This window comes from Cupressus sempervirens, chromosome 9 (assembly GCF_028749045.1).
Source record: "Cupressus sempervirens isolate cs-2001-9-10 chromosome 9, ASM2874904v1, whole genome shotgun sequence".
Classification (NCBI taxonomy): Eukaryota; Viridiplantae; Streptophyta; class Pinopsida; order Cupressales; family Cupressaceae; genus Cupressus; species Cupressus sempervirens.
The window spans coordinates 505,854,447-505,926,535 of record NC_143126.1 but is presented as its reverse complement, the minus strand read 5'-3'; the positions used below and the strand labels follow the sequence as shown (position 1 = coordinate 505,926,535).

The 72,089-nt window shown below is 35.5% G+C and overlaps 1 protein-coding gene and 1 pseudogene across 2 annotated transcripts; one reads left to right on the top strand and one right to left on the bottom strand.

The window, feature by feature from the left end:
• Positions 1-27,064: 27,064 nt before the first annotated feature.
• LOC149539556 (TATA-box-binding protein 2) lies at positions 27,065-40,739 on the top strand. 2 transcript variants are annotated; one of them, XM_089800780.1, is made up of 10 exons: positions 27,065-27,310; positions 27,418-27,522; positions 36,554-36,641; positions 36,997-37,068; positions 39,082-39,132; positions 39,257-39,301; positions 39,413-39,505; positions 39,591-39,692; positions 39,801-39,874; positions 39,988-40,739. In XM_089800780.1, coding segments are annotated over exons 2-10 (603 nt in total). In that variant the 5' UTR covers positions 27,065-27,310; positions 27,418-27,445; the 3' UTR covers positions 39,989-40,739. The 2 variants fall into 2 exon arrangements, with proteins under 2 accessions (XP_089656906.1, XP_089656905.1); XM_089800779.1 differs by lacking the exon at positions 39,988-40,739 and having other exon boundaries at positions 39,801-39,878.
• Positions 40,740-46,228: 5,489 nt separating this feature from the next.
• Positions 46,229-50,337, bottom strand: LOC149539555 (pentatricopeptide repeat-containing protein At2g13600 pseudogene; annotated as a pseudogene).
• Positions 50,338-72,089: the final 21,752 nt, after the last annotated feature.

Genomic DNA, 72,089 nt, shown 5'->3' with positions numbered 1-72,089 from the left:
AAATTTCTTTGGCCTAGCCTTCTTGTCAAAGAATTCCTTCATGCACTTTTGATGCTCTGTGATGCGATCGACCAATTTCTCACATTCTTCTTCCATCTTAGCAAGGTACATGATTCTCGTTTCTAGACCATTATGAAATATTGGGTCCTCAATCACTTGTTGCAACTTGTAGATGGATAGTTCCAATGGTAGGATATGGCTAGCTTTGACTTTGTATACCAGCTCAAAGGGAGAAATGTTGATAGCCTTCTTAGGTGTCACCCTATCTGTCTAGAGAGATTCATGTAGCCTTTTGTGCAAGTTCTTATGATTCTCAAAGACTAACTTCTCCATGATGTTAATCAAGTTTTTATTGCTTGATTCTGCCTGACCATTCCCTTGTGGAAAGTAGTTTAAGGAATGAATGAGGTGGATGTTGTTGTCATAACATAACTCTATAATCTCTATAGAAGAAAAATAAGTAGCATTATCCATGAAAAGCTTTAGTGGTACCCCAAATCTCACCAAGATGCTTTCTTTGACAAACTCACAAACAATCTTAGAGGTAGTTCTCTTGGTGGGCTTTGCTTTCACCGATTTGGTGGAGTAGTCTATAGTGGTTATAATGTATAAGTGGCTAACAGAAGAATGGGGATTAATTGAACTAATGAAGTTGATTCCCCACTACTGAAAGGGGCCTTCTATTACTATTGGCTTCAATAGTGGAGAAGCTAACTAAGGTTTACTAGAAAACATCTTAAACTTGTCACATTTGGCCACCCACTTATAAGCATCTTTGAACATGCCAAGCCAGTAGTAGCACCACCTCATAATCTTATAGGTTATTACCATAGAAGGAAAATGTCCACCGTAGGTCTCATTATGGAACATCTGAAGCAATCTCTCTTGTTGAGGCTTATCTACACATCTTTAAAAAGTTCCATCAATTGCTCACTTATACAATTAATCATCATAGATGACATACTTACTCAATTTAGTTTTGAGGTCTCTTCTCTACTTGTTTATCAGTCAATAAGGCAATCTTTGTAAATGAGAAATAGGAAATATTTGAAAACCAAGGGTCTTGGAGACTGACCATTAATGCTCTTGAGGATCATTCCTCTTGAGAAAACTCTTGATTTTCTACAATTACTTTGCATAGACCATTTCCTCGTACCAACTTTGTTGGTTTCAACTCAATATAATATTCTTGAACTTTGGCTATCCAAGCTCCTCTAGTATTACATCCTATCTCTTACTAGGTCAAGATACTCTTGATAGCCAGGTTAGGTACATGCACAACAGAATGTGAATACAAGACATAAAACCTAAAATTCTTAAGTGCTCTTACCATGAAATATGTGTGCTTTTCCATCTAATAATACCTTAACTCATGCTCCTTGAGAGGGGTACTCATGAAAGCAATAGATGCTTGAATACCTTCCATGTTTTCCTGCATAAGTATGGGAGATAATGTGTGAGTTGATGCATAACAATACAATATGAACTCTTTGGCATAATCCAAGTGGACTAAGGTAGGAGCTTTAGCTATGGCTTCCTTGATTTGATCAAAAGCCTTTCTTCCATAATCATTCCACTTGAAGATTTGACTACCCTTCATCATGTCAAATATGCACTTGGTAATTTCAGATAAATTAGGAACAAAACATCTCAAGAAATTCACTTGTCCAAAGAAGGATTTGATTCTAGATTTGCTTTTTGGTAAATTCAACTACTAGATAGCTCAAACACACTTAGGATTGATCTTGATACTTTCTTGAGAGACTATATGACCAAGAAACCTACCTTTTGTGACATAGAAGACAAACTTTTTATGGTTAAGGGAAATTCTATGTTCCCTACATCTCCTTAGTACTTTCTCTAGGTCCTTCAAGTGACTTTCTCTTTTCTTGGAGAAGACTATTAGATCATCTAGATATATGACAATGATCTTATCCTTGAGATCAGTGAGAGACGAATTCATGGCTCTTTGAAAGGTGGCTCTAGCATTGATTAGCCCAAAAGGCATTAGGTAGGGTGTAGTTATCTTTCAAAGAGGCCTAGTTTAAATTTCTAAAATCCACACAAATTTTGATTTCCCCATTCTTTTTCTAGATAGGGACAGTGTTAGCTATCCAAGTTGAATGGTGTATTAGATAGATAATCCTTGCTTCTAACATCTTGTGGACTTCTCTAAAAATGGCCAAGATCATTGAGTTGTAATTGTGCTACTTTTGTCTAAAAAGAGTTGCTTTAGGCTTAAGGGGGATCTTGTTCTTAAACTTGCCATTCCTGAAGGTTTTCAAATCCTCATATCCCCATGCAAATATATCTTGGTATTCAAAAAGTAAACCTTTTGATCTAGTCCTTTCTTCACTTGAGCAACTGCTACCAATATAAATTATCTTAGGTTTGTATTCAATGTCAATATTCATCCCCTCAAATTCTCCATAAGTACCACCTTTCCTACCCCTTTCCCTCCTAATATATGCATCATGCCTATCAAATATATTTTCTAGAGAAATGAGGTGTCTAGGTATTTTGTTACCTTTGAGCTGCTCAACACCAAGCTCCAAATCTTTCTTACTATCAGGAGAAATTCTCGGCAAGCATTTTCTCTTCCTTCAAAGTATTGGTCACTAAAAGGCTTGGACCCTTCTAGGAAACATTGGATTTTTTAATCATTGGTAAAGACTTGCCATGATTTGACATTGTCAAGAACATTAGGTCTAAAAAGAATTTCAACCTTTTATTGATTATCTTTGAATTCTATATGCAAAATTAGAAGAGAAGAGGAAGCAACTAACATATTTGCCCTCGCATTCTATTCCCTAGGAACAACTTGTATTGAAAAGGCATCTAGTTCTTCAATTTCATCCCAGACCCTGTTCTTATAGTTTTGAAGTCTTGAGTCCTTCATAGTGTATTATCCTCAGACTTGCTTCACTATGAGCTCTACATCTCCTTGGGCATTTAGGATTTTCACCCCTCTTTGCTTCACAATTGTGATACCCAACAAAAATGCTTCAAATTCTTCAGTATTATTTGTGTTCTTGAATTGTAGCTTATATGCAAGTTGTATGAGATCTCCATCAGGGGAAATTAGCACCACACCTACTCTAAATCCAGTAGTTGCACAACTACCATTAAACTCTAAGGTCCAATTTTTTTTTATCACCAGGAGGATTTGGTTGTTCTTCTCAAGTATCAAAGTTAGAGAACATCATGTAGTTCCCAAACTCCATTTCTTGATATAAAATTTGGGTCTTAGGATCATCAGATTTCATGACAATAAATTTGGATTTTCCCTTAGGTTCTAGTTTAATCCTTTTATTGCCAACAGGATTATGGCATGAGACCAATCCAGTTTAATTTCCCCTCCCATATCTCTACAGAAGCTCCTACTCAATAGAATACCATAGCTAGCCAGAATATCAACTACCAGGATGGTTAATTTTGTTCTCTATTCAGGGTATGCAGCTAAAGCTACTTGTGCATCTTTTAATTGACCTAAAAGGGGATCTTGTTTACCATCCATGGAATAACAATGTCCAAAGGTATTGGTTAGAGATAAGCCTAGGGTGCGAGGAACAATAGGAGGCATGAAATTTTCAGAGGCTCCCGATTCAATTATATAATTATTCAGTTTGTGACCATTTATGTATAAGGACACGTGAAATGGATTGGGTTTTTGGCCAGGAGAGGTAGCTAAAACTAAGGACTCTTCTTCTTTAAAAAGAATAGGCAAGACTATTTCTTCATCAGCAAGTGGGATATTACTCAGTTGGGGTTGGTCATTACTAATAGTAGTGTTGACATTAAGGCAAGTTTTACAATTAACTTCACCTTTGTAATAATCTACTAGTTTTTGCAGTTCAACAGGGTGAGTTTTCACCTAATCAAGGGGAGAAACTTGGATACGAGCAACTTTGCAATATTGAATGACATCAAAAGAGGAATGAAGCTTACCATTTGGCTCAATTTTTTCTTGTTCTTTCCTCCAAGAAGAAGAAGTAGATGCGTTAACCATAGCTGGTGAAGAGCTTGGAGCCATGTTCTAGACAAGAACTGAGTTCGTCAAATTCTTATCTCTTTGACTTCTTATTGCTATAGTGATTTGTGTTAGTCTTCTTTGATGATATTTTGGTTTATAGTCGAACATGGGAAGAGCATCTTGACATAGTTTTGGGTATTCTGGGTAAGGAATCTCTATATGCAGAGGAATCTAAATGTGACTTGGGCATGACAAAATTATTGTATTTGGGTCACATCATTAGTGTAGAAGGAGTTTGGATGGATCCAAATAAGGTCAAGGCAATTATTGAGTGGCCTACTCTGACGAATCTAACACAACTTAAAGGATTTTTGGGTTTATGTGGATTCTATCGCAGATTTGTCAATGGGTATTCTCGCCATGTAGCACCACTTACATATTTGACTAAGAAAGGGGCTTTTTTTTGGACTCATGAGGCACAAGAATGCTTTGAGATGTTCAAACAACTTATGACTACTTGCCTAGTGCTTGCATTGCCCGATTTTACTAAACCCTTTAAGTTGTAGTGTGATGCTTCAGGTGAGGGGATTGGAGTTGTCCTTATGCAAGACAAACATCCAATTACATATGAAAGCAGGAAGTTGAGGGGCCCTGAGAGGAGCTACAATATATATGACAAGGAAATGTTGGCCATTATGCATGCATTGGCTAAGTTCAGGCAATACTTAGTGGGCAGTAAGTTCATTGTTAAAATAGACCATAATAGCTTGAGACATTTCCTTGGGCAACGGGATCTTAATGACTGTCAGCAAAAGTGGGTAAGCAAGTTGCAATCTTATGATTTTGACATTTCTTTTGTCAAAGGTTCACAGAATATAGTTGTTGATGCCTTGTCTCGCCAACCACATTTGAGCTCTATGGCTGAGGTTTCAGAGGATTGGAGTCATTTGATTGTGGCAAAATATGCTAAGGATTCTTGGGCTTCAAGTATTATTGATGGGTCACTACATGATAATAGGTACATGGTGGTGAATGATCTTATCATTTACAAGGGGAGAATTTTCTTGACTCCAGGATCTAAAGTGAAGAACATAGTATTGAGGTCCTTTCATGATTCACCATTGGCAAGCCATCCCGGGTATTTCAAAACCTATCAACAGATTCGGGAGAGGTTCACTTGGAAGGGTCTAAAATCTGATGTTCTACGATATGTTAGAGAATGTGTTGTTTGTCAACAGAACAAACAAAATCATACATATCCTGTTGGTTTATTACAACCACTTCCAATTCCAAACAAGAAGTGGGAATGTATATCTATGGACTTCATCATAGGGTTGCCAAAAGTGCAAGGCAAGGATAGCGTTTATGTGGTGGTTGATCGCTTGACCAAGTTTGCACATTTTTTCCCAATCACTATTTTATTTTCTGCCACACAGGTTGCTGAACTATTTTTTCGTGAGGTGTTTAGATTGCATGGATTACCACAAAACATTGTTAGTGACCGAGACAGTCAGTTTATGAGCAATTTCTGGAAGGAGATTTTTAGATTGTGTGGGACTAAGCTTTCTCTGAGTACTAGTTACCACCCTTAAACAGATGGACAAACGGAGATAGTCAAAAAATCGGTGGAAGGATACCTCAAAAATTATATTGCTGGGCAACAAAAAGGATGGGTTAAGTGGATATACCTTTGTGAGTACTGCTACAACACCACTTACCATATTTCTATTAAAATGACACCATTCATAGCCTTGTATGGTTATGAGGCTCCTGTGTACACTAATATGTTAGCAAGAAATACTAATCTATTTTAAAACCAAAGCATTAACTAACAAAATTAATATAAACTTCAAGAGAGACAAAGTGAGGTCCTCAAATGAGAATATGAGCCATGGATAGGCTCTCTTAATGAGGATGATCACTTGATTTAGAGATATGTCTATTTGTAGATTTGGGATGTATGCTCAATATTTGGTGCTCAAATTTGCTTCAATGGAGATTCTTGGATTTTGGATGTGGATAATGGATGTAGATGTAAAATTTGTTCTCAAAATGGCATTATAACTTTACTTGATGGATTGTGATTAAAATGGCTTGGGAGGGGATTCCTTAAATAGGCAAAGGGCTTGAGGGATCGATGGTTAGGATGGAAGGAAAGGAGAAAGCTTATGGAGGGCTCAAATTGAATGAGAGGAGAGCACATGGATTGTGCTTCCTTATAGCCAATCAGGGAGTGACACATGTCACAGGGTCATTGGTTAGAGCAAGAGCGGTTGAGGGGTCAACAAAGGAGGTTCAAAGCTCATAAAGACCCTCATAATGGCTTGTAAGAGCAATAAATGGGCTTGTAAGAGTCATTTATGGCTTTGTGGGAGCACTTATGGCTTGGTGGTTGGGATATTTTTAGGGGATAGACTTTGGCTTAGCTTAGGAAAGTCTTAATCTCATTTGGGATTGTGCAAATGATTAGGGGATGGGTTAGGCTTGGGTTAGGATTAGACTAGGGATGTTAGAGATGTGCAAGTGGATGGTATTGATGAGGGTGGGTGAGTTAGTGGCTAAGCTTAGTTAGTATGGGTGGATGGGGTGGATTAAGCTAATGGGGGAATTTAGGATAGGTTAGGGGCTATTTAGATTTTGAGGGCTTTATTTAAAGTGATTTTAATAATTTTGGGATTTAGGGAATTAGATAGGAGAATAGGATTTAATTGATAAATAATGGGTTATTTGATTTATCAATTAGGACTATAGATGATTAATTAAATTAATCAGCTAGGGGATGGAAAAGGATTAATTAAATAAGAATTTAATTAATGATTCCTTTAGAGATAGCTAAATAGGATTACCGAAGCGGTGTAATTAGATTTAGGTGTCTATAGCTCCTAGCTTTCTTGATTTGTTGATAAGTGATAGCAGAGTGCCTAGTGTTGGAGACATGTTACAAGAAAACCAGGATATCATGAGGGCTCTTCATGAAAACATCCAGAAGGCACAAAACCAACAAAAACAATATACAGATCAAAAGAGAGTGGAACGCTCTTTTGAGGTTGGAGACATGGTGTATTTGATGTTGTAGCCCTACAGACAGTCTACTCTCAAGAGGAGTGGTGCAAAGAATCTCAAGCCACGATACTATGGACCCTTCCAGGTCATTAGGCATGTGGGTGAAGTGGCTTACGAGCTAGAGTTGCCGGCGGACACCAAAGTGCACAATTATTTTCATGTATCACACCTCAAGAAGGCATTGGGACATCATGTGGCTCCTTCTATAGTTCTACCACCCTTAGATGATGAGGGTAAGTTGATTTTGATACCAGAGGCTATACTAGATTTTAGAGAGAAGAGATTGAGAAGTCGTGTCATTAGAGAATATTTGATTAAATGGAAGAACCTACCTATTGAAGATGCTACATGGGAGAGTGAAGAGATTCTGCAACATCTAGAGTTGAGATTGCTTGGGGACAAGCAATTTCTAGAGGGGTGGATTGTAATGTCCCCATCTCTTTAGCCTCTCAATAGATTTCTTAGCATTTCGTCCTTTGGAGGCTAAGTGGAAATAATTAAATTGATTTCTTATAAAGTCATTAAATAAATTAAAAGAGATGACTTTAGATTTAATTAATTTAATATTAGGGAATCGTTGAGAGGCACAACTCATCTATTGTTGGAAAGGAGGAAGCTTCTAGAATAGTGCAATAAGATAACACATATGATTCTTCTAGAAGTGGAGGTAGGAATAATATAAATAAAGGAGAGAGCCTCATGGGAAGGCATCTAGATTTGTATTGACATTTGCCTATGTATTTGTGGAGCCAAGAGCTTGCAGATAATCAATTTGTCTTTGGGAACAAAAACTCCCAATGATAGCAATTTTGAGGGTGTGAAACATCACCCGAATTATTGCAGGTTGGAGGTGACATTTTAGTCACTGAATTGTGCTGAATTTGTGGCCAAGGGCTAGGCGTGAAGAAGAAAAAATAAGCTAGGGGTTTGCTATAGGCACCTGTTGCAGAAACATGCTATTACTTGTCATTAGGGTTTCATTTAGGGCACATCATTTGGAGCTGTTCAACAACCTCATTTTGAAGAATCAAATACTTTAAGGAGGCTGCAACATAACTAGGTTTCCTTTATTTATTCATGTGATCAGATTTGAGCAAGGCTCATTACATGTAATTCTTGACATAATCTCATAGTGAAGGCATCATTCACTTTCATGTACTTCTTGAAACTTTGTTGCGGTTGAAGGTGTGGGTAGAACTCATACACCCTCATATTCTCATCGTAGTCTTCAATTCTGGGAAGGCTCGACTATAGGTGATGTATGGCTAAGGCATAGATTAAATACGAGGAAATATAAGACTTCTTGAATCACGTAGCCAAATTCAACTACGAGGCAAGCTCATCATCTTTGATTTTAGCCCAGTCAATTTGTAGTCCCTTGATACATATGGCTTGCACAAGGAAGAAGTGATGCTTAGTGAAATCCAGAATTTCTTCCTTTCCTTTTAATCTCAGTAGTAGCACTAGGATGTCAACAATCTCTCTTTTCAAATTGGTTAGAAAAAGAGTTTTTGCCATTTCGATCTTCTTGGAATAAGGTGTTTGGAAATAGGTTCTCTGCATATCCTCTCTTCTCAAGGTTTTCTTTTCATTAAAGATAGATGCAGAGGAGCCGAAATCAATATCACAATACTCTTCCTTTACTGGCACGTTGAATGTAGATTGCATCAAGGCCTTATTTATTGAGAGAAGGATAGACTGATCAAGAAGCAAGATTTTCTTTGTTTCCAGATTATATCTCTCAATGCATTCCCCCACTAGCTCTAGAGCCTTCATAATCATGGGAAGCCCGACAGCTTCCACCAATCCACTTTCTTTCAATTTCTAGGTAATTGAGTAGATTGTTTGAGACTAAAGCCTTCTGTGAAGATGACCTAAGTTGTAGAACTTGAATGAAGTATCTGTGAGATCCTTTAATTTGCTTTCCAAGCCTATGAGTCGATCATAACCTACTACTCTAATTACCATTTTCTTATGATTTCAAAGAGGAGGCAATTGCTCGATAAATAGTTGTTAAAAATACAAGGAAGCAAGTTTGAAGTAATTTCAATGAAATAGATGAAAATTTTTGAACATTGGTGCCACACAAATGAAATTAAGTGCAACCAATGATCATAATAGTAAGATTTACAATAAATTTGATAATCAATGGCTATTTACAATTTTCTGTTTCTATGCATATAAAGATTCATAAATTCAAAAGTCATATTACTTCACTTAAAATGAAGTAGCATTGTGAAAAGCCACTTACCAAACCAAGGGGATTTTAGTTTAACAAAAAGTCCCTTGTTTATTTTAGGATTCACATGATAACTTGTTATATATAGAAGGGAGAGCGTAGATCCATCTTTCCATAAGCTTATCTTTCATTTGATTCGAGATCATAGTGCAAGGAATGATCCTTCGATACCTTAGGCACTTCATTTTCTATTTCTCCACATTGAGCATTTGAACACTTGATCTCCTTTATATCAGAATTGCACCTCTACAATTGACTTTACTGGAAACATCTTTTGGGCATTTCTATAGAATATTCTCATACTATAGTCGCGTAGTTCTTTATTTTCTAAGTTTCTTAGAAAAGTAGCCTTTCATATTTCTGAAGGATACAAAACACCTATGAGAACCACGCTTTCTGAGGGAAGAAACACTCTAAAGCATTTTTCCCTTGCTTTGATCAAATACCTTGAGATGAGATTTTGAGCATGGATTCATCATGGGCTCAGATTAATTCCTTTTCAGTATCATACCCAGGTCTCGTCAATGCATAAAAACTTGAAATGGAGCATTGGCCATGCTAGTTTCAAAAATAGAACTTAACACTTTCATTTCCATTGGGAAGCAACTGAAAACCCATAGACCTGCTTCTCTACATAGGAATGGATTTTTACCTTAGAACTTTGACTTGAGACCTTCTTCACTCTAACTTGCACTTTTTGAGATCTTTCCATTATAATTCAAGTGAGTATACATCTATGAATACTATCGTGGCTTTATTCTTTGGGTTCATGCTTGATGAAGTTTGCCAAGTTAAATAGTTAGCCAGGTTACTTAGAATCCAAAGGAAACGAGGATGCCAGAGTAAGAAAGAGGTTACAGAAACAAGGACTCACTTCTCATTGGGAAGATGCTTAATACATATCCCAAACAAACCTAAATCACCTAAGCCCCAAATGCATTAAAATGACAAGAATCCTGTATGGAGGAATTAGGGAAGATAAAGCAAGGGAGACCTTAAAAAAGATGCAAAATGAGAGTCTTGGGAACTTGATGAGAAGTGAGTCACTTAAGGGCTACCTCGACAATCGATCTGAAAAAAATTGCAATGAATGCCAACAAGTACAAATTCACAAGGGATAGACTGAAAGTTGGCAAAAAAGTTAATTAAATATATCTAGTTTTGTGCAAAAGTTTGTGAAATACTAATTCACCCTCAACCTCTTAATATTTCCTATGTCTAACATATTGTTGATAATAATAGTGAAAAAAGTAGACTATAGGTAGATTAAATCTCTAATTTTGTAGTCTCTTTGCTTTCTTTATTTTTCCCTAGTTCTCTCCTGAGATATTTGTCCAACTCCATTTAGTGAAGGAAAATGACAAATCTACTACCCACCTTGTTATAAATCAATCACCTCTCATCCAACTTTGCCTATTCTTGCAAGATTGAGAGTTAGTCTACAAGGAGCTTGGGAGTGGAAAGTTTTTTGCTTCCCATTCTTTCAGGTCATATTGGCCAAACATTCCAGTTTGGTGACAATTGCTACTCTATTGGTTGGACATGCAACAAAGTTCCATCAATAGGTATGTAAATTGTCTGAAACATTGTGTTTTTTTGTTTGAAGTAAAGGACCAGTTTGTTTGATCCTCTATACATCAATGGGTTTTTAACTCTTACCGGTTACTACTATAACATCAAATCCAAGTGAAGCAAAGTTACCTTTATTTGTGAAGAAACTTCACACCATGGTTTGAATTTGGCTAGGATATGAACCTTTAGTAATGGCTAGGGTGAGAAGATATGTGTCTTTTAACTTGTTAATCAAACTAGCACGTGAATGGTTGGATTTAGCTTACCTAGAGTTAAGAACTAAAGTGGGTGAGGCAACTGAAATAAACACCAATGTTTGCTAGAGGGAACCGAGAAAGAAAGGAAAGAAGGAGGTACATAAGAATAACCTTTTTTTTCCTAATTTTGTATTTGTTGCTACTAAATATAGCCCCTATAGATGTGCCACTGCTTAGGCCACTAAAACATCTCAAGGGTTTGTTAAAATATGTCATCTCATGGAATGGACAAATTACAATGCATGCACTATTTGTTAAGGAAGTTTTTCATTCCTTTAAGCAAATGCACTTGCAGGTGTATCCAACATTTTTGTGTTACACCAAATCAAGAGAATTGTGATGAGCAATGGGCCTTCATCAAAGCATAAGGAGTAAAATAATTTTGGTCACATTTAATGATTGCTAAACATGCATGTAAAATTTGAATGATAGATTGGGCACAAGCTATTTGTTAGAATGCTTTAAAAGAGACCCCACAGTATGGAGATTATAGGATATATACAGAAACTTTCAATCAAATACAAATAACTTCCTTCATACTCTAATAGACATGTGTGCAAAATACCATGTATCGTTAATACCCAAATTAGAACACTAACATAAACAATTAACTCAAATAAGAAACAACAAAAAAATGCCACATCCAAATAAACCATTTAAAATTTGCAAGTGTACAAAAACAACTATAGCCTTTGCAAATACTCTTCCCCTATTGAATCTAAATAATAATAAACATAAAAGATGAAAAAATGATCTGCCCTACACTTTTTTCCCTTTGCTCAAGGCATTCTTTCAGTGGTCGTGAATGTATCTATGAGGTCTCAAAACACGATATCATTAGTTCCTCTTTCTTTAGAAGTTTCCAAGCAACACAATTTGAATGTGAAAAGTAAGAAATTCTAGTCTTTGCCAATTTTATTCTACTTGCAAGAAATATTTGTAGAGCGTGTTAGTTATTTTCATCATGAAATCAATGTATAAGACCACTCATCTAATGTTTTAGTTTTTAATGTTCTTGTGTGTAATGTTCTTGTTCTAGAGTTGCCTTATGAAGTCCCATAGTACGCTTCAAGTAGCTCTCCTTCATGCCTCAGGTAGTTCTCCTCCGTGCCTTGGGTAGTCTTTCCAATGCCTCGGGTAGTTCTCCTCCATGCCTTAGGTAGTCTTTCCAGTGCCTCCGATAGTTCTCCTCCATGCCTCAAGTAGTTCTCCTTCGTGCCTCGGGTAGTCTTTCTAGTTCCTCAAGATGTGTTTCGTACAGTGTCAATGTCTAGGATGGAAAGGCCATATGGTACCTTATTGGTTGTACGGTATGTTGGGGTTTGAATGTACGGACAGTGGGAGGCCATACAATAGACAAGGCTAGGAAGTTCGTATGGTGTCAAGGTTGTATGACAACTTTAGCCAAGGCTGTATGATAGCTTCAACCAAGGTTGTATAGGATCAATCTGTACAGTAGCCTTATTGTGATGAGGTATAGTTTGCAAGTCGTGGCTTGTCAAGAAGTTACTACCAATGGGTTGGGTATGATTCCGAAGATGAACAATATTTGATAAGAAATCCAGATATGCAAACAAGAGATACCAACAAATTTGCTCCACAAAAATATATATTGATATCAAATCAAGAAATATATAGATGAAATAGGGTGAGAGTCCCACCGAAACTGCACAAGCCAAATAGGGAAGATCTTTCACTTTCGAAATGGAAAATGATCCAAAACTCCAATAAAAATTTGTAGTGCATAGAAAATAATCCAAATGCATGCCTAACACAACCTACAAGAAGGCCTTATAAAGGGCTTCGAGGAAACTTCCCGAAGGATTACAAAATAGCAATAAGCTGACAAGTACAAAAATAACCAATGAGCTTGAGAGATTAAAAACATTGATTCTCATCCACATAACAATATATTATTATTTAATAATATTGGGGACATTGCAGTCCTCCATGCCCAAAAATTGCTTGCCCTCAAGCAATTGCAAACTTGGATGCTCTAGAATTTGCTCACCTTCCTAGGTGGCATCCTCGACAAGAAGATCCTTCCATCGCACAAGAAACTCCTTAATGGTATGGGACCTGAGCTTCTTCTCTCAGACATCTATGATCTCTGCTGGTTCAAAAATTAATTTCCCTTCTTCATCAATGGGAGCCAATTCCTTCGACACTATGACACGTTGTCCAATAGCCTTCTTCAATGATGACACATGAAAAACATTGCGGATTCAACTCCCTTCAGGAAGCTCCAATTCGTAGGCAACTTCTCCTACCTTTTGAACCACTCTGTAGGGTCTGTAGAAGCATGGTTTTAGTTTCTTCTTACCAGAAAACTTCAAGGAGGATTATTTATATGGTTAAAGTCGAATGTATACCAGATCACCCACCTCAAAACTTCTCTCAATTTGATGTCAATCTGCAAATATCTTCTATTGATTTTGAGCCTTTTGTAGATTTTCCTTGAGAGATCTCATGATATCTAAATTCTCCTGTAGCCAAGCTTTAGCCCTTAGTGCACAACTATCTCCCAATGCCAAATCCATGAATGATGAAGGTTCATAACCATACGACGCTTTGAAGGGTGGAATGCCTATTGACATGTGATAGGTAGTGTTGTAACAATGTTCACCCAAATGCAACTAAAGCACCCATTCCTTCTACTACACTAAAACATAATTCCTCATATAGCCCTCCAACCATTTGTTCACAATCTCAGTCTGTCCATCTGACTGTGGATGGTAGCTTGTACTTGGTGACAACTCGATTCTCGCTAGCCTAAATAACTCCATCCAAAAATTGCTAAGGAAATGATTATCTCTGTCACTTACTATATTTCGTGGAAGACCGTGTAAATAGAAAACCTCACGAAAGAACAACTTGGCCACTTGTGATGCTTGGTACCCGATGGAAATGGAAAAGAAATGGGCATACTTGGTCAAATGATCAACCACAACAAAAATGTAGTCCTTCCCCTGAACTTTGGGTAGCCCAGTGATGAAATCCATTGAAGTGCTTTCCCACTTTTGATCAAGGATTGGCAATGGTTGAAGAAGTCTCGCAAGTAGGGTATGCACAAATTTGTTTTGCTGACAGGTAGAGCATTCCTGTACATACTGTAAGACGTCATTCTTGAGGCCCTTCCATGTAAAACATTCTCGAATTTGCCTGTAGGTTTTCAAGTATCCTAGGTGTCCAGCCAATAGTGAATCGTGCATCTCCTTCAAAATTCTTTCCTTCATCTTGGATTCGAGTACCAGATAAATTTTACCCATGTAGTAGATAATATCATCAACCACCTTATACCTATCATCTTGTACTTAACCATCCATCACTGGCAAGCAAATATGTTCTTGGATTATTCAACCAATAGGTGTTCCTTCCAATATGTTGAAATTTTAGATAATGAACATATTATAGGCCTCCTTGATAGAGCATCAACCCCTACATTATGTTTTCTATTCACATACTCAATATCAAAGTCAAAAGCTTGGATTTTGTTCACCCACTTCTATTGTCGCTCATTTAGATCTTTCTGCTCTAAAAAATATCTCAGGATGTTGTGATCTGTCTACACCACAAATTTTGCCCCAACAAGATACTATCGAAACTTTGTTAGTGCATGCATGATTACGAGCGTCTCTTTATCATAGATGGAGTACAATCGTTCTGCTTCTGAGAGTTTTTGACTCTCGAATGCAACATGGTGATAGTTTTACATCAACGCCGCCCCAATACCTTCTCCTAAAGCATCACACTCCAAGATGAAGAGCAGATTAAAATTGAGAAGTGCCAGCACCAGGCATGAACTCATAACTTCCTTCAACTTGTCAAAAGTGTGTTGTACCTTCATATCCCAATGAAAAGATCCTTTTTTTTTAGGTCTGTCAGTGGTGTACTAAGTTGTGAGAACCCCTTCACAAACCTTCTATAGTAATTGCAGAATCCAAGAAATCCACGTAGATCATAGAGAGTCTTGGGAGGTGACCAATCCAAGATGGCTTGAATCTTTTCCTGGTGTGCCTAAACCCCCTAAGCACTGATTATATGCCCTAGATACAATATCTTTATCATTCCAAACTTGCATTTAGACTTCTTAGCAAACAATGATTGTGACTCCATAATTTTCAATACTTCATCCAAATGTCTCAAATGTTCCTCCCATGTCTTACTGTAAATAAGTATGTCATGAAAAACACCAATAGGTACTTTCGCAATTGCTTGTTGAAGATGTGGTTCGTGCATGACTAGAGAGTAGTTGGAGCATTGGTTAGACCAAATGGCATAACTAGGAACTCATAATATCCATAGTGGCAATGGAAGGTGGTCTTCTCCACATCTTCATCCCTCATGTGGATCTGATGGTATCTCGAATGAAGATTTATTTTGGAAAAATAGAGTGCACCATGTAACTCATCCAATAGTTCGTTGATCCTGGGGATATGGTACCTATTTTTAATGGTTTTCTTGTTCAGTACATGATAGTCCACACACATTCGGAGGGTTCCATCCCAAAACTACTAATGATGTAAAGGGACTGGAACTAGGCCTAATCCATCCTTTATCTAGGAGTTCTTGGATCATTTTTTCTATCTCCTCCTTAAACCTTTTTGGATGGAAGTAAGGTGTAGTGATGATGGGTTTGGCTCCTTCCTCCAACTCAATGATGTGCTAAAATCCTTTGTGTGGAGGGATGCCTGGAGCGATGTTGATGAAGATTGTACTATGTTTATCCAACATTGTGTGAAGCTCATCATCCCAGTGGTCGATCTGTTGTCCTTTCATAAGTTTTGTTGATATCAAACATTGTGTTGCCCAAACAATGTCATCATCTCAAAGAATAGCTTCCATCTGTTGTGCCGAGATTTCCTTCGGCCCTCCATTTGACATTCCCTTGAGGACCACCTTCTTTCCATCCACTTTGAATGAAAAATCCATTCGTTTGAAGCTTTGTGTGTACTCGTCCAATGTTTCCATCCACTGGATGCTAAGAATTACTTCCATGTCATCTAGATCTACTACAAAGAAATCTTCGGTCACCATATGGTTTCCCATGGTAATGCTAAGTTGTGGGACCAAATGGGTACATGAAAGGAGGTTTCCTCAGGCTACCTTGACTTGGAATCCCGCATGTGTCTCTGTAGTTAAACCTCTTTGTTCCACAAGTGATGAATTAATGAAATTAAGTGTGCCCCACTATCCAGCGTAACTATGGCCCATTGTCCTTAGAGAGTTCCTTGTACCCAAAAAATAGTACACCTCAGAGTGCCCGCAAGAGTAATGGTTCCTCCTCAACGTACTAGTGCAACAATCCTTTCTACATGATTTATGTTTCCCTCTTTAGCAATTTGTTGATCATCTTCTTTGATTTGTGGTTCCTCATCCTCTTCACTGTCTGACATCACTTCTATGTAATGGATCTTCCCCTTCCCCAAGCATTAGTGTCTTGGTTCCCATGATTCCTTACAATTAAAACATAGCTTCCTTCTCCTCAGATCCTGTCTTGTAGCTTCATCTATTGATTGCTTCTTTGGAGGGGGGTTGTTGTCTTTCTCCTTTGGCATGATGGGTGGCCTGGCATGTGAATAACCTTTAGACTAAGAATTGGATGTTGCCATGTCTCGTGCCTTCTTGATTGCTGCCACAAGTGTGTTAGGGTTAAAACCCTTCACCCAACCCTTTAAGGGTTCGGTCAACCCATCCACGAATAAAACAACAAGTCTTCTCTCTGAAATGTCTGTCACTAGTACATATAGCCTCTGAAATTTTATAATGTAGCTCTCTACTGATCTAGTTTTCTTTGGTTGTGCCAACTCCTTGAAGTTAAGTTTTGGATCCCTTCCGTCAAAGTAGTCAATAAGTCTCTCCGTGAACTTGACATATGAAGTGATTCTATTATGACTGAGGGTGACCATCCCATGGTGCCACCATTCATGGACTATTCCCTTCAAGTGAAGTGTTGCAAACTTGATAGCCTCTTCTTCAGGCATGGGGTTGATCTGGAAGTATGTATCAACCTTTTGAACCCATGCTCGTATTGATGTATGCCCAGATCCATCAAAGCATGATAAGTTCATCTTTCCAATCTTTCATCTAATGTCATCATTGTAATTGCCCTGCCTCCTAGAATACCTCATCCAGAAATCCACATAATCCTTGAAAGACAATGCTACACCAAATCCAGCATCAAACTAGTCTTGACGGAATTGATCTTGCATTTCAAGGAAAGTAGGCTCTTGTTCCCTAGGTTGTTCCAACCATCGGGGAAATATTTCCATCATTGGTCATGTGTGGGATCACTCTATGTGAAGCCTTTCATTGACAGAATTGGCACCATGCCCATTGTGTCCTCCATTTGACCTTCCTTGTGTCAAAAGTTGGGGGGTCTCACCAATTTTATCTTTGCCCCTTCACCAAGGTCTCACAAAGCTGTCGTTGTCCATTTAACAAGGTTTCACTAAGTTTTTGTTGTCCACTTGTCAGTTCCCTTAGAAGTTGCATCATTTCAACACTTGATTCACCCATTCTTCCTACTAATCAAGATCTTGGTAGCATCCAATATCACTGACAGGCTGGCAAGATCACCAGCTCTGATACCACTGTAATGTTCTTGTTCTAGAGTTTCCTTATGAAGTCTCGTAGTATGCTTTAGGTAGTTCTCCTTCACGCCTCAGGTAGTTCTCCTTCGTGCCTCAGGTAGTCTTTCCAGTGCCTCTAGTAGTTCTCCTTTGTGCCTCAGGTAGTTCTCCTTTGTGCCTTAGGTAGTCTTTCCAGTGCCTCCAGTAGTTCTCCTTCATGCCTCAAGTAGTACTCCTCCATGCCTTAGTGTCATGTCCCCTTTTTAAATAATTAAAAATAATAATCTTTGTTAAGGCAAGTAGGCTCAAAAAGGTGAAGTTTCAGCAAAAGGGGCTAATCTTTGGAAACCAATGGACTAATAAATAAAAATTATTATTAAAATATGTTTTATTAACCCCTCTTGGACGTGAGTTAGGGTTATGCCCTCTTTTAAGGGATTTGGAGGCATTTTGGGCTTATTCCGGAACTTGATTTTCGCTTATTGCTTTGTTGTTCTTCAGAGGCTGCCAAACCTGTGGAGAAGGAGACCCAAGGATGAGAGTTTGCAGGTTTCCAGGAAGGCTAAGGATGGGAGTTTAAAGCCATTCCATGTGCAAGCTAATGCAGAGTTTGCCCTTGTGCTGAATAGTGCAAATTTGTGGATTTTCGGGTGTGTTTTTTTTGTAAGAGTTTGGTGTTTCCGGTTGAGTATTTCATATCAGTTTGGGTTGCTACTATATTTCAGACTTTTAGATGTTAAAATAGAGCTGGATATATGTATTGGGTTGTGGTTAAACTTCTGTGATAGATTATTAGTGTTTTGTGGTGTTTCCGAGCTATTTTGTGTTATTTTTGGGAGCCCGATGAGCATTGTTTTTGCCCTCCATTTGGGAGCTGTTGTGTAAATGTTATACAGATCTGGAAATGTTATTTTGTAGGCTATTATGTTGTCGAAATTTCTATAAAAATGTCCACTTTTAGATCTATTAATAATATTTGAAGCTGTGAAGTTTTTGGCACTATTTCGGGCATACCCGATTTGGGGTTTATTGAGAAATTGGTGGATCTTTGAAATATTGGTTGTTTGATTTTAAAAATTTGATTAGAGGCTTGAAATATCATATAAAATCAGAGGAAGGGACATTTCACTTAGGTAGTCTTTCTAGTGCCTCTAGTAGTACTCCTTTATGCCTTAAGTAGTCTTTCTAGTGCCTCTAGTAGTTCTCCTTCGTGCCTCAGGTAGTTCTCCTCCGTGCCTCGGGTAGTCCTTCTAGTGCCTCAGGATGTGTGTCGTACAGTGTCAATGTACAAGATGGAAAGGCTGTATGGTACCTTATTGGTCATACAATATGTTGGGGTCTGACTGTACAAACAATTGGAGGCTGTACAGTAGACAAGGCTAGGAGGGCCATACAGTGTCAAGGTTGTACAATAGCTTCAGCCAAGGCTATACGATAGGTTCAACCAAGGCTGTACAAGATTAGTTCGTACAATAGCCTTGTTGTGATGGGGTACAGTTTGCAAGTCGTGGCTTGTTAAGCAGTTACTGCCAATGGGCTGGGTATGATTCTGAAGATGAACAATATTTGATAAGAAATCCAAATATGCAAACAAGAGATACCAACAAAGTTGCTCCACAAAAATATATATCGATATCAAATCAAGAAATATATAGATGGAATAAGGTGAGAGTCCCACTGAAACCGTGCAAGCCAAATAGGGAAGATCTTTCACTTTCGAAATGGCGAACGATCCAAAACTCCAACAGGAATTCATAGTACATAGAAAATAATCCAAAAGCATGCCTAACACAACCTACAAGAAGGCCTTATAAATGGCTTCAGGGAAACTTCCTGAAGGATTACAAAATAGCAATAAGCCCGAGAGATAAAAAAATATTGATTCTCGACCACATAACAAAATATTATTATTTAATAATATTGGGGACATTACATTGTGGACATCTTCCAAATTTATGTAATTTCGTGTTGAAATGATGCAAAAATTGGATTTATTGAAACTTTCAAACAAGAGCAATTAGTAGGTGTAAAGCTCGAAGGATAATAAAAATTTATTGGATGTTATAAGGGCAAGTGCATAAGAAAATACCATGCATGTCAAATATGAAGCACATATAAGGCTCACAATAATGCTAAAACTCACATGTGCAAGATGATTTCTTAGATCCTACTAGTGCTAGGGTTTTGAGACAAGGTGATTCAAGCTTTGCATAAGATTTCAGATTATTATATTTTGCACCTCTTGTGACTAGATTTGATAAAACATCAATTGGTCATGTGTTCTCATAGGAAGAAAAAAGAAGGAAAAGAAGAAGAGGAGGAGGAGATGCAAATTAAGATGAAGATGGAGGAGCAAAGGAAGAAGAGAAAGAAGAAGAAATAAATGAGGAAAGGGCAGAAAAAAAGACAAAGAAGGAGGAGGATAGGAGGAAGGTGTTGGACGAGGAGGATGAAGAGGGGGATGAGGACAAGGAAATAACAAAGAAGAGAAAGAGGAAGATGATGGAGAGGAAGATGAAGAGGAAGAAGAAGAAGAAGAGGAAAAAACAAAAATAAAAGGAGGCAAAGGAAGGAGGAGGAGGAGGATAATGTAATGGGCACCCTGGAAATGCCCAAAAATTGAACCAACTGCCGAAATAGATTTTTTATGCAAACTGAAGATGGAACCGATGCTGAAATTATATTAATTCTCAAAATGATGAAATCAAGTACAAAGCAATGTATTCCAAAGGCCAAACCCCAAGGGAATGACATCTAGAATGTTACAAGAGAGGATGAACATCCTCTATTGCTAAGAAAGATATGTGATTCACACATCCAAGCTCTTATCAAATGTCATTCACAAAAATCCGATGCTCAACAATGAGACTCTCACCCCTATTTATAATTTTCCTTCACCCTTCTAGAAGGAACTAATACATTAATTAATTGCAAGTGTTAGAAGCCTCCCCCTTCCAATAATTAATGCACTCTCTCGAAACTCCTCCCTTACAATACGAAAAATAATTGTGCTACTAGAAAATTAAATTACTAGAGGTTTCCACCTTTCCAATAATTAATACACACTCTATAAGCTTCTCCCTTGTAATACAATAATTAGTTAAATTAATTAAATATAAAGTCACCTTTTAATTTTTAATTTTAATTTATTTAATGACTTTATAAGAAATTAATTTAATTTCCTCTTATGCTCCACTTAGACTTTGGAGAACATGAAGGCTAAAGATGGGGTCATTACGGTCCACCCTCCTTGAAATTGCTTGTCCTCAAGCAATCTCAGTCTTGTTTGCTATATCACTTGCTCACTCTCCCAATTAGCATCTTCCTTTGGCAGATATCTCCATTTGACTAAATATTCTTTAATCAACCTGCTTTGTAGAATCCTTTCCCTAGTATCTAGAATAGCCTCAGGAATTAATATGAGTTTTCCGTCCTCATCTAATGGTGGTAATTCTACTGAAGGCACAACTCTCTAACCAATGGCTTTCTTAAGCCTTGACACATGAAACACATTGTGTACCCAACTACCCTCTGGAAGCTCAATCTCGTAAGCAACCTCACCCACCTTGCAAATCACTCTGTAGGGACCATAAAACCTAGGCTTCAACTTCTCTGCTTCGCTTTTCTTGAGTGATGACTGTCTGTATGGTTGTAGCCTCAGGTAAACCACATCCCCAACCTCAAAACTGCGCTCTATCCGGTGTTGGTCTGCATACAATTTCTGTTGATATTGGGCTTGCTGTATATTCTCCTTGAGCACCCTTAAAATATCTTGACTATCCTGCAAGAAGTGTTTTTCTTTGGGCAAGCTACTATCCCCCAAAACTAGATCCATCAAACTAGGTGCTTCATAACCGTACAGTGCCATGAATGAAGTCATCTTGATGGACATATGATAAGTGGTGTTATAACAATACTCTCCCATATGTAGCCATTTGACCCAAGCCCTCTGTTGTGCAGTCACATAGTTCCTCAGATATCCTTCCACCCATTTATTAACAATCTCTGTCTACCCATCTATCTGTGGATGATAACTAGTGTTAAGTGTAAGATCTATACCAAACAACCTAAATAGTTCTTGCCAAAAAGTACTCATGAATTTACTATCCCAATCACTGACAATGAAACTAGGTAGCCCATGTAACCTGAATATCTCTCTGAAGAAAAGATTGGCCACCTATGCTGCTATGTAAGTGGATGGAATAGCACAAAAGTGAGCAAACTTCATTAACTAGTCAACTATCACATAGATGCAATCTTTCCCTTGTACTCGTGGTAACCCGGTGATGAAGTCCATAGAAATACTTTCCCACTTCCTATCCGGAATGGGCAAAGGCTATAACAACCCTGCAGGATATGTGTGCTCTCCCTTATTCTACTGAAAAATTGCACACTCCCTGACATACTTCTAAACATCATCCTTGAGCCCTTTCCATGTAAACTGCTCACGAATCTGCCTGTAGGTCTTAAAGACCCTTGGATGTCCAATTGTAGGTGCATTGTGAAATGCCTTAGTATTACCTCCCTAAATTGTGATGAAGGAATCAAATATATCCTACCTTGAAACTTTATCAATCCGTCCATCATCACATAACAATCATCATGTATGGTGCTTGCAATTACTCTAGAAGCCCAATCTCCAATCTCCAATCTCCTGTAATCGTATTTCTCCAATCTCCTATAATCTTAGCTAGAGCACAAATATGAGGTCTCTTGGATAAAGCATCTGCCACCACATTCTTCTTACCTTTGACAAACTCAATGTCAAAGTCATAGGCCTGTAACTTCGTAATCCACTTCTGTTGTCTATCATTCAAATCACGTTGACTCATGAAGTATTTGATGCTATTGTGATTGGTTTTGATTACAAAATTTCTCCTAACTAGGTAGGACCAAAACTTAGCCAATGCATGCATTATAGCCAACATCTCCTGATCATAGATGGAATAGCTACTCTCCACTCCATGGAGCTTCTTGCTCTCAAATACAATGGGATGCTTCTCCTGCATCAAGACTGCCCCAATCCCATCTCCTAACACATCACAATAAAGCTCAAATGGCTTTGTGAAATCTGGTAGAGCTAGTAGTGGACATGATGACATCACCTTCTTGAAATGATCGAAGCTTCTCTAAGCTGCCACTGTCCATGTGAAGGCCCCTTTTTTGGTAAGGTTTGTCAAGGGTGCAACGATTTGTGAAAATATTTTAACAAATCTCCTGTAAAATTTGTAGAGACCAAGGAATCCCTTAAGCTGTGTAAGATTCGTAGGAGTAGGCCAATCAACAATAGCCCTAATCTTTTCAAGATCTACTCGAACTCCATTTGCACTGATGATATGCCCAAAGTATAATAGCTCAGTCATCCCAAACTCGCACTTAGATTCCTTAGCATACAGTGACTCTTTTTCCAAAGTGGACAACACCATCTCAAGATGTTGTAAATGCTCCTCCCAAGTCTTACTAAAGACTAAAATGTCATCAAAGAAGATCAAGACAAATATCCCAGGCTACTCTCTGAATACCTGATTCAGGTAACTCTGGAATGTAGCAGGGGCATTGGTTAGCCCAAATGGCATAACCAAAAACTCGAAGTGGCCATAGTGACACTGAAAAGCTGTCTTCTCAATGTCCTCCTCCCTCATCTTGATCTGATGATACCCTGACCGTAGATCAATCTTTGTAAAAAAGCATGCACCATATAACTCATCTATTCGTGGGATGGGATATCTGTTCTTAATGGTCTTCTTATTTAATGCCCTCTAATTGATGCACATGCACATTGTCCCATCCTTCTTCTTTACCAACACTACTGTTGAAGCAAAGGGGCTCTTACTAGGTCTGCTATGCCCTATTTCCAACAACTCCTTAATTGCCTTCTCTATCTCATCCTTATGTTTCTTAGGATGACGATAGGCAGTAATCATGACTGGTTTGGCTCCCTCCTCGAGCTCAAGAACATGCTCTATCCCCCTGTCAGGAGGAACCCCATGCAAAATCTCGCCAAATACCTTAGTGTGCTTGTCAAGTATCTCCTGGATATTTGGTGGATGACTCTTCACCTATGGCACTTGTGAAGTTGGCATAATGAAACATTCTGCTGCCCACTCTATGTTATTATGTCGAAAAAGTCTCTACATTCTCTTGAGGGAAACTACTCTGCAACTCCCATTTGAAAGTCCTCTAAGTACAACAGTTCTTCCCTCATGTTGAAACTTCATCTCCAATTTTGCTAGGTTAAGTGTGAACTCTACTAGTGAGGCCATCCATACCATGCTGAGGATGACATCATAGTCTCCTATGTCTACCACATAGAACTCATCATCCAACTCATAGCCATCTCCAAACCTATTGTGAAGATTATAAATCTTTCGAGTGCATAATAGTTTGTCACCATTAGCTACCATAACTCTAAATTCGGTGTGCTCCTCAGTTTGTAGACCTCCCTTGGCTACTAATTGTGCATCTATAAAATTATGTGTAGCTCCAGTATTAATGAGTGAGATCACTTTCTGCCCTTCGATAGTTCCTCTGACCTTAAATGTGATTGCCTTCTGAGCCCCCGTTAATCGTGCTAATGACTTCTCATCCTTAGGAATGCTGCTCTCCTCTGTAGTGCTATCCTCATCTGAATTAGAGTGTTGATTCTCCCTCTCTGACTGTGACTCTTTTGCTGAGAAATATTCCATTTGATTTGCCTTAGCCTCGAGAGGACACTTATGAGATAAATCTCAAGGCTCTCTGCAATGAAAACATAACTTCTTCTTTCTTAAATCATTCAAGGTGTCATTATCCAACTTATCTCTTTTGGGCTGAGCATCCTTGTGAAATTTTTTTTTGTCCTTCTCCTTGTCCTTATTCATATAAGAATCCTTGTGTTGAAATCTGCTCCTAAATGAAGAAGGTGCTAAGTCACGAGCCTTTTTAGTGGCCTCTTGCAACATAGCTGGGTCATGCCCCTTGACCCAACTTCTGAAACTCATTGATATACGTCTCAACTGATCCCCACTGCTTGAGTTGTGCCAACTCCTTAAACTGTAATTCAGGATCCCTGGTATCAAATCTCTCTATGAGCTTCTCAATGAACTCCTTGTAAGATGTGATCTAATTATGTCCCAAGGTTACCATGCCATGGTGCCACCACTCATGTGCCGATCCATTCAAGTGAATAGCTGCATACTTTATAGCCTCCTCTTTAGGCATAGGATTTCGCTGCAAGTATGTATCCATCTTCTGCATGCAAACTTGTGTGGTCATCTTCCTTGAAGCATCATAATAAAGTAAAGAAAGTTTCCCAACTTTCTTTCTGAACTCAAGGTTTTGACTTCGTCCTCCTGATCTGGGCATGTGTCTCATCTTCAAGTCCAAGTAATCTCTGAGAGAAATGTCCACCCGAAACTTTGGTTCACTAGCCTCCCAATCCCTCCTGAACTGATCTTGTAACTTTGTAATCTACGGTTCATTAATCGGCTGAACTAGTTTTCTAGGTGGGAAGGTCGGTAGAAGAGGTCTCGAGCTGGTTGTTCGAGCTGGGCATGCAACATCTCTAAAGTTATCAGCCTCATTTCCATTGTTGTCATGTCCATTATTACCATTAATGTTGTCTCGGCCTCCATTATCATTGCCCCTATTATTGTTGTTTCCATTGTTGGCATCACCTAGATTAATATTGATGCCCATCTATCTAGCCATTAGCTGCAACATCATATCCATTCGCCTATTCTGCTCCTGTTGCATCCGTTGCCCCTCCTCTAATGTACCCAATAACCTGAACGTTACATTTTCTTGATCTGGATCGGTATTCCTATCATCTTGGTCAGCCATATTGCTATCTTGTTCAAAGAATATCTCCTCTGTGTCTGTATGACTGGATTGTATATCCCTCTGCATGGATGAACTACCCTATTCATTCTGCAAGTCTGAACTCCTAATTTGTCTTGCTCTGGTATTGTAGAAATTATAAAGCCCTTGTCACATGCTCAAACATAAATGCTTAAGATCTCCACAGGATGACAATGACTTATAGCTCTGATACCACTGTAATGGGCACCTTGGAAATGCCCAAAAATTGAACCAACTGCCGAAATAGATTTTTTATGCAAACTAAAGATGGAACCGATGCTGAAATTATATTAATTCTCAAAATGATGAAATCAAATACAAAACAATGTATTCCAAAAGCCAAATCTCAAGGGAATGACGTCTAGAATGTTACAAGAGAGGATGAACGTCCTCTATTGCCAATAAAGATATGTGATTCACACATCCAAGCTCTTATCAAATGTCATTCACAAAAATCTGATGCTCAACAATAAGACTCTCACCCCTATTTATCCTTTTCCTTCACCCTTCTAGAAGGAACTAAAACATTAATTAATTGCAGGTGCTAGAAGCTTCCCCCTTCCAATAATTAATGCACTCTCTAGAAACTCCTCCCTTGCAATACAAAAATTAATTGTGCTTCTAGAAAATTAAATTACTAGAGGCATCCACCTTTCCAATAATTAATACACACTCTAGAAGCTTCTCCCTTGCAATACAATAATTAATTAAATTAATTAAATATAAAGTCACCTTTTACTTTTTAATTTTAATTTATCTAATGACTTTATAAGAAATTAATTTAATTTCCTCTTATGCTCCACTTAGACTTTGGAGAATGTGAAGGCTAAAGATGGGGTCATTACAAAGAAGAGGAAAATGCAAAAAGAAAAGTGTGGTTGCATGATGCACACCCTTTCTAGTGAACCGGTACTAGGCCCCACCACATTTAAGTGGTCCACAACCTTGTCCAAGGGGTTGACAAACAACATACAACATATGTTGTCAATAACATACAACATATGCTGTTATCAACATAAACATTGCACCTTATTAGTACAAGTGCTAGTTATATCTTCATATAATAAATCTCTTGAAATACAATTAAAGTAAAAATATTATAATTTTCAATTATAACACAAAATTACCAAAATTTAAATATCTTCTAGCTACCTTCAAAATATATAAATAAAGTTAATGTTTATAACCTAGCCACCTAACACCCCATAAAAGCTCTATTCAATTAAGAGTATTTTTTTTTGGCACTATCTACGGTGCAACTTATATGCACCTCTTTTGAGCGTGTTTCATTTGTGTATTAAAAGACTTCAAAACTATTTAGCACTAGTCTCATGCATATAAATTGCACCATAGCTACTACCGTTTTTCCTTTTTGCCCAAATGAAAACAAAGTATCTCCTTAAATAGGGAAGAGCACGCCGAAACAACCCACGCAATACCCAACAAGAGTAAGAAAGATTCTCCATCTCACCGGCATGACCCGTAGGCGCCGGTAGAAGCCGGTGCCCACCGCCTATATATGATTCCCCTCCGCCTATACCTAATCCTCGACTCACGCTCTTCATAAGCGATATATTTTTGCAGTTGAGCGTCTTCAGAGCCGCAGCAAAGAAGAAAAACTAGGACAAACCTATAAAAACCCATTGCAAATCGACACTTACCGCCACATATAAATTCAAGATTTTGAAAATCTCGATATATAAATTCAAGAGTTCGAAAGATCCGTTTGCTGATTTGTATAAGAAAGGAAGACACTGAAATCCGACAGAAGCCCTCTCTTTCATTTTCTCTCAGGGTATTTAAGGAGAAATGGATTACTTTTTTAGTTTCCTTCTCTTTTGGATGCCTTAAAAGGGAAATTCGATTGATCGATTGTTATTTCTTTTTAAAATGGGTTGTCAGGCTGTATTTCTAAGGGTGGAAATTGGGCATGGCGGAGCAGGTCTTGGAAGGGAGCCAGCCTGTCGATCTGGAGAAGCACCCTTCTGGGATCGTTCCCACGCTCCAGTAAGTTCAATGTTTGTTTTCTTATTAGATTTTTTATTTTTTTTCATACACTTTTCTGGATCGGGTTCCCACACTGAGGCCTAGGGAAGCCTTATTGCAAGCAAACTGTGCTTATCTAATTGTTGCCAATATTACGACCCTTGTGACATATCTTTCATCCTGATCAGAACCTATTTAGCTTGCGCTGATTTTGTCATTATTGCTGACAATGTTAAGGAAAATAGAATTTTATTCTCATACTTGTTGCCATGGGTACAAATCTTTCTCGCATGGAGCTTCGAGGTTGCCTAGGCATACCCTAAGCTCTGAATTAGTTCTGACAATATCAAGCTTTAGAACTTTCTTTCGCTAACCCTAAATTTTGAATCAGCTCTGATATTATCCAGCATTCAACCCGTCTTAGCTTACCGTAAATTATGAATTAGCGCTGACAATGTTGAGGAGAACAATGTATTCCAAGTTAGAATCATTTGCATCGGTAGGAACTATGGAACAAACTTCATACAGAGCTTATGGGCATTCTTGGAATATCCCAGGTTTTGAATTAGATTCGCCAATCTCCATCTGAACCTTGGTACAAACCTCTCGGCTATCTGTGAAGCTTTCTCTGTGTACCGTATACTTTGAATTCACTTTGATAATATCAACAAAACTATGCTTATATTGTCACACTTGTTGCATGTTTGAGCTCAGTGCCATAAATCTAGGTATGAAACCTCGCATCCACATTTTGAAGTTGCTTAGAATTTTTATTATAATTGTTGTAGCCAGGAAAGTGTAGTCGACAGTGCTGGTCTCTTGCCCTAATTATTGCCACTCGAGTCCAGTAAAACTAGCCCTGCATGGAGTTCTAACAGTGTCAAAGGAGCTGTGTTTTTTTTATTACCACAAATAATTTGCCATTTCAAGCCCAGCTGTTTGAACCTTGCAGAAATGTTCAAATATTATCAGGCTTGCTCTGAGTTTTGTGTCAATTTTTTTGTACGTTTGTGACCATTTAAATGTTTGAGGCAGTCGTACAACTCTTGGTAGAAATGTTGCATCACATTTTGAAGCTGAGTGGGCACATCCGAAATTTAATTTATCTATGCCGATGCCAACAGAATTGTGCTTTTCTTGTTATATGTTTCAGAAACATTGCTAGAATTGACACTATTCAGAGCTGGATGTTACACATCTTGGTTTAAACCTTGTATGCTTTTCTTGTCATGTTATCAGTACAAATCTTGGTAGAGGTGTGATATCAAAATTTGAAGCTGCATGGGCATACCTCATATCATCAATCTAACTATGAGGTCTAATGTCTCGGGTTAGGGATATCGTGGGCTTTTATTCGATTTAACTTCATTGGATACCAATGGTTAAATTTTTATTTTCAAACCAATTTTAACAGTTTACACAAAATGAATTGTGAACTCTTGCAGTGAACTTTTTTTTGCAATAATTGTTCACTCCTAGAAATCACACTTACTGTCAATATTGTTTACTAATCTTTTGGGAACAACAGCAGCAATATCATTATGGTAAAATATTATGAATCTACAACCAATGGTGTTGCAGGTGCGTCCTCAGAGTTACAAACCCTAGGCACTAAGGGAGCTGCCTCAAACTTAAACCCACAGATGTTGTAGAAGCTGCTAGAACAGAAAATCCACGAGGAATGGCCTGCAACAGATTCAGGGTTTTTTGTCAACTAGCCAGTTGTGGAAATTAGGGGGTTTCCATCCTTCGATCTCCAGTGATATAAGTGCAGGGTGTCCAATCTATTTGAGTTGAATTAATGGACAAACAAGTATGCCTTCCCTTGACCCCTGCTTTCATCAAGTGTGCTTTGTTTATTCCTCCCCTCTCTGTCCTAAATACACCTGTTATACAATGGCCGGTATTATAAAAATCAGCTTGCTCTATAATACCTTTGTCCCATAATCTGGGCGCCCAATTCAAATACTTGCATGTCCCTATTCCTAAGCCCTTGGGAAATAAAAAAATTGCTCAGTTCGATTCAGAATTTTTATATATGCACCTTGGCTCAAAACTTCAAATCCTGCATTCAACATTAAAGCAATCTCGATTTGCCTTGTGTTAAGTATTTATTTGTGATGCAGGAGCATCTTGCATGAAAAATTATGACAACTATTTTTCTTATTTTTCTATTTATGCCACCTATGCACCTCGAAAATTAAAAATCTTCTTTTCCTTTCTTTTCTCCTTTTTATTTTTTTATTATTTCTCCTCTAATTTTCGTCACTTTTCTCTCTCCAAAAAAAATTTTTTTTTTTTTTTTTTTTTCCCAATAATTTTTCATGCAAGATGCTCCTGCATCAATTTGGGTTTGACAATGTGAATGGGAGTATCCTTATATGTGTTATACTTGTTTTCACTTCTAGTTCAGTTTTACAAACATTCAGTTAACTTTGAAAGTTTGCAGAATCACCGCAATTGTTGGGATAGATCCAAGGTCAAAGAAAAGTGTGCTTCTTTTGTTGTACATGTTCCCACTTTGAGCCCAAGATATGATCTTTTGCATTGATATTTAAAGCTTAGGCTTGCCCTAGGTTTGCCACAAGTTGTCATGATCTTATATGTTTAACTTTTTTATGATTTCACTTTAGCCCAGTGGTACAAATCTTGCTGCAAATGTCTCATTAATTTTGGGAGTGTGCTGGGCTTACCCCGTGTTTCAGATGAGCTCTGACAGTGTCAAAGAAGCATGCTTTTCCTGTCATGATCGCTGCCATTGAATGGACTTCACAATGACGTTTGAAGCTCTTCAGGTTTACCTTGAATTTTATATGAACCTTGTTTTGATTTAGCTAAGTATGCTGGAAAAACTTCTTTATTTTCTCAGGCGTAAAGGTACACAGTAAAATAGACCTGGTATAATTTTTTGAAAATGATCAGTGGGAAGATCCTGTCACCCAAACTAAAAATAGACAAAGTAACAAACCAGAAATACTACAGCAAATGGTACTTCATGATTTCTTATATTTCTTTAAACCAGTGTCTAGGCACATGGATGTTCATCAAAATAATACTGTGTATTACTCATGCTGGCATCCAGAACTAGACACTACCACTATTTCCAGTTAGAGTTTGAATGCAGGCCTGTTGCTTAAGGGTTTCTGTTCTCTAGAAGCCTTATCTTTATGACTGGAGTGTTTTGTCTACAAACTGCAGACAGTGAAGTACTAGCCGACCCCAAGATATTTTTTGTTGTATGCAAATTTTGAAGTGTATCTCTTCTTAGCTGGCCAGAACTTCTCGGCCCAGTGCAGTATTTAACTTGAGGTCTCCCACCTCAATACGCCTCAATCAGAGAAGTTAACTGGACATATCTTTCAAATTGGGTAGTTATCTGAAATCAATTCCTTAAATTAAGGCAGTCAGAAACAGTTAACTGGTCACATGTCCACCTTAATTCTAGTCCACCACAGTCATAATCTATTTAAGGCAGTCATAAACAGTTAACTGGTCATATGTCCACCTTATTTCTAGTCCACCACATTTCTAACTTATTGACCACAAACTGTCTTTATTCCAGTCCTCATTAACATTTTACTGCAGTCACAAGTATGCCACGGTATGCTGATAGATCAATCACTAAACAACTGTTGATAGAACCTAGTTGACTTTTGACAGAACTCTCTAGAACACTCATACAGTGCAGTGGATTAAAAAGGTAACGTCTAAACAGAAAACTTAAAAGCATTACTTACCAAGGGGACCCTTAATTTTTCTAATTTTTATATATTTTGAGGTTTAACCAATCTTTCTTTATTCCAGTCCTAATAAATATTTTACTGCAGTCCCAAGTATGCTGCTCCTGTGCTAATAGATAAGATAAGACAAGATAATGATATTAATGTCCAACAAAAGACCAACAAAGGGTCTATGGGACTGAAAAATTACAAGAAGGAGGCTGACATCAGCAGGAGCACACAAAGGTGACAGAACATTTTCTTCCTACTTGAATTTTGACAGAACTCTCTAGAACTCATACACAGTGCAGTGAATTAAAACAGGCAACGTCTCAACAGAAAATTAGAAAGCATACTTTACCGAAGGGAGCCAGTTTAATTTTTTTGAAATCTCCTTGTATATTTTGAGGTTTAGTTTGCTGGATAGACATGGGCATTAACAAAAGCCCTACAACTCTGCCCTTTCCCGAGTTGCTTTTTCTCAGGCATTGCAGTATTGAATATCATAGTATCTCTGGTCTTTTCCAAGTTCATCTTTTGTAGGTAGATTTTTCTAATGAAACAGGATTCCAAACCTTTATGCAATAGTAGTCATTTTTGATTTAATAGGAAGGAACTCTGTGCCTTTTTACACAAAATCTTCTTTTTACATTACCAGTTAAATGCTGCAAGTTTAGTTTCTGCTGACACTTACACCTAAAAAACTTCTGCTCCATCCTCAACTATGATAAGCAATATCTTGATAGGTGGCTTCACCCTTGATACATGAGACATTGAACTCCAAGATGTCATTGACAAACACAACATACTCTTCTGTTACCTACTACTGTTCTGATTTGCGAGCTGCATACACAAACTCACGTGCTAATGATTCCTTCTTTTCAAGGCTTGAAATCTTTAAATATGTTTCTTGGTCACTGCTAGAAATCACTAGAATATATCTTTCAAATATTTAAATATTGCATTCAATACACGTTGCCAATTTCTGATTATGTTGATTGATAGTAACCCTTCTAGGTGTAAGAATTCATTGCCAGTATCAACAAAAGTAGGAGTGGTCATTTTCTTTACCTTGTGGTTCAACTCCTTTATGTTGTCTTTTAGGCTACTGTTCTGGGATTTCGAGTGTTGAAGCTTCTTACCAAGCATCTCCAAATAATTAACAAAAGATACTGTAGTTTTGAAATCTTTTGTTTATCATGGTACTGCTCAAAGATTATGTCTCTCCTTTGTAATGGTTGTCTTAGGCTATTTCTTCATCCTTTTTTGAGAACCTGGGTTTGCCAGGTTTTGGCGTGGGACTAACCATTTGTTTGTTGTTTGAAGATGAGCTTCCCTCTTTCTGTGATGTTCTAACTGGATTTGAATTTTGCATTACTGTGAAGCTGCAATTTTATTTTAAATAGTTTGATCATTTTATGTTGGCTCATTGGTATTTCAATCAGTGTCTCAAAAAAGATCCACCCAATTTTCTTTTGTCAGACGTCTTAAAATTTTCTGCATTATTCACTGGTTGATAGGATCACAAGTCTGATGCCACTGTGAATGCCTTAACTAATAACTTGCAAACTATCACTTAGAAAGCCTGACCTTTGTGCATGGAGGGTTTCGTTTTCAAACTACAGCTACTGAAACACAATGTCCAGTCAAAGAAAAGAATACATGTATGTTTTCAAACAATTGTACTGTTTCCCTTCTCCTTTCCTAGCATGCTTCACTCAAAAGGAAGCATGCTTCAATCAAGCAAGCTAACTGATAAAATCTTACCCCTAGAATTGGTCAGTTTACTGACAAACCAATCCTCTAAATTTAGATAGTTCCACATAGTTAATTGTCCACATGTCCACTTCAGTGCTAAGTTCCTAATGAATTGACTACATGCCCTTCTTTTCCCAGTTTCATCTAACTGAAAGCAACATCAATTCGAATCACATGCTATTGTGACCTATAAAATTGCTGACAGAGCACATACAGTGCTTGAGATTAAAAGGGACCATTACATGCAATCAAACCATTGCAATATGCTTTAATTGCATCCCTGTAATAATTCTTTTGGAGATTAATTGTGTGCTCCCAGTAATCAAACCATTGATTGCACCCTGCTAATAAAACCATTGCAAGATGCATTGATTGCATCCACACTTATGAATGCACTGTGTATGGGATACTCCAGAACTTCACTTAGTGATATATTTAACTTCTCAAGCATGGGTTGGGTTGCTTCTTTCCACCTGCTAATGTTTAAACCTTACAGAGAGCTTCAATACCTCTTGGGCTTATCAGAAGTTTATAATAACCTTGATAATGTCAATACTAAGTGGAAACATGGTAATCTTTTTTGCTAGAGGGCACATTTGTAGAGAAGTTTAGAACCCTATAACACTTAGCACTTTATCCCCAGCCCGCAGTCCTGCAGGTAATGGGAATGTGGAAACTTTGTTGAATGCTTGCTATTCATCCTGCTTAGAAAGGGCTTGAAGGGTTGCGTCTCAGAAGCTCCGAGTACTCAAGGCCACAAGATTCCCTTTGAATGTCTTCACCACATACATAGGCAATGGCCCAGTCTATAACAGCAGGTTGGCCTGAAAATAAAATGATATTTCTGGAGGAAGTTGGGTTTCCAAAAGTTAAATATCAAGTATTTATAATTTTTTAGCATTCATCTTATTTAATATTTGTTTATATTGTTATTTAACAAATAGTGTTGTAAAAACACTAATTTCCTGCTGCAAACAACAGAGATAACTGGAAATTTTTAGAGACATGCCATACACCACAACATGGAGACAGGCTCCATAATTGAGATGCATATATGTTTGAACATTGATCTTTTATCTGGTCTCAACCAGCGGCCTCAGCAACATCTCAGCAATTATTTAGAAATTGTCACACCTTTATATTTTACGGCTAAGGTTTTGGATCCCACAGGCTATCTCTTTGTTACACTTCCATAAGTCAGACAAGTATAACGCTTCCATGGAGCAGGGTGTTTCATCTCATGATTGTTCATCTACTTTTTCTTGGAAGATATTTAGGTTGGAGACACTGTGTGTTATCACTGTATCTTACCTTTTTCATTAATCTTAGGTTGGATTTATGTTGATTGTGATTTGTCTGGTATTTGGATGGTAATTAGATTCTAGTTTCTTGATTTGACACGATATTATTTCTATCCTTTCCCTTTTGATTGATAATTGGCCCCCTCTTTGTTGGGTTAGTGCCTTCCTCTGTGTTCTGGTCTAGACCTATAGTCACCTTTGTTGGGATTCTCTTAATACACTGAATGGAAATCAAGTTTGTTAATTTAGTTATGGTTCTTAGAGGTCTCCAACATGTAGCATATGTGCAATTATTCTCAGGAACAATTAGGTTGGCGACTGCTGTTTACTTTTTATTTCCTCTTTTTAGCACTTTTTATGTTGTTTGTTGTATATTATTCAAGTTGAACATCTGCATGCTTATTTGACTGCAAATTCATGGCAAAGCTTGAATTAGAGTTTGTTTATCTGCTACTAGTTCTCAGTACAGTGCCAGTGTTGGAGTTAAATGTATATCTATTTTGTTATCGAACCTTGAAATGCTCTATTTTGTTATCTATTATTGAATGTCTAGGTTAGAGCTTTTTGCATCTTGATTGGATTCTAGCACTGCCCATGTTGGCAGCTGATGTAGATTACTATTGGTGTTGTGTCCTGGATTCATATATTGATTCTGTTCAGTATTTTGTGGGTATGCTTAACTTGAAGCTTTAAGCATATTGACTTGGGAAAGTCTAGGTTTTAGATCTTTAATGTGCTGTGTTTATCTATTGTTCGTTTTTTTGGGGATATAGGAAAGTAATGCTATTATTTTGTAATGGTATTTGTTTTTGCTTGTGATCAACGGAGGTTGGGAATAAGAAACAAAAGTCTAGGCTTCAAATTTAATTTGGGTATTACCATTTTTGCCTTTGGCAAATGTGTAATGTTATAATATGCTAATATTGCAAGAATATAGTAGCTTTTGGTTTCTCATTTTGTAGAGTATGAGATCAGTGTGGCCACTGATATATATTGACATTTGCTCTTTGCTTATGCAGTATTGTATTTTTCCTGAAGTTTTTTGTATGGAAACAAATAGAGATAGGGTACCAGATATGGATATGACCATTTTTGAAGACCACTAATATGGATACGGCTTGACTACACATTTGTATAGAGCATATATGATATACACACATTTAGCACGTTTTTGTAGGTTTAATTTAGACGTTGAAAGCAACATAGACAATTGCTACATAATTAAGTCTTCGTAATTTACAATATGAATATACAAACAAAGTTTTCAAATCAGGACCATAATTTTAAATTATATTTATAGTCATTTAAATCAGAATTTAAGATTCTGATTAAATAAAGTAAAATTCAAAGATTAATCTAAAAAGAAAAACATCTAAATATATTAAAAAATTATTTGAAATATAAATAAAAGATGAACATTGAACACTAATTTTCAAATTAAGTTTTGGAAGGGTAATGCCAGATGTGTTGAAAGTTAAATAATAACTTAAACCACTCAATATATGACTTGGCTGCTAAATTTATGTATTTGGCAACTTGTGGATATGGTATCAAACATGTGTGAGATGTATCTGTATTAGATATGTTGGTACACATGCTTATTAGGGAGGGACATGGGAGTATTTGGCTACTCTGAAAATCATATAATATTGTACCAATTTTTATCAAATATATTAGTTTATATTATTTTAGTTTTTAAGCGAAACTTTTTAAATTACGGTACCAGAAAACAGCAACGGAGACTTCCACAAATTTTCAGAAGCCAGGAAGCAAAATCGCTCAGAAATTTTTGTGCTATATTGTATGCTTATATTTTTCTGGGAAATACCTGGTAAAATCCACGTCTGGAAAATGACAATTTCTGGAATTAGGATGTGCTAAGCCATTTCTTGTAACTTGCTTCATGACTACTCCTAGTAGTGGCTGGAAGGCATATTTAATGAGTGTGCTGGAATTTCATTGCTGCATTTGTTGTGAATTTTGTTTTCCAATGAAGTACAGGATTGAGTCTCTCTCTCTCTCTCTCTCTCTCTCTCTCTCTCTCTGATTCTTGAATCTCATAGCAACATCTGTTTTTCTATTTCAATTTACATTGTAAAATGTTATGTACATATGTAGAGGATAATGTTTTTAAATTTAATAATGCCATATTGTTGTCTGCATTAATCAATGGAATGCTCTAGAATTTCAAAGATACCCTTCCTTGTGTTGCTTTCAAATCTTAATTGTATCTTTCTTGCTGGATGCACGTGCCTTCAATGGACGAATACACAGAAACATTGTGTCAACAGTAAATTTGGATTGCAAATTGGATCTCAAGGCTATAGCTCTTCAGGCTAGGAATGCTGAGTACAATCCCAAGGTAAGTGGCTTGGATATTATTCCTATTTTCTGTAAAAGTGTTATCACTTTACTATTCATGGTCTTTCAGAATTAAATCTCTCTCCATAGAGCAACATACAAGCAAGAGATGCATAACTACAGTAGTATATTGTATGGAGGATTTGAAAATCTCAAAATTACTAGAAAATGCTCGTGGAAAGAAATTGTAATAAAAGCATTTCTATCAACTCTTTGTTCTAGAAGATAAAAACAAGCAACTTTGAGGATTTGTTCACTTTAATGTAAATGCAATTTGCTTAAAAGCAGGATAATATATTTTTGCTAATACGATATCTTTAAAGATTTTGAGTTTGGCATTGTTTGTTTGATGACAGCGTTTTGCAGCTGTCATAATGAGAATTAGGGAGCCGAAAACTACAGCCTTGATATTTGCATCAGGGAAGATGGTGAGTATGCTACTTTGTGTAGATGGTGGTGTATACTTAAGTTTCTTTGTAGACTTCCAAGTCTCGGTGTGGCAGAAATGATAATGGTAGCTCATGGACAATATGATGCATATCTAATTTATTCTAATTTATTATTTTTTTGCCCACAGTATAGGTTTAAGCTAGCAATGTGCAATTTTCTTTGTTATTTTAGTAGGTTACTCCATTGTTATGCCTATGGTTTCTGTTGCATAAAGATACTGTGATAGTATTGTATCACAGTATAGGTAGCCGCTGCTATGTGTCTTGCTGCTACTGTGTTAGTAGCATCACAGACAACAGCAGTTGTGGTGGGTCTACTGCTAGTGCGTGGCTAGTAACCATTTTGGAAGCTAAGAAAGTTGTGTGCAATTTTCTTCTATAACATCCCATAAACTGTATGTGATTCACTTCAATAACTTTGATGGTAAACATTTCTGATTGATCAGAAATAAGAAGGCTGGTGATGTTATCAAGGAAGTGGTGATCTAAGTGTACAATGCACAACCCTGGCATGTACTCTCTGTGTTGTTCAGTTTGCCAAAAACTGTATCTTTTGTGTTTGAGCATTCTAATTTCTTATCTGCAAGAATTTCTGGGTTTCATTGTGTTTGGATTTTTGCATCAACGCTTATCACACTCTGTGATTCATTATCATGGATTGTGGAAATCTTTTTCTCATTGATTCTAGATTCTTTTTACTTCACTTGTAAAGCCTGGTGCAATTATAACGGTATGTCTGGTGCAATTATATCATAGACATACTAAGTAATCTTTTTAATTGAAGGAGGCAACAATTTTAGTTACAAAGAGAGAACACATGATAATATGTATGGTAATTAAACCGAATGAGATGTGTGTTTGGTAATTGCTTACTTCGAAATGTTTAAGCTTCATTAGTTGCCAATTTGGACAGGGTTTTATTTGACTGAAGGCCTTAACCTATTCAGTAGGCAGGCTCTCTGAAAGAAGATGGCGTTTTTTGTTGGATATACACAACAAACAGATAGAAGTATTTTGTATTTAGGAATGAAAAAGTGGAATACTGAACAATGGTGTATATTTGTTTTAACCAGTTTGAAATAAATGTATACCATTATCATAGCTATTACCTTCCTAAGGTGTATGAATCATTTGGTATTCTTGGTACAGAGTTTATTATTGAAAACTGTGCTTATATTAAAATAATAGTTAAAGTTTTTAAAGAGATTATTTTTTAAGTTTTAATAATGCAATTATTGTATTCTCAGATAATTATATTTCTTATCACATTACACTTCTGGTAGTATTTTGTTAAAGAGAATGTATGCTGAAATTTGTATAAACATAAAATGTATCACAACTCTACCTGAATTTGTTATCTACAGCGTTTATTCTAACAATGCAAGTATTGTATTCTAAGATAATTATTTTTCTTATCACATTACATGTCCGTTAGTATTTTGTTAAAGAGAATGTATGCTGAAATTTGTAGAAACATAAAATGTATCACAACTCTACATCAATTTTTTTTCAATATTGCTCATGCAAAGCGTCATTTGCTTGACTTGTGTGGTGTGGTGACAAAGCAACATTTTCAGAGTCAAAAGCATGTGTAAATCACTTTTGAGTGACATATTGAAATTCTGTCTGTTCTGTACCTCAGTAATCATGATCAGGTTCAAGTCCCAAATGAGTTTAAGTAAAACAGAATACATGGTTGTGGCCCTCATTTGAAGGCAACTATTGCCTTGAGTTAATATGGGACTGTCATAAAAAATGTTATTTGGGTTGAGAACAAAATTTTGGGCATGGTTTTGCTCGTCATCAGCCGACTGTGTTATGTAATTGATGGCTGCTGTACTTAACTTTGTTTGCTGGATAATCATGTAAGTGGTGGTTGATGCCTGCTCTGTTGGTTTCACAGAATTAATTGATGCATGATTAAGTCAACTATATCAACTAATTTTTCCAACAACATGACGATATACCTGTTTTTCTCTTCTCAATGTGCAGGTCTGCACAGGTGCGAAGAGTGAGCAACAATCGAAACTTGCTGCAAGAAAGGTAAGAGATGAACCTGTTACCTTCATCTGTATTGGTGCAATTAGCGTAGCAATATTCTCATATTGCTTATTTAGATGAGATTGTTTAGATGAATAACCCTAAAATTGGGAGTCTTGTGTTGCAGTATGCTCGAATCATCCAAAAGCTGGGGTTTCCTGCTCATTTCAAGGTATTATTTGTAGCGAGGCTTTTATGTGCCAGTATGAACAATAGAATCATTGGATGCTTGCTATCTGTAATGGTTATTAACCTAAAGGATTTGAATGGTGCTGATTTGCAGGACTTTAAGATCCAGAATATTGTAGGATCCTGTGATGTGAAATTTCCCATTAGATTGGAAGGACTTGCATATTCCCATGGTGCTTTCTCAAGTGTAAGTTTTTGTGCGAAAACTTCCTTAAATTTGATCTCTTTCTGATGCTACACACTAATACTGATACTCATGTTTCCCTCTATAGTATGAGCCAGAATTGTTCCCAGGCTTGATTTATCGGATGAAGCAACCTAAAATTGTTCTTCTCATTTTTGTGTCTGGAAAGATTGTTCTTACTGGGGCAAAGGTGCATGTCTCATACTATTACATGTCTTGATTCTTGTATTATGGTAGTCAATTTTTTCTGTTTCACCAGAAAGCAAAAACCTGATTTTGATTTGTCTTCCACATGTAGGTAAGGGATGAGACATACACAGCATTTGAGAATATATATCCAGTTTTGACTGAATTTAGGAAGGTTCAACAATGGTAAGTTTTAAAGTGATAATTTTGTGATAAGATTGTCTACTTTCCTATACAGTTTATGTATCCACGTGAGAGTGGCAGACTGACTGACTGGTGATTGTTTTTCTTGCCTTCAGACATGCATCAGGTTTGATCTTCCAGTTGACAAGCCATTCAACAGAGTACAGGAATGGAGATATTTGTATCCAGCTTTACGATGAGATCAAATTGCTGGATTGGATTTTGTTTTGTTTGACCTTGTTTAAATTACTTGTGAAGGGAGGGATATATCGGCTGTACATAATTGATATTCCATGCGCAATCATGGCACAATTTTAACAGGAGACATTAATGCTTCTATTAAAATGTTGGCATTCTTGAGCTCATTTAATATTATCATGCCAGATTGTTTGTTCTCCTGGTGGTTATCCAGAATTCTTGTACTGGTGTCCTGTTTTTGGCTTAAAGTCAGGAACAGTGTTTCCCATTCATTCAATGTACTGACATGTCAATCGTATTACAAGAAGATAGATCAGGAAGACACTTCACATGTTTGTTACAGACCTGTTTAATTAATGATGATTAGAATAATGAGCAAGGGGGATGTTGATTGGGACTATAATCCTTGGGAAGAGACAAGCAGGGTTAAAAGTCGCTTTCACACCAAGCTTTGTGGTACAGGAGTATTGAGAGCTAGTAGATTGCATATAAATTTAGATTGCATATAAATTTAGATATTCTAAAATATGCTGAATTTCATGCAGGCTATTTGTTTTCAGTCTTCATGCGATTCTCATATACTAGGCTCCAAAGTGCAGGCCTGGCCCATTGGGCATGAGCTCTTGTGATTATTATGATCTATATATTTCAAATTATCTTTTTATCTTCATGGTTGTGTTTTCCAAACTGAAATAATAATAATTTTGGACAAACAGGAGAAGTTCCACGAGTGGTCCATGCATTCAGTTATGCTTCTTTTGAAACTATTGATATTTTTTGTAGGTGCTATGGATGTGACCGTGTTGTATATGGTGTAAAGCTCATTGACATCTGTGATGACAATATAACAGCTCTTTAAGTCCTTAAAGCTATAAGCTAGCTAGGTATTTGTTCAGTCCATAATTCTTTTATTGGAGTGGATTATCCATAAGTGGAATAAGTTTTTACTCTTGAAGCGTTAAAGAGCTTGTTATTTTCAGTTTTATCTAACAATGTTTAAGAATGGTGGATGATTAAAGTTCTGAGTTCTGTATATAGCTAGTATTGAGTTTTGAGTTTTTAATTTTTAATTTTTAATTTTTGGGTTATGGCTGAGAGAGGACTGCGCCGAAAACTTAAAGGTGTAAAGAGAAGAGGAAGCAAGGTTCATCCATTGTCCTTTTCCTTGAGACGGTGTTTTTCTTGTAGTAGGAAGTTATGAAGGTGATTCCTTCAGTTGCACTGAAATTAATGTTCTATTATCCTGATTTGAAATGGAATGAGAGGTGAATTTAGGCGGCCAATTTTCGACTGAGGCAATTAACGTGCAGCTTTTCTGGCCGATCATTTATGAATGTTTATCAAGGGACTGTGATAGTTTGAACTGCAGACATATCTTCTTAGTTCAATTTCAGCTAAATACATTATTATTTAATAAAAAATAAAAAATGATGTATTTTAATTTTAATTAATAAGAAATAACACTAAATATACATTATGGATGTCGTACAAACAAAAGATTGAGAAGTCTCCACTTTGTACTAAAGAATAATTTTATATTTATTACATGGATAATATTTTTGAAGGTGAAATTGTATGTAATATTGCGTAATACGTGTCATGTGTATGGTCTACAATCATAGAGGTGATTTATTGTAAATAAATTTAATATTGCGACACGTTTTTACTCGTGGAAATGTTTGTATTTGTTGTTTATTTTTGTTTTGGGATAATTAAATATCATAGATGGTTGGTTAAGAGTTGACGTACATGAAAGATTTAAACTCCGGAATTTTTCTTATAAGTTTTAATGTTGTGTAAATTTTTTTTAATACTTGGTTTCAGGGGAAGCATTGATTTTAGAGGTGGGAAGGGTATTCTTAAGGAAATAATTTCCACTTTTTTTTGAGTACGGAATGAGACGGTATCATTGGGAGACACTTGAAGATTTGGTAACTTAGATAAAGGATTATTTTACATTGTTTGATCATGACCGATTATTATTTTACATTGTTAGTCTTTGCAGAGTTCGTATACTGGAGTAGGTCATGTGGTGGCCTAGAGCTTAATTACGTGGAATTTTGGTCATTTGGTGATATAGGAGTTAGAATAGGCAGTGGATGTTTTTGTGTGGTCGTTAGAGATGGTTATTTGGTGGGTTAGAGTTGGATTATATGTATATATGTGCTTTTTGTGGTGCATGTGTTTTCAAGTAATTTTTTAAATTCAAAATGTGAATCTTTGGCCCTAGAGTTCGAGTGATGGATAAGTGAACATATTTACACGTCTATTTGTTTGCCATGTTATATGTTATATGTTTCATGCACTTTGAAGGTTTTTTTTAACAGTTTTGAATGGAGATTATAGTAGCCTGGTGTTTATGTATTGATGGATGACTTCGTAGCTTTTAAGTCTTAAATTTATAATTTTGAAAAGAAATGGCAGATTAATTTTGTGTTGTAATTCTTGATGTTTTTTACGGATAGGTTTTAATTTTACATAAGCTTTTCATTAATTTTGGTTCTTAGATATTATTTGGAGATAATATATTGGATTGAGTGTAGTGGATATAATCGTTGTGTTGTGGGAAGAATTTGCATGATATATTGGCTCAATAACTGTGAGTGGATTAATGAATATATTATGTATAAAGTTTCCAATTTATTAGTGTTCAAGAGAATTCTATTTACACAACAAAAATATCGAGTATATTTGTACAACATCAAATATAATGAAGTGTCAATTAATCAGAGTCATCAATGACGAATGGAATTTAATTGTAAGGTTTTGTAGGAAATAAATAAGAATTATGAACAATTCATATAAATTATTAATTGAAGTGACATTTCATGATCTTAAACGATGGATTATAACTTTGAATCTATTTGTTTCACTCCCCAACAATTGGCATTGCATGGACTAAATTGACTTGTTTAATGTGCTCAACGTTTAATAAAATACAAAAGATAAAATTTTTGAGTAGAGTATAGGAAATATTTATCAAAGCTACATTTAATGACTATGGACCTATGAAAAATGAAATAACATGATGGATTGCAACTTTGAATCTCCCCATTTCACCCCCAACATTCAATGTGCATTGATTAAATTGTCTTGTTGGATGTGGTAACATTTAATTTGGTAGGACACAATGGATTGTAACTTTGAATCTCTCCATTTCATCCCCAACAATCAATTTTGCATTGATTAACTTGACTTGTATGATGTGCTCAACATTCACTAAATGACATAAGCACAATTGATTAGTGTGACATAAATAAATGATTACATGGATCAACAAGCATTGTGTCTTTAATTACATTTACAGTCTTTGCATCCTTGAACATTGTTAAAAGTTTGCCAAAGTGTTGTAGCAAAAACCCTTAGATATTTTGATCAATAGTTAAGTATGAATAATATTACGACATAGTTTTACATGTTATGATGTTATCTTGTGAATTTGATATGTATACATTAACTTGAGTTCAAATCAATGATACACTTGCTTACTAGAGTGGAGAATATTGAGGAAATTTAGGAAAACCCTACTAATTGTCAAAGTTGTAAGAAATGATGAGATAATGTGCATGACACTTTGAAGTTCTATCAGCATATATTGATCAATAGAAAGACAACAATGAACCAACTCATTAAAGTCACAAATGGGATGGTGAGGTCATTTCCCATTCGAAATTGAACAAGAGGAACATGAAACATAATAATGCAAATGAGCTTAAAGAAATTATCAAGAAGAAAAACAAGTTGTTTGTAGAAGTCACCACATAGGATGAGACTCTTGTGCCTTAATCATGAGTTGGAATTTTCTTTATCTATTTTCTCTCTTTAGATCTTTTTTTTATGTTAGTTGGTCTTTGTTACTTTGTAGTTTTTATCTAACGTGGTGGCCAACCTCTACCTTGTTATTTGTTTATTTTAATGATCTTTTTCTCTATATTGAAAGAGTTGGAGGTCTTTTCCTTGCAATTGAGAAGAAACTTGAATTGTGAATCCAATTGTCATGAAGGATTTTTTAGACTATAAACTATAAAATGCTAAAGTTGTAATTGTGACTATGAAATTGAGCTTGGGCATAAATTGTACATGTCTCGAACCTAACTTTTATCATGAAGCAAAATGTTCATATTATATAAATAACTTAAGTTAACATCAAAGGAAATTTTAGAAAGAGGAATTGAATTTTATGAGAAAACCATTTCAACCAAATAAAAGATTAGACAACAGATTATATAAAAGTATTTTCTCTTTGTAATGAAATTGAGTTCGGGTATATACACATTGTATTCAATTGAAGTGATAGCAAACAAATGAATAAAAAAATTAGAGTTGAGTGCATATTAATTACATTATTTCTTATTATAGGGATCAAAATGAATTTAAACTACAATTTATTCATAAATTATGTATTACAAATATATTAGTTCTTAATAAAAGAAAAAGAGGTCAAAAAACATTACAGTTCTTTTACTGTAAACAAACCAAATGATATGTCATTTAATTTTCAATGAAAACCCAAATGCTAGAAACAAATGATACAATTATTGAATGTAATGAAATAACTTATATGAAAAAAGAATATATTAAAAACAATGCTACAAATACTTGATAGAAAATAACAAAGCATTAAAAAGGAACAAGCCTCCTAAAGTCTTGCAAATAAATGCATTACAAACTTCCCACTAACTTCTATATATACCATACTATAGCTTAGATGTCATCCACATTTAACTGCTTATATACAACTATATCAATAATCATATAACTTACTAAATGTTAAGGTAGCCATAGATCAACTACTCTTAACCTTAAGCATGTTATAAGATTGATGGAATATCAATGTAGACAGGAGGACCATACAAAACCATGAAGAGTTTTATCTCATCTTCATCATAGAGTTTGAATTCAGCACAAATAATGTTTTATAATCTTTTCTTATAATGATGGAGCTGCCTTGGTTTGGGGACTGAAAATAAATTTAGTGACTGCATACATCTGCTTTCATGTTTTTTTCCATTTCCTTCTGAAATTTTACTTTCCAAATAATTACATATATCTGTTTTTCATTTAATAATTAATAATTGTTTAAATTTTAAAGTTAAAATTAGAATGGGTTAGTTATTGTTGCCATTTCTGATTTTGATTGTACATAATGATTTGCATTAACATTTCAAATCACACTTTGCAGTCCATCTTCAGAATGATGAAAAGCTCATGATTTTCTTTTTCATGAGCTCTTTATCATGCTAATAATGGATCACAGAGTGTGATACAATATATTGATGCAAATAAATATACACAATCAAAATCAGAAATAGCAACAATAACTATTGTAAATTGTGGAAAATTAATACATTTGCCCTAGCTCACCGGTGCGTAGCAGGCATACTTGGAAGCGGATGTTCAAGTGTTTGGATGCTTGATGCTCGATGGGTGCCCTGCGAATGCGTGCAGGAAGCGCTCAGTGGAATCTCATGTTTCATAGCTTTGCAATTTATTCTTAGGATTATTAGTTTCTTCTTCTTTTGTTGCACTTGTTCTTTTTTAGACACCGATTGGTGCTCCGTTTGTCTGCTTTCTTCTTGGTGTAAGTTTCCAGTCCCATAGACCCATGTTGTGGTCTTTTGTTGGACATTAATAAAATTATCTTATTTTATCTTGGCAAACTTCTTCAGCTGTTCTTCCAGCAACTGATTAAAGTTTTCTGTTGGTTCTTATCTAGGTTTCTTTTCTGCAACTTTAAATTCTTAATGTCTAATGATTAATTGTGTATGCTCCTTATTTTTCTAATTTTCATCTTTAACATTAACAATTGCATTGTTTTCCTGCATACATTGTTATCACATTTTTAAACAAATGTTCTACCACTAGATGTTTTGGTAGGCAAAATGCCCTCTAAACTCCTTCAGTGCTACATGTTTTAGTTTTCCAATTTTCTCCATCCCTAGTTTTTCTGCCATCTTAGGCTTTTGAGGTGATCTTTAGCAACATACAATTGTTCAGTTACAACTTAATGTAGATAGTCCTTTTCCAAGAGAAAAGCCTTTTCCTTATTCACCTTTAACTATCATTTATTGTCATGACATTATTTTTCGCAGTTACTAAACATTCTCTTCTGTTAGTGAAGTTTAAAGTTGAACTATCAGGTATGAAATATCTTGAATCTTGATCAATAGTGAAATATCATACTATGAAATGATTTATTTTTGTATATTTCTTGTATTTATTTGCATATATATATATATATATATATATACACATGCATGCATCTAAACACATCCAAAATCACCCCCAAAAAATATCATGTATCTGCGCACCCAATTCTTGCATCCACATCTCCATCTGCATCCGCATCTGAATCAGCAAGTTAGCATTTTACCTAATTGCTTCTTTACCACAACCACCACTGCAGGTCTGACACGGTGTAATCCTATTTTTCAGTCACTTCATTAAGCATCACCAGTAATCTTGGCAAGAACATTGTCCTTGTTGGAAATCTGTTAACTGTTTCACATCTCTCAACAATAACCTTTTTCACAGAAAACTTGGAAACATTGTTGCAATGTGGCAGTCAGTACATGCTCGACGGTTCTTGATTACTCCAACTCTTTTAACTTCTCCTTCACGTCGATAAATGCTTGACGGTTCTTGATTACTCTAATCTTTGATCCAAGAGAGCATGCTGCAGCATGATAGTGGAAGGGTAACTCTTTTAACTTCCCCTTCACATTAGCCTGGGCACATTCTTAATGTAAAAAATACTCTGCAGCTTTCATCTTTCAAGACAATCTATCCATCTTTACATAGATCTTGTGTCTGTGGATGTGATCTGTCTCCTGCACAAAAAGCATGTACCATTTTATGGCCTTCAACCCAACTGCATCCAGGTACCTTTCTAATTCCCTTATCTTTCATTGACCTTCTTACCATTTGAACCTCATCCCACCTTCCCACTTCTGCACATATATTTGATAGAAGAACAAAAGTCTCAGCATTATTTGGATTCAGCTCAAAAATAAAAGTTGCTGCATGTACTCCCAACTGTATATTCTTATGTGCTCTGCAGGCACCAAGCAAACACATCCATACATCTACCACAGGTTTAAATGGCATTTTGATGATAAAATTTAGAGTTTCCCGAAGATAGCCAGCACGACTGAGAATGTCAACCATGCAAACATAATGATCGATTGTAGGCACAATGCCATAAGAATCACTCATGTCATCAAAGTATTTACAGCCATCATCCACCAAACCTCCATGGCTACATGCTAATAATACACATGCGAAGCTTACATTGTCAGGATGCATTCCAGAGTGCTTCATTAGTTCAAAGAGTTTCAGAGCATCCTTGCAAAAGCCATTTTGTGCATATCCTGCAATCATTGTAGTCCATGAGACCAAATCTTTTTTTGGCATCTTGTCAAACAGCTCACGTGCCTTGTGTATGCTTCCACATTTGGCATGCATATCTACCAAAGCATTTGCAACGATAGCATCTATAACTAACCCTCTTTCCGTTATGATTTGATGGATGTCCATGCACTGTTCTAAAGCTCCCATTTTGGCATAGGCTGGCAGGATGCTGATAAAGGTTGTGGAGTCTGGCTCTACACCTGCCAATTGCATTTGTTTAAAAGTTTCCAATGCTTTGTCAACGTATCCGTTTTGCACATATCCTGCAATCATTGCAGTCCATGATACCACGTTTCTATCAGGCATTTCTCTAAAAAGTTTTAAGGCTTCGTCAAGAACACCATGTCGTGCATATCCTGTTAGCATTGCGGTCCATGAAATCACATTTTTTTGAGGTATGTTGTCAAACAGTTCCCGTGCCTTGTGTATGCTTCCACATTTGGCATACATATCTAGCAGCGTATTCACAGCTTGGACTTCTGCTGAAAATCCCCTTTCTATTATGCATTGATGAATGCTCATAACATGTTCAAAAGCTTCCATTTTGGTACAGGCAGAGAGAATGATGACAATGGTAGTGGAGATTGGCTTTACCACTACCAATTGCATTTGCTTAAAAGTCTCCAAAGCCTTTTCAAAATACCCATTTTGTGTGTAACTTGCAAGCATTGCATTCCATGACATCACATTTCTCTGAGTTATTGTGTCAAACCATTTACGTGCCTTGTGTATACTTCTACACTTTGCATACAGATCTAACAAAGAATTTGCAACTACAACGTCTGACAAAAATCCACTTTTCATTATGCTTTGATGGATATTCATACCCTGTTCTAAGCCTTCTATTTTAGCACAGGCTAGGAGGATGCTGGCAAAGGTTTTGGAATTTGGCTTCATGCCTGCCAATTGCATTTGTTGAAAAGTTTTCAGTGCCATTTCAACAAATCCATTTTGTGCATATCCTGCTATCATTGCAGTCCATGAGATCACATCTCTTTGAGGCATTTCTTTAAAAAAATTTAAAGCCTTGTCAAGAGCACCATTTTGTGCACATCCTGCAATCATGGTATTCCATGACACCACATTTTTTTCTGGCATTGCAACAAACAATTCTTGTGCTTCGTGCACGTTTCCACACTTTACATATGTATCTAGCAGGGTATTTGCGACTTCAACGTTGGATGACAAATCCCATTCCTTTATGCTTTTGTGGATGTCTATAGCCTCTCCTAAAGCTCCCATTTTGGCACAGGCGGGGAGGATGCTGACAAAGGTTGCGGGGTTTGGCTTTACACCTTCCAATTGCATTTGCCTAAGCGTTTTCATGGCCTCTTCAACAAACCCATTTCGTGCATATCCCGAAACCATTGAAGTCCAAGAAACCACGTCTCTTCGAGACATCATTTTGAATAGCTCACATGCCTTCTGTACGTTTCCACATTTTGCATACATATCTACCAGGGCATTTGCAACTACAGAATCTGACGAAAATCCCCTTTCTATTAGGCTCTGATGAATGGGTATACCTTGTTCTAAAGCTCCCATTTTAGCACAAGCTGAAACGATGCTGGCAAAGGTTGCACAGTTCGGCGTTATGCCTTCCAATTGCATATGCTGAAACGTTTCCAAGGCCTTTTCAGCAAAACCAAGTTGTGCATACCCGGCGATTATGGCAGTCCATGAAACCACATCTCTATAAGGCATTCTGTTAAACAGTTCACGTGCCTTGTGTACGCTTCCAAATTTTATATACATGTCTAACAAGGCACTGGCAACAACAACATCGGACAAAAATCCATTTTCAAGTATGCATCGATGGATGCTCAAACCCTGCTCCAAAACCCCTATTTTCGCACAGACTGGGAGTATGCTCGCAAATGTGAACTGATCAGGTCGGAAACCCGTTTGTTTCATTTGAAGAAACAGTTCCAGTGCCTCATGATGACACCCCTGTCTTCTGTAAGCCGCAACTGTGACGTTCCATGAGAAGACATCTCGTTCGGTCATTTTGTTAAACACTTCGCGTGCATTTACTAAACTTCCACACTTACCGTACATGCGTATAAGGGTATTTTGCAAAACTTTGTTTGTTGTAAACTTAAATTCACTACCACTAATATGAGAGTGGATTTGCTTACCCTCTGAAAGAGCTTTCTTGGAAATGCAAAGCTGTAAGAGTTGCAGATATGTAGCAGAATTCACGGCGAAATTGCGCGTAGTATGCAGAATGTGCAGCGCCTCTTTCAACTGACCTTCTCTACACAATGCTCTGATATTGAAATTGAGATCGGCAGCGGATGGCACTGCCATTGCAATCGTATGATCATAATTGAAGCGTTGGAAACGCACACCATTATTCAATCTAATTCTAGACCGAAAATTAAACATTATCTTTGTCCTCATAACTGGGTTTTGAACCCTTTGTTCAGTTTGCAAAGACACATAATACAAGGGATTTGGCAGACATTTGTTAATATTGAAGAGCACCGGTATTCAATTTGTCCAATTACATTCTTCATGATTGTCCTCCACAATTACTAGTAAAGCTGGTGACTGCTGGAGAGTAACCCATTCTCCCCAGCAATTAGTCAACATTAATCCGAGATTATCCGATTTTCCTCGGGCATGTTGATGAATGTTTTCTAAACTACATAATACAGTGTTGCTCTCCTCTAAAATTGATCCCAGTGCATAACACCTGGATTGAAACTTTGCTCTGGTTCTGCATTGGGCAGTTGGTAAAACCGAGTTCTGAGTCACCGGTTCGAGTTAACTCTGTTACGTAGTGGATTCATGCGAGTTTGTTAGCAATCATTTACCCTAAAAAAAGCTTGTATTTTTTTTTAACGAACATTAATCATAACTCGTTCCTTTAAATTAAATTTAAATTACCAATCACATTTTAGTGTGTAACAAGAGCTCTGTTAGTGTTAGACCAGGAGTCCCGGCCTACTGCGAAAAAGCCTCAAAAAATAGTATAACTAATGACATGTTTTTTATATTTTATGTATTGAAAAAAATTAACATTTATATATAATGAAATATGTTTGATTATAATTATGTAAGAATATTAAATTAATTTTTATAAATTTATAAATATATTAAATTTTTTTTTTAATAAAGAGGGGTAAACGCTTTGACTTGGAGCTATGAATCGGTGCAACACGACCTTCTTATAAATTGCAGTGCGCTTGGTAAACTTTTTAACGTAACCGGTAGCGCTGGCGCGACACACCCACCGGTACCACGAGGACGGGGGAGACTAGAACCCGTGACCAACCCCCTGCAACAAGAAGATTTAGCCAACCAAGCTAGGTCCCTACCCATAAATATATTAAAATTACATTTATAAAAAATTTATATTTATACTACATTAAGTTTATTTATTTTTGAAACAATACAATATAATTAAGTTCATAAATTTTAGGAAAACTATTACTTATATTTTGAAAATTTAAAAAAGAGTACAAATATTTTAAATATATTCATATAAGATATGTATAGGATTGATTAAAGTTTATAATTTGTGATTTGTTAAATGATAATTTTTATTATTATTATTTTTTTAAAATTTAATTTGAAATAAATTATTTAAAATTTAATTATTTATAATTTAGTATGTTGAAAAATAATAAAGTGAAGATTTTGAAAAATAATAAAATTAAGATTTGTTTAATTATTAATCTTTAAAAAATAATTATTTGTGTGTTACTATTTTAGAATTTTAAAATACACTTATGACATTTGGAAACTTTGCAATTTCCAAATTTTTAATAATTTGTGAATTAATCAACAAAAATAATTTATTATTATATTTTATCAAAATATTTCTAAATTTTAATTTAAAATAAAAAATATCTTCAATTGATTTTCTTAAAAAATAATTAAAATATAAAATATAAAATATTTTAACACAATTATTCAAAATAATAGTAAAAGTAAATTATTATAAAAAAAAAACATAATAAAAAAATTTAAAATTAAGTGCTACTATATATCTATATTTATAATGTCTTTATTAATATTAGCTAAAACATTTCACTAATAAAATATTATCTATTGATAATATTAATTAATTAATTAATTTCTTTAATTAAACTAAAAACAAAAAAATATTTTATGTTAAGTCTTTAACAATTTTCACTTATAAAACAAATATAAAACTATGTCTTGCTTTTCAAAATAAACCGTCATTCGTAAATCAATAAAAAAAATTATACAATCAATAGACCCATATGCAAGTACAACATCATGGCCAAAAGTGCTCAAGACCAAACATAGTAATAAAAACTTGTAAAGCCACAAGCTAGTACATGTGCGGATTTAGTTTGAGGATGCCAAAATATGGCGATTGGTAACATAAATAGTAAGATTCATTGTATTAAATTTATAACTCAATGCACTTGAAATTGATTGACAACTCTTAATTGGCATGTGAATATGAAAATCACAGTTCGTGGCCAGAGACGTATTATTGGCTATATGTATGTCAGTTTTGTTAGATGACACATGCTAACTGCATATTAATGCAATTAATACAATGTTTATCCTTATTTTTTCAACTGCGAAAATAGTGTAAACCCCTGGAAAAATTGTTGATAGCCAATAAAAAAGAGAGTAATTATTGAACAAAAATGAATTAAAAAATAAATTGAATTTTGAACTTTACAAAGTTCAACAGTTTTAGTTACAATAATTAATGGGGAGGTCATCCGGGAACATTAGTTCCTTGCCCATATATAGGCAGGGACTAATAATAGGTACAACTTCAAAAATTGGAAGGCAGAATCATTTGTCTCTTTACTTATCTTTCTCTCTTTCATTTATATCTTCCATCTCTACCTACCCCTTTCTTCTCAATCCTTTTTCACTTTTACTTTTAACATTTAACTATTTTGAAAAGAAAGTAAAAATATAAGTTATCTTAATTAAATTTATAGCCCACATAAACTCTTAGAAAAAAGCTTTAGATTTTTAATATTGTTCTAGTTTCTTTCTCAAACATCGCGTTATCGTTTTAACTGACTAAGAAATATTAGGGACACTTTAGATCTTTACAAACTATAGAAAAATATGAAACTATACTAAAAACAAATGAGATGGGAATTATCATTTCAAACAACTGCCATCATAATACTCCAAATCAGGTGTAGGATCATTTCTAGTGCAAAAGGAACTAACATCTACATTCTGCAAGAAAAAACAACTTTATAACATGTTTTGTTCATCATGGTGAAGTTTTTTCCATCTTCAAAATCGCTAGAGATGGAATTTGAGAAATGTAGTGTGTGATGCATGGAATCAAGGATGAGGAAGGAGTTTTTTTCCTCATGTCTTCAAATTTGATCTCCCTAGATTTCGCTCTTTCTATAAGTTGTTTTACCAAGATTGCATCTATCTTCAAAAAATTTTATGGAGTAACTCAAAATCAGATCATGTAAATTATTGGTTCTGGGCACAAAAAGCTAAATGCCCGAAGAATGGTTTCACTTGGTGTGTAATCCAATATTATCTCTTCCAATTTTTAAGCTTCTCAGAACAAGGGGTTTCTATCATCTCTTTATAAAATTTGTAGAGGAATAAATCTATATTTCAACAAAATCAAATAGAAAAGTCAACCTATTTGGTTTGTTAAACTTATTTGAAATGGTCTCATTTTTTTACTAGGAAATTAATCATAACTCGTTCCCTGAATCTACAAGACTTGCATCTGGAATAGGGTAACTCAAGTCAGACCATTATGGTTGGATAATTAAAATTTTAAGTAGTTATGTTGTAACCCTCAGGATAGGGAAGACAACTTTCTCACCAACCCTTCTTTCTTTCCCAATCACTCACATCTTTTATTCATTTAGTTGCGTCAAGGGGTTAGCACTAATTGAGGATGAATGGTCAGAATATTCATGATGGCACTCCATTTCTTTTCCAATTGTCTCTTTCTATCTCTCCTTCTCTATGTCTCCCTATGGATCTCTTTGTAAATTTACCTCTTGATATATCTTGATCTCTCTATCTACTTTTCTTGCACTCCTCTCACATCATATTCATCTTTCTCTTTCTCTTCCTCTACTCATTCAAAATTTGGGAATATTCTACTCTCTCTATCCACCCATCTCTGTCCATCACTCCTTCTGATACCTTTAAGTCTCTACATCTCCATATATCACTTTCTACCTTTATCTGTATATTTGTACCTCTCCCTCTATCATTCTCTATTATTTATCTCTCTCTCTCTCTCTCTCTCTCTCTCTCTCTCTCTCTCTCTCTCTCGATGTTCTTCTCAATTTCCATCTTCACACCTCTCACAATGAGAATGTGAGGTTGACCGTTGTCATTCATGTCAACACCATTCTCTCAACCATTGATGGTCAGTGGTTGTGTATTGGTAGTTTGATGTATGATTGGTGTATCAGTTGGTTGCACATTGATTATCTTTCACCATTAGCCTAGGTATCATGCTTCATACCTTACCGATGAATGAGCATTAGTTGTTTTACCATTTCAACCCTCAGTAGCGATATGCATCATTCTTGTGGGTCATGTTGTGAGTTGATCCTTTGTGATGAATATGCTGGTTTAATTTCAATCATAATGGTTCTATTCCTAGTGTCTTCACCATGATTGTTGGAATCAAATATCATTGTGGTATGTTGAAGTTCTTGAGGAGTGTTGTACTTGGTGTAGGAGCACTCCAAAATAACATATAATATGGGAAAGAAGTGAATGAATCATGATGAAATGATTTTATTTTGCACAAGATGTTAGAGGAATTATAGATAAGTCAATATGACCCCAATTATAAGGTCTTTGTCTTGATTTGCGAACTTATAACCTATTAGGAACAATTGTTCACATGGGTCGATTAGAGTTCAAAAATTAATCCTAGAGTGTCTAGGAATAGGTTACTATCCATTTGGAACCATATACCAAGTGGAAGAGTGGATAGGAGGTAAATTTGAAAAAAGTGCAAGAAAAGTTGTAAAGTTGCAAAAGTTGCTACCAACAAAATTGTCAACTTTTTCATAATTAGGAAAATAAATTCCAAATAGATTTTTTAAAAAAAAATGGTTAGAGAATGCTTGTATTACTATATTAATACCCGTTCAATCAAAATCAAGGGTGTGTGGCTGTTTTTGCAAGGATTTGGTGTTGAATCAATAAAAAGATCTATGTTTTTCTTGTAAATTTGTTGTTTTGATCGATCAAATCTTCACATCATGTTTTTATGTATATGTAGTCTTTATTAGAATGTGACTGAGTGTGAATTATATATCATTTGAACTTAATTTGGGATTTAGAATCAATCTAGTAGGTAAGATCTTGAAGATTTAGTGGCAGGAGGTCTAAAACCTTGATTTGATAAGGGTTTAGATGAGAATTAATATGGCCAAACTATACTTTCAACCATAGATTTTTCATGGACATTGGTGATAGGCCAACACTGGGACAAATAATAATAAAGAATTGATGATTTATAATAAAGTTCAGCTGGTCTATACGTGTCAATCCGAGAGCGTAAGCTTGTGAAAGGTGTCTGAGCAGTATGCTATCAAGGGATGATAGTTGTGAGAAGAGGGTTTATGAATGCAACTAAAACACACAAAATTTAGTCTACAAAAAATGAAACAAACCCAACGATAGGAATTGTCACTTCCTGGCAACAGGAACATAAGAAACATAAATGAACATAAAGACAATGATAATAACAAATGTAAAAATTTACAAATCTAATGAACATTAATCGAGAAGAAACAAACAAACATCATTCCAAAGAAAATAATAATACAATAATTTTCTAAATAGAAATCTGACATGAATTTCTATAAATATGATAGGCATCCAATAATCTACACATTAATACAAATAATTTCTTGTACATGTTTAAGAGCATAAATTTGCAATATCAATTACTTCAAGAAAATGAATACAAACTTTAAACCATTTCACTATCTTTCTCAATTAAAACATTAACTAGATTAGATACGTACTCATATGAAACCTTAAATACAAACCATACTAAATTGCTGAATTATACAAACCATAATTACAAATATCACCAGCATTCTGCAGAGTGGGCCCTTCCTCCTCAGTTTGCTGAGTGATGAAATTCAAATGCTTCTCTTAAACTGTTTCAATCATACACTGTTCTATATTTATGATCAAAGTCTTGTTCCCCCAAACTCTCTACCCAAGCTGCTATATATACCCAGAGCTGGTGACAATGGAATAAAATTACATGGTCTATATTTGACCTTCAGCCAAATAGCTCACATAAACCATGGAATTTATTATGGTTACAACAGAAGATAAATTTGGGGATTAAACTGATCATTAGTTATTCCATCCTCATGAGAATATAAAACGTATCTCAACTATGAGATGTTTCTTGTCAATTTCTCACAGCAGCCACACACAAAGGTTCTATGTACAACTGGAAAACTAAATAATGGGATGATCCATATTTTCTATCCATAGAGTAGAAAGAAAGTTGTTACAACTATCGTAAATAGGGAAGGTGACAGTTTCCTTTGAAGAGAACGTTCCCATTATTATTCATGCGGATGCAACTTAGGAGTAATGTCATAATATGTTTTCACAATAAAAACTATATAGCTAGAAAATACATTCTCCACCATTCTTTAATTTCCTCCCCACGTATGAATTCAGCTAAGCTGGAGGAGTTCTATATTGAGTTGGTAATAGCAGCAAAAGAATTAACAAACTTTTAAAAATTGAAGTCCAAACCCGTAATAGAAAAACCGCATTTTGAAAATGGTCTCTAACTTTTCCATCATGCACATTCTGAAGATTTTGTCACGCGAGATTGTAATTGGGCATGTTCTGGACAATACCCATGTCTCGAATTTTTGAGATTCATCCGTATCTGTTTGCAAAAGGAAATACAAAACTGCCAGTCCTTATTTTTAGTTGCTAATTATTCCGGTTAAGCTATTTCAAAGTGGATGGAAATTTGTATTTCTGAAATAGCTATATGAACATGCATAGTGGGTGACAGGAAGAACCATAACTTTTTAGATAAATACAATTTCATTTATTTACTCACATATTCTATCTAATAACTATATTAAATATTACTCATAAATATTCGATCATATGCAACATAGAAAGAGAAAATGGAATAAAAGATAGGGATTTAAATGAGTGTGAAGGCTTTTGAAAAAAAACTTACATATTCTTGAAGATGACTCTCTCCTCTAGGGCTGAATATCAATTTTAAAATTTTCTAGAATAATTGAATATTTCTTTTCTTTTTTGAAGTAGAATCTTCTTGAATATTAAAATACCTACTTGCAATATTTTAAAATTATAATATATTATAACTAATCAAAATACTATGAAATTTATATGATGATGATCTTGACTCTGAGATCTATATAAGAGTATTTTTAGTTTTTGAGGAAAGTTGAGTTTTGATAGAGAAATGAGATTTGGCCAAAACAAGTTTAGATGTCCTTTAAGGTGATATAGATATTACTTTTGCCCTTTTTTGGGGTAAAGGAAGAGAATTTTTGACCTGAGATTTTGTCACATCAAATTGATGAGGACCAGAAGGTTGTGAAAGAATCAAGGTAGATGAGAAATGACATAAGGAAGGATAATTTTATCCAAAATTAACAGGGTCAATGAAGAATCATCTAGCTTCCACTATGGATTTGCATCATATTGGTATAAGAGAATAGTTGATCATTAGGTGGAAGAAGAAAAGTAGATTTTGTTGGCATAATTGTCAAAGGAGTAGAATTGGAGATTGGTGGAGGTTACTGATAAAACTAGTTATAATATGGTTTTCATTGATGTCAAAAAAATGTTGAACTATCAACCAGTATAAGAAAGGACATCAATGAGGCAAGGTAAAACCCAAGATAAATTCTAGTTGGAGATGAATTGGAGTATGGTGCATATAATAGGTGAAGATGAGTGATCTTTACAACATACTTAGACATATTAGATTTAAGTGTAAGTGGACGTTAGACATAAATTTGAATAGGTGGACAAGAAGTAGAGACTGGTTGACAAACATGCCAGATGAAAAGGAGTCTTCAAGGTCTAAGGGAAAATATAAGGCATACATGAATAGACACATCATAACGCAAGTGGAATTCATATAACACCTTGAAAAATGACGGAGCTGTCACATTAGGATCCAATGAGAAGATAGGTAGAATAATTCAAATTTGAATTCTTTCTAGTGAGCAGAGTAGAGGAGTCACAAGAAACTTATGACTTTCCATGTTGGAAAAATACACCGGAGACACACAACCTACAAGAATGAAACATTATAGAGGTGAGAGAGTTTAAAAGTTGAGTTCTTGCATTAGGGTTTGAATGTGGTTGAGTAAGAACTATATATAGTCATTCATTTTTTAATGTAGAAGGGGATTACACATTTGAAGTTGAAATACCAAAGTGCTAGGTTGTTGCAATCACAAAGAATAAAAAAGAGAAAGGTGAAGGTTCCAAGTGATAAGAGACGTGTGTTGAATGAAGCCAAGAGACCTAAATGCATAGTGAGAAAAGTGCTGAAGCTAAGAAGGTCCAAGCACAAGAGTGATAAAGTTTGAGTTATAGAGCTAAGGAGAGACAAGAAAGTTGTAGACTGATGTATGAGCATAAAAAAGATTTGAATTAAGTTAAGATAAGTAGCTACCTTTCACAAGTAAATCTTATTGTTGTTCTCTTACAATTACAACAACAAATCCCATTGTAGGTGGCCTCTAGCAAGCCCTTTCTATTAAATCTCTTAAAAACACACTCACTTGTGTTGTAACTCCTATAATCAAGCTAGCTTTAACTGGGAAAATACCCTAATAGGTTTCTCTCAAATTCCTTGATTGGGTGGGACTTGACAGTGTCTTTATAATCTTTTAACAAGGATAAGTTATTGGGCCTACTCTAGAAGAGTGCAAGCTTTGTGAACATCATCTTATGTTGTGGTTTTCATACAAATCAAGTTTCCATGAGATATATTGGTTTCATGTGTGAATACCTTTCTATTTTTGACGATTATATTGTTTAATTGACGAGTTCTTGAGAAATCGATAGGAACATCACAAACTAGTAAAAGGTAAAAGTTTGAATTGACTAGTATTATACTGATTCACCCCTCTCTTAGTATAATTAGCATTATGTGGACCAAGACTTGGAATTAGATAACTAACCCTCTAAAGATAGAAGTTTAATAACTCGAGGAAAAGATAAAAATTGTGAAGAGAGAAGCACTAGAGTTTTCTAAGGAAAACTATGCCTTGTGGCGTGGGAAATGAAGTTTCATGTTAGAACCTTGGGAGATGCATACTAGAAGCTTGTAGAGACTAAATACATTCCATTCAACTCACCACTTGATTTAGACCAGTTAAAGGAGAAATAAATCCATTTTTCTACCATGGAGAAAATTATAAGTAGCCTCTCTTATGTTGAATATATTGATGTAGAAAGTCTTCACACTGCATATGAAATTTTGAAAAAACTCAGGACTGCCTATGGTGGAGACAAGCATGTCCAAATTGCAAAGGTTGATAACTTGAGAGAAAATTATGGCAACATGAAGATGCAAGAGGGAGAGAACATTATATTAAAAGGAAAAAATATGTGGTGGTTGACATAAGAAGACTTGAAGACACACTAGAAGAATATGATGTGCCAATCAAGATATTGAAGAAATTACAACCACAATATTCCACAAAGGTATCAACTATTCAAGAACTTATATCATTAGAGAAAGGCAAGGTTTCTCTTGATTAATTAATAGGGAAGCTGAAAACCTTCAAGATGAGAAGCTATGACAACAACCTTCCTAAGGGAGGATGCACAAAATGTGATAGTTATAGGATATGAGAGGAGAATTCTTGTTCCGTCTCATAGATTTGAGACTGATCAGTCTATGTGGAAAATATTTTTTCCTGAGAGATTTTCAAATTGTTTTGTTTGATTTAATGTGTTGGTAGTGCGAATGCTTACTATTTTGATTTTGATAGAGATACCTCTATGAATGGCTATGCCTATGATCTACTTTCAAAGCATTTGTTGTACTCGATGTACCTAGAAAAGGAAGAGAAGTGGAGAGCACTTCTATAACCAGTAGAGATCTTGAAAGTCTCTTTGTTGAAGAAGCTAGATAAGAAGATCTAGAGGCATTGCTGGAAAGAAGACTACCTTAAAGTAAAGGGAAGTAAAAGGGTGAACTTCCTTTGAAATATTTCAACTTCAGCAAGATAAGATATATAGCTTAAAAATTCCCTGACAATGATAAGAAAGAAAGGAGCACAAGATGGAAAAGTTGCAAAGAAAAAGGCAAGAAGCATTTCTATCTTGTAGAAGAACAACCTATTCAAGATGGTGATGAAGAAATATCCTTCTTTTTAGTGAAGGAAGAATAAGTAGAAAGAGCTATGGTGTTGAGCATAAGCTAAGATGATAATTGGAGAAAGCTTCTTGAAGTGGAGGAATGTGATGGAGGAATGATCAAATTCAACAATGATGCTCCATGTGTTGTAATAGGTAAGGCTTCTATAGCCCTAAATGATTCCACCAACTATGATGATGTATATTTTGTGGAAGGTCTAAAATATAACCTGGCGAGCGTAGCTCAACTCAGTAAATAAGGTTATAGGTTTAGTTTTGATAAAGGATCTTGTCAAATATTAGACAAGACATGTAACTTGTTAGCAACTGGCGATCAAAGAAAAGGTAATCTATTTTACCTTAAATCTACTATAAATAGTTGCTTAATTTATCCAAATCTAAAAGTACTTATCTCTGGCATAAAAGGCCATACTATGTAAATTTTGATACCATTGTAAAGGTAGGTAGAAAGAAATTTGTGAGAGGTTTTCCTCTGATCACTAAATCTGATAATACTATGTGAAAATATTTTCAACTGGGTAAGCTAACCAATTCAAGTTTTTCTAGTAAATCTTTTTCTTATGGACACATTTTAGAGATAGTGCACTTTGATATGTGTTGTCCCATGAGAACATAGAGTGTATTTGCTGATATATATTTTATGTTGTTCATAGATGATTTTTCTAGAATGATGTGCACTGTCTTCTTGAAAAAGAAGTCTAAGGCATTCTAAATGTTCAAGGCCAAAGTGGAAAGAAAGAGAAACATTAAAGCTTTAAAGTTCTTGAGATCAGACAAGAGAGGTGAGCTCACCTCACAAGAGTTTTTAAGTTACTATGAGGAGCATGGTATAAAAAGGTAGATGTCTAGACCCATAACACCTTAGCAAAATGATTTTGTTGAGAGAAGAAATTAGACAATCATAAAATGTACTAGAACTCTAATGATACATTTACCTTGAATAAGGTAAATGTGAATAAAGGTACACACAAAAATCTCTATGAACTATGGTTTGGGTACTCACCATAGGTGCTTCATTTTAACATCGTCAAGCTAAAATTCTTCTGCATGTACTTGTCCTTTTGCAACTTCTACAAGTTCTTTTACTATATGTTCAAAGAGTGGTGTATACACAAAATTATTTTAGTCTTTTGGTTCTTTGTTTCTTCCTTCATTATTTGGCTCAGAGAATACATCTACTCTTTCATTTGTAGACTTTTCTATTTTATTTTTCATGGTATTTAGATATTGGTAAGCCTTGCTCTTTGTGGAACATCTCAAGAAGATTCCCTCATCGCTCTTAGGTTCAAGATTCCCTTGATACTCATCCCTTTTGAAGAGAAATAAAGCAAGGCAATGAAACATTCTATTATATGCAGTAGTCAAATAATTACCATTAGATATTGTGAAGAGTGTGCTAATGCATAAAATGGGGTAAATGGTGCTAAGGTTTCCATCAATGCCAAGGGTGGGGGTGAGTGGGGGATTATTGGCATAACTATAAAATGAGTAGAGTTAGAGATAGCTAGAGGTAACTTGTAAGACGAATTGTAATATGGTTGTCATTGATGTCAAGAAAATGTTGAATTATCAACCGGTATAAGAAATGACATTGGTGAGGCAAGGTAGAACCCAAGAGAAATTATAGTCAAATAAGGACTAAAGTACGATGAAATAGAATAGGTGAAGATGAGTAATCTTCAAAACATCCTTAGACAAATAGGTTGAGTATAAGAGGACTTCAGATATAAGTCCAGACATGTGGAAATGAATTAGAGTTTGGTTTAAAAATAAACATGAAAAAAATGAGCCTTCAATGTCAATAGAAAAAATAAAGGAACATGTGATTGGAAACATCATAGGGTAGGTGGAATTCATCTAACACCTCAAAAAATGCATAAGAAAATATCACTCCAAACTCCAATGAGAAGATAGGCTAGAGAATCAAATTTGAATTCTTCCTAATGATAAGATTGGAGGACTTATAATAAACATACGACTTTCCATGTTGGGACAATAAGCCTGGCATACAACTTGCAAGAATGATAGATGACAGAGGCAAGACAATTTAAAATTTGAATTCTCACATTAGGGTTTGAAGGTTATTGAGTAAAAATGATATATAGTTGTTAAATTTTGAGTGAATAAGGGGATTGTACATTTGAAGTTGAAATGTCATAGTGCTTGGCTATTTTAATCATAGATCAAAAGAAGAAGAGAAAGGTAAAGGTGTTCGGAGTTGAGGTGAAATGTGTTGAATGTAGCCAAGAGAGTCAAACACATAGTAAGAAAAGTGCTAAAGCTAAGATGAGTCAAGCATATGAGTGATAAAGTCTGAGTTGCATAGCTTTGAAGAGTTGAGAAAGTTGTAGATTTGAATCAAGCTAAGATAAGTATATGTCTTTCCCATGCCAATATTCTTGTTTTCCTCTTACAATTACAATATGAAATCCCATTGTGGGTGGACTCTAGAAAATCCTTTGTATCAAATCCCTTAGATATTGGATGAAAAGATGATGCTCACATGATGTTGGCAGAGGTTGGGTACAATGTAAATGTGGATATGTGATGTGGAATTATTATTTTAAGGATCTTGTAATTGTTGGAGAGTCTATTAGAGGTTTTTCTCAAATATGTCTCAAAATCAACTAGTGATAAGAGAGTTTGATCTAGATGTGATCAGTTTGAGAAGGTGATTTAATTGTAGAGAATCATGGATCCTAGGAGTACTTGACCATTAATAGGTCTAAGAATGATAATGGTTTCATTTAGTACATTACCAAGTTTTCTTTTTTCAATAATAGTTTACTATTCTCTACTTAATAGGGCCAACCACGTGAAAGTGGAAGCTCAAATACACCCCCAAAATTGTCTTTGTCCTCTTGGTCTAGATACATCATACATAGTTACACCCTTCCATAACTCCAACATCTCATTGATAAGATGCTCAATATATACATTCATATCTTTAACTTGGCACTTACCTAGTTGAATGAACAATAACATTGCATAATTATTGTGACCATTTTATTGCAATTTTAAAAATTAGATGCACATAAATATTAAATGAAAAAAATACTTGCAATAATTATTTCCAACATGATGTGCTCCCTCTTTATGGACATGAATGGAGGAATGTTTATTTTTCATAATGAAATAGGAATATCATATCTCCAAATGGATTCACACGTCCACTACCAATGAAAACCTATTATGAGGTTCTTTAAAGCAAGGAAAATTTTACTCTGTGACCATAAATTTCAAACCATCTATAGGCATTTAAATAAATTAATCTCAAATTCTATTACTTGCATGGTAATTCATAAATTGATTCAAGTTACTACACTTGAATAACTATTGCATACATGGAATAATGGGAATATAATGAAGAACCTTGCTAGGAACATTTTTTGTTATTTGATCTATTCAATATCTACTCATATTATATTTAGGGAATTCTTGTGTAAATTCATATTCTTTATGATACATGACATGATCATTGGGACATACATCTATTACTTGATACTCTATTCCAATATCTTTCATAATGGTAGATAATTCTTGATATGAGTGATGCCAAATATTTGATGGTAGAAACAAAAAATCACATATCAATTTACAACAATTTTTTTAATTCATCATAAAAAAATATTAGCGGCACATGATTCACTCTTTATTACTTTAATGACATATATGACATGCCTTAACATATGTAGCATTGTTATGTTGGATAAATAATTCATAAGCTTCAAGTTTGATGCAGGAGCATCCTGGGTTGCCTTGTTATCCTGCTCATTTTGTTCATTCTGCATGTTGATGTCGAGTTACTATAGCTCCAGTGTACGCCAAGTGACTCTTCATTTTCTAAGTTACCCAGTGTATGCCAAGTGACTCTTCATTCACCAAGTTACCCAGTGTATGCCAAGTGACTCTTCATTTGCCAAGTTACCCAGTGTACACCAAGTGACTCTTCATTCACCATGTTACCTAGTGTATGCCAAGTGACTCTTCATTCGCCAAGTTACCTAGTGTACGCCAAGTGACTCTTCATTCACTAAGTTACCCAATGTACACCAAGTGACTCTTCATTTGCCAAGTTACTTGGTATACGCCAAGTGACTCTTCATTAATTGAGTTACCCAGTGTATGTTGAGTGTCAGCATTTGGACACGATTTCTGCAAGCTGACTTGTGAGATTTATTTTATTCGCGACATTTATGTAAAGATATTTTCTTGGGATGCGTCCAGACCATTGTTGGGTCAGCCTTCCTCTTATGTAATGTTCTAGAATAATCTGTAAGCCATTTTGGCAAGTATATATAGAGTGATTAGGCTTAGAGTTAGGTAAGTTTTTGGGAAGAAGATTAGAGAGCAGAACTAAAAGTGTGAATTTGTAGTTGGATCTTTGAATGTGAATGTATTGGTAATTGGCCGTAACCTAGAAGGCTTTACAGCTGGGCATGTATGAAGACATTTTGATGAATCAATAAAAGTATTTCACTCTTCTTCCTCCTTTGGTTGCTGTTCTTTGTGCTTGCTTCCATTGTGTTAACTTTTGCAGGGTGGTTTGGATAGCTAGGTGAGCCTTTGGCCATAGTTATTCATCCTTTTTGCCTGTGTCAGTTGGTATTAGAGCTTGAGGTTTTTCCTTGTGGAGATTGGATCGTGTAGAACCCTATTTTGGATTTGGTTGTAGGGTGACAGATCTGCAGATTTGACCTATAACTTGCAGAGGGTTACGATCTTGCAGGAACCTGATTTGTAAAGATGGTTCATAGTAGAGGAAATAATGTTGATAATGCTATATTGGATCAGTTGAAACAAATTACAGCCAAATTAGATGTTGTGGAGACAATATAGAGGAGAGGAGAACATCTTGATGATGTAAGCGATGTTGAAGCAACAACACCAAACCATAATCTAGAACCTGAAGAAGATCAAGATGAGGAAAGATTGTTGCAAATATTTATCTAGGGAAAATTCAAAGCCTGTTGTAGAAGTTGTTCCTTATGATGGAAAACTAGATACCAATGTTGTGTTGGATTGGATCTCTGATATGGAGAAGTTCTTTGAGTATGAAAATACTCCTGATAATAGAAAGGTGAAGATTGTAGTCACTAGGTTGAAAGGTCATGCATCACTATGGTGGGAGCACTTGCAAACTGATAGACAAAGGAGAGGAAAGGAGAAGATCAGAACTTGGCCAAAGATGGTGAATAAGGTAAAGAACAAATTCCTTTCTACTGATTACCAAGTTAGCTTGTTGAGAAAGATGCAAAATTTGAAACAAAAGGACATGATCGTGAAAGAATATACCAGGGAATTCTATAGATTGGACATCAGATCTGGACATGTGGATGATGATGTTGAGAAAATTGCAAGGTACATTAATGGATTGAGATCTGGAATTCAAGATGAAATAAGTTTTGTGAAGTTGGAAAGTGTAGAAGAAGCATATCAATATGCCTTGAAAGATGAGGAAATCTTGACAAAGAAGCATGAACAAAGACAAAGAGGTAGAGGTGGTAGATTCCAGAGAGGTAGAGGTAGATCTTATGGAGAAAGTGGTAGATTTGATAGTTCTATACAAGATAAAGGCAAATCTGAATGGAAGAATGATGACAAAGGCAAGACTGAATGGAAAAGTGGTAATTCTTACTGAGGAGGCACTAATTCTTATTGAGGAAGAGGTAATTCCTATTCTAGAGGTGGATTTCATGGTAATTGTTTTAGATGTGGTAAAGAGGGACATAGATCTTTTGAATGTAGATCCTCTGAAAGTAGGCAAGGTAATAGAAATGCTATTATTCAAGAAAATGATGAGGGTTTACCAAGTGGACCTAAGGCTGGAGAAAATCTGATGGTGAGAAGAACCTTATGTAATAAGGGAAGCGATGAGGAACTTGTTTTAAGGAGAAGTCTTTTCAAGACTAGATGTAAGATGGTTGGAAAATGCTGCAAGGTGATTATTGACAGTGGAAGTTCTAAAAATTTGGCATCAGAAGAGCTGGTTACCAAGTTGCAATTGCAGAGGCTGAAACATCCCCAACCTTATCATGTTTCATGGATCAAAGATGAGCATAAGATATTGGTAAGTGAGCAATGCCTTGTGAAGTTCAAAATTGGACATTACTTTGATGAAGTTTTGTGTGATATTATGCTCATGGGTTGTTGTCATATTTTGTTGGGTAGACCTTGGCAATATGATAGATATGTTGTACATGATGGAATATTGAATCAATATACTCTTTGGGTAAATGGGAAGAAACAAACATTGCTGCCTTTGGTTGAAAGTCTAGATGAGGTTAATTGTATTGCTATAAAAATTTGAATGGTTAATGGGAAACAATTTGAAAAAGAAATGAAAAAGCATCAAGTCTGTTTTGCCATAGTTCCTAGAGGACCGAGTGTTGGTAGTAATGACCAAGTAGCAAAAGCTAGTAATGACCGAGTGACAGTAGATAGTGATAGCTGAGTGCCAGTAGATAGTGATAGCTGAGTGCCAGTAGAAATTACCAAATTGTTGAATGAGTAAAAAGAAATTATTGCTGATGATATTCTTGATGGTTTACCTCCAGTAAGAAGTATAAGTCATTGGATGGATCTGATCCCTGTAGCTAGTTTGCCAAACAAAGCACCATATAGATTGACACCTGTAGAGAATGAAGAACTTAATAGACAAGTGCATGAGTTGTCGCAAAAAGGTTTAATTAGAGAAAGTTGCTCTACCTGCTGTATTAGCATCTAAAAAAATGGAGAATGGAGAATGTGTACTGATTCTAGGGTTGTTAACAAAATCATAGTGAAATATAGGTTTCCTATACCAAGGATGGATGACATAATGAATTGTTTGAGTGGAGCAAAGTATTTTACCAAGATTGATTTGAAGAGTGGCTATCATTAGATTAGAATCAGAGAAGGTGATGAATGGAAAACTACTTTCAAGACAAAAGATGGTTTGTATGAATGGCTGGTTATGCCTTTTGGTTTGAGTAATGGACCTAGTACTTTCATCAGGTTGATGAATGAAGTTCTGAAAAGATTCTTGGGTAAGTTTGCGATTGTTTATTTGGATGATATTTTGATATTCAGTAAGACTAAGGGAGAACATCTTGAGCATATTAGACAAGTATTGTAGAGGTTGAAAGAGGAAAATTTGCTGGTTAATCTAAAAAAGTGTTCTTTTATGCAAGAGGAGATTGTGTATCTGGGATTTGTGATTTCAACTGATGGATTGAAGATGGATTCTAAGAAGGTTAAAGAAATTTTGGAATGGTCTACACCTGAGAATGTGGGTGAGCTAAGATCATTTCATGGTTTGGCTAGTTTTTACAGAAAGTTTATAAAGAATTTCAGTGCTATTTGTAATGCTATGACTGAAACAATGAGGGGAGATAAAAAGGAATTCAAGTGGACACATGGAGCTGATAAAAGTTTTGAGACTTTGAAACAAAAGGTTGCTGAATTACTTGTATTGGCTTTGCCTAATTTCAACAAAGTATTTCAAGTTGAATGTGATGCAAGTGCTAATGCAATAGGAGTTGTATTAAGTCAAGAAGGTAAACCCGTTGCTTTCTTTAGTGAAAAGTTGAATGATGCTAAATAGAAATATTTTGTGTATGATCAAGAATTTTTGGAGCTGATATAAGTTTTGAGACTTTGAAACAAAAGGTTGCTGAATTACCTCTATTGGATTTGCCTGATTTCAACAAAGTATTTCAAGTTGAATGTGATGCAAGTGGTAATGCAATAGGAGTTGTATTAAGTCAAGAAGGTAAACCCATTTCTTTCTTTATTGAAAAGTTGAATGATGCTAAAAGGAAATATTTTATGTATGATCAAGAGTTTTATGCTATTGTTCAAGCCTTGAAGAAGTGGAGACATTATTTGATTCCTAAAGAGTTTGTGTTGTATACTGATCACAAAGATTTACAATACTTGGGAAGTCAACATAAATTGAATCAAATAAATATGAAGTGGGTTGAGTACTTGCAGAGTTTTACATTTGTGATTAAGCACAAGAGTGGAGTTACTAACAGAGTCGTTGATGCATTGAGTAGAAGACATTCTTTGTTGACTGAAATGAAGGTTGAAGTTCTTGGTTTTGATGAAATGAAAGAATTGTATGATGTTGATCCTGATTTTTCTGAGGCATGGAGAGAGTGCAAAGCACCAAATTTGACAAACCACATAAGTAAGTATGATGAATATTTCATTCAAGAAGGTATGTTGTTCAAAGGTATTCAATTGTGTACTCCTAGAAGTCTTATGAGATTGAATCTGATTGAGGAAAATCATAGTGGTGGATTAGCTGGACATTTTGGAATTGATAAGACATTGAGTTTGCTGAAAGAGAAGTATTATTGGCCACAAATGTATAAGGATGTTCAAAAATTTGTAAAGAGTTTTGGATTTTTTCAAGTTGCAAAGGGAGCGAGTCAAAATAGTAGTTTGTATACACCTATTACTATTCCTGAGAAACCTTGGATTAACATCAGTATGGATTTTGTTCTTGGATTGCCTAAGACAGTGAAGGGGTATGATTCTATATTTGTTGTAGTGGATGGATTTTCCAAGATGAATCATTTCATACCATGTAAGAGGACATTAGATGCTGAGCATTTGCTGAACTTTTCTTTAAAGAGATTGTGAGATTGCATGGATTACCAAGAAGTATTATTTTAGACAGAGACAGTAAGTTTGTTAGTTATTTTTGGAAGACTTTGTGGAAGAAGATGGGTACTGAGCTGAAGTTCAGTTCTACATTCCATCCATAGACAAATGGACAGACAGAGGTTGTGAATAGAAGCTTGACTAATTTGCTGAGATGTTTAGTTGGGAATAAGCCAAGTAATTGGGATATGGTATTGGCACAAGCTGAATTTGCATATAATAATTTTGTGAATAGAAGTACAAGGAAGATACTTTTTGAGATTGTCACCAGAATGCATCCTAGAGGTATATCAGATTTGAGAGATGGTGCTGGTGAAGAAAAGAAAAGCACTGTAGGAGAAGAATTTGCTAATTTTATGGAGTCTTTGCATAAGGAAGTGAAGTTGAGGTTGGAACAAAGTAATCAGAAGTATAAGGAGAATGCTGATCAGTCTAGAAGACACCATGATTTTCAAGTTGGTGATGAGGTGATGGTTCATCTAAAGAAAGGAAGATTCTTAGTTGGAACATATAGTAAGCTAAAGATGAAGAAATTTGGACCTTGTAAGATCTTGAAGAATTTTGACAGTGGTAATGCTTATGAAGTTGAGTTACTTGATGACATGGATATATCTCCTATATTCAATATTGCTGATTTGTATAAGTATCATGAGTTAGATGATGAAGTTGTTGTATTAGAAGATTATCCTAAGAAGCATATTGAAGAAGTTGAACAGATATTGGATCAGAGAGTTGGCAGGAGTACAAGAGGAAAAGATTACTATGAATATTTGGCAAAGTGGAAGAACATGCCTATTGAAGATGCTTCATGGATTTCTCAATTTGAGTTGGATTCTACTCAGATTGTGACATCTCAATGATTTAGGAGAATCATTCCTTTCAACCCCGATTGTTTGATGCAGGAGCATCCTAGGTTGCCTTGTTATCCTACTCATTTTGTTCATTCTACATGTTCATTCCGAGTTACTATAGCTCCAGTGTACACCGAGTGACTCTTCATTTGCCAAGTTACCTAGTGTACGCCAAGTGACTCTTCATTCACCAAGTTACCCAGTGTACGCCAAGTGACTCTTAATTCACCATGTTACCCAGTGTATGCCAAGTGACTCTTCATTCACCAAGTTACCTAGTGTACGCCAAGTGACTCTTCATTCACCAAGTTACCTAGTGTATGCCAAGTGACTCTTCATTCGCCAATTTACCCAATGTACGCCAAGTGACTCTTCATTGACCGAGTTACCCAATGTACGCCAAGTGACTCTTCATTAATCAAGTTATCCAGTGTATGCCAAGTGAATCTTCATTTGCCAAGTTACCTAGTGTATGCCAAATGACTCTTCATTCGCCGGGTTACCCAGTGTATGCTGAGTGTTAGCATTTGGACGTGATTTCTGCGAGCTAACTTGCAGGATTTATTTTGTTTGTGACATTTATGTTAAGATATTTTCTTGGGATGCGTCCAAACCATTGTTGGGTTGGCCTTCCTCTTATGTAATGTTCTAGAATAATTTGTAAGCCATTTTGGAAAGTATATATAGAGTGTTTAGGCTTAGAGTTAGGTAAGTTTTTGGGAAGATGATTAGAGAGTAGAACTGAAAGTACAAATTTCCAGTTGGATCTTTGAATGTGAATATATTGGTAATTAGCTGTAACCCAGAAGGCCTTATAGCTACACATGTATGAAGATATTTTGATGAATCAATAAAAGTATTTCACTCATCTTCCTCCTTTGGTTGTTGTTCTTTGTGTTTGCTTCCATTGTGTTAACTCTTGCAGGGTGGTTTGGATAGCTGGGTGAGCCTTTGGCCCTAGTTATTCATCCTTTTTGCTTGCGTCAAAGTTCACCAACAAAAAAACAACAATGAGAAGAGTTGTTTGGGACCCTTCATAAAGGGAGGCGTATACCTGCTCAGTTAGAGGTATATCATGAACATCAAGGCCATCTTCTTCTTTATCATTACCTATTCTTATGCCAAATGTATCATGAATCAATGCATTTGTACCATCATCTTCAAATGTGTTTTCTAGCACATGATCATCACATCCATGGGAAGATTATCTCTAGCTTTGAAATTCACACCTCCATGTTCCTCTACTTATAAAGCCATATTCTCCATGTTGTGGTGGTCCATATCATGTTACCTAGGAAGGTCTACCTATATAAAAATCATCAACATAAACAAACCATGATCATGATCGCATCATCAAGAGATTTCTTATCTCTATAAATTGTTAAAATGATATAATGAAAAACTTATTGATGGATGATAATCATATCATCCTCCCCCTCTCTCAACTCTAAATTCCTTGTTAACACCTAACATTTATTCATTGCTTCATTTATTAATAAATCTAACATTCATTCATTATCACATGAAGTAAAAAAATTATGAGCTCCATAAAGTAATCCCACAATATCCAAATATGAAATCTAATATTTATTCATTCTTTTATCATTAATAAAATATAACGTTCATTCATTAACACATCACTTTCATTAACACATAAAATTCATTAACACATAACACTCATTAAAATTATCTTTATCCTATTGGTCTCTAGAGATGTCATACATAGTGATGCTCTTCCATAACTCCAACATCTCATCAATAAGAGGCTCAATATATACATTCATATTTTTAAATTGATACTTGTCTAGTTGAACAAACAATAACATTACATAATTATTGTGACCATTTTATTGCAAAATTTATAATTACATGTAGATGACTATTAAATGAAAAAAAAACCTAAAGGAATGTTATTTTTAATAATAAAAATAGGCCATACCAAGTAAATATATCTCATCTCTCCAAATGGATTTACACCATCCACTGCTAATGAAATCCTGATATTATGAGGCTCCTCTTTAAAGTGCGGTCAATTTTCCTCTATGCCTATAAATATCAAACCATATGTGGGCATTCAAATAAAGTCATCTCAACTTCTATTGCTTGCATGATAATCCATAAATTGAGCCAAGCTACTGCACTTGAATAACTATCGCACACGTGGAATAATGAGAATATAATGAAGAACCTTTCTAGGAACATTTTTTTGTTATTTGACCTATTTGGTATCTACTCATATGACATTCAAGGAATTCTTGTGCCAATTCATGTTCTTTATAATATCATCATTGGGTTAGGCATCTATTACTTGATACTCTATTCTAATATCTTTCATAATGGTAGATAATTATCACTATGGTAAGGTAGAATGTTTGATGGTGGAAATTTAAAAACACATATCAATTTATAGGAAAAAATAACAATTTGTTCATATAAATAATAATAATAATAGAATATGATTCACTCTTTATTAACTATAATGACATACCTTAACATATGTGGCCTTATTATGTTGGATAAATCATTCATAACCTTCAAGATTACCAACAACAATACAACAATGAGAAAAGTTATTTGGGACCCTTTGTAAAGGGCCGTGTACACCTTCTCAAGTAGAGGTATATCATGAATATCAAGGTCATATTCATAATCATCATTGCTTAATTTGATACCAAATATATCATTAATCAATGCATTTGAACTTGTTAATCCCTAAGTCATGT

Coding starts and splice junctions, on each gene's coding strand:
- LOC149539556 (XM_089800779.1), top strand. CDS start 27,446: ATGGCGGAGCAGGTCTTGGAAGGGAGCCAGCCTGTCGATCTGGAGAAG. Junction 39,133..39,256: donor CGAAACTTGCTGCAAGAAAG/GTAAGAGATGAA, acceptor CTTGTGTTGCAG/TATGCTCGAATCATCCAAAA. Junction 39,693..39,800: donor TTGTTCTTACTGGGGCAAAG/GTGCATGTCTCA, acceptor TTCCACATGTAG/GTAAGGGATGAGACATACAC.